Here is a 72,089-nt window from a genome sequence, read left to right as displayed (position 1 = left end):
GATGGCTAGCCAATGAAGGAAAAATAATTTTGTCTTCAGCTAACCAATGAAAATTACTTAAAACCCTTCACCAAACCTTACACTTAGGCATTGATAGCATCCAGCAGATGGCCAAATTATTATTTACTGGACCAGGCATTTTAAAAACTATCAAGCAGATAGTCAGGGCCTGTAAAGTGTGCCAAAGAAATAATCCCCTACACTGCAGGCCATACATTTCAATTCCTGTATATTTAACCTCCTTGTTAAGTTTGTCTCTTCCAGAATCAAAGCTGTAAATCTACAAATTGTTCTTCAAATGGAGCCCCAGATGCAGTCCATGACTAAGATCTACTGTGGACCCCTGGACCTGCCTGCTAGCCCACGCTCTGACATTGATGACTTTGAAGGCACCCCTCCAGAGGAAATCTCAACTGCATGACCCCTACTATGCCCCAATTCAGCAGGAAGCAGTTAGAGCAGTCATCATCCAACCTCCACAACAGCACTTGGGTTTTCCTGTTGAGAGCAGGGACTGAGAGACAGAACTAGCTGGATTTCCTAGGCTGACTAAGAATCCCTAAGCCTAGCTGGGAAGGTGACCACATCCACCTTTAAACACGGGGCTTGCAACTTATTTCACACCTGACCAATCAGGTAGTAAAGAGAGCTCACTAAAATGCTAATTAGGCAAAAACAGTAGGTAAAGAAATAGCCAATCATCTATTGACTGAGAGCACAGCGGGAGGGACAATGATCGAGATATAAACCCAGGCATTCGAGCCAGCAATGGCTACCCTCTTTGGGTCCCCTCCCTTTGTATGGGAGCTCTGTTTTCACTCTATTAAATCTTGCAACTGCAAAAAATACATAAATAAGTCCAGTGGGCTTGCTACTTCTTGTTCACTGGATCCAATCAGCATAATGTTATCAATGTAATGGACCAGTGTAATATCTTGCTGAAGTGAAAAGTGATCAAGGTCTCTCCGAATAAGATTATGACACAAAGCTGGAGAGTTGATATACCCCTGAGGTAGGACGGTAAGGGTATATTGACGGCCTTGCCAGCTGAAGGCAAATTGCTTCTGGTGGGCCTTATGGACAAGAATGAAGAAAAAGGGATTTGTCAAGTCAATGGCTGCATACCAGGTATCAGGAATTAATTTTCTTAAGCAATGAAACCACATCTGGTACAGCAGCTGCAATTAGAGTCACCACTTGGTTAAGCTTATGAAAATCCACTGTCATTCTCCAAAATCCATCTGTCTTCTATAGAGGCCAAAAGGGAGAGTTGAATGGGGATGTGGTGGGAATCACTACTCCTGCGTCTTTCAAGTTCTTGATCGTGGCGCTAATCTCCACAATCCCTCCAGGGATGCGATATTGTTTTTGATTTACTGTTTTTCTAGGTAGAGGTGGCTCTAATGGCTTCCATTCAGCCTTTCCCACTGTAATAGCCCTCACCCTACCAGTCAGGGAGCCAATGTGGGGGTTCTGCCAGCTGCTAATTATGTCTATGCCAATTATGCATTCTGGCACTGGGGAAATGGCAACAGGATGAGTCCAGGGACTCACTGAGCCCACTGTAAGTTGGACCTGAGCTAAAACTCTATTAATTAGCTGACCTCCATAAGCCTCTACTTTAACTGGAGGACCACAATGACATTTTGGGTCCCCCGGAATCAATGTCAGCTCAGAGCCAGTGTCCAGTAGTCCCTGAAATGTCTGATCATTTCCCTTTCCCCAGTGCACAGTTACCCTGGTAAAAGGCTGGAGATCTTCTTGGGGAAGGATGGGAGAACAATTCACTGCATAAATTGTTGGTAATGTAGTGAGGTCCTTCCTCAAGGGGACCCGGCATCTCCTTCGTTCAAGGGGTTCTGGGTCTGTAAACTGGCTCAAGTCTGGGAATTGATTGAGGGGCCGTGATTCTCTGTTTTTGTAATTCAAACTAGTCTTTCATCTATTCGACCTAGAAGTTTTCTGCTTATATAAATTAAGTAGGAATGTAGTAGGCTTCCTATCAATTTCACTTCTAGAAACAACATGATTAATTAGCCAATGCCAGAGCTCTACATGAGTCAGACTATTCTGATTGCCACTTTGCCTCTGCTGTCCATTATGGTAGCCATGCCCACCTTGCCTTTGATGGTTGAGTGGTGCCACTTGGTCCCTGCCCCCTTGGGATCCAATTATTCCCATTGTATTTAAATTTTGTAGTTGAGTGACTGCAGTTCTCACCATTAGATCTGACATATAGAGAAGAGCAATTACAGGGCTCTTCAAAGATGCAGGTGCTGCCCTCACAAATATATTTTGCAAGGCGCTGGTCAAGGGTATATCTTCTGGACCCTCCCAGCTGAGATGATTAGGTTTAAAGTGACTAATCCATTCCCCCATCCCAATCTCCCTAAGCCTTTGGATCCCTTCCTCTACATTAAACCAAGGGAGATCAGGCATTTCCAGATTGCTCAGAGTGGGCCATCTTTTAATCCATATTTCAGCTAGCCAAGCAAATAAATTATTAGAACTTTTTTCAACTCCCCGAGCTGCAACATTAAAAGCAGAGTCCCTACTTAGTGGACCCAAAATAATAAATTCAGCCTGATCCAACTCTATATTTCTTCCATCATAATCCCATATCCTTAATATCCATTCCCATGCCTTTTCTCCACATTTCTGTTTATATAAGTTAGAGAACTCAAAAATTCTTTTCGAATGTAGCACACCTCCTCATGGGTCACACTCTCAACCTCACCTCTAGGGGCCCACCGGCACTTTAGTCCATTTATAGGTCTAGAAACAAGCAGGGGTGTTGGGGGTGACTCCTGAGGAGAATCAATATTATTTTGCCTGGCAACTGCCACAGGGGAAGACATCACAGTTGCCTCAGGCAGCACAGGGTTTATCTTCTCAGACAAGGGTGGAAAGGCTGATGGCAGCATGGGTTGGGGTGGGGATGTTGCCACTGCTGGGGATGGGGAAGCTGTTCCTTCTGGCAAAAAAGGTTCATCAGAGTTTACAAACTCAGTGTCCCCAGCTTCACCATGGTCCTCCCACACATCCTCATTTCAAGTTTCAAGGTTCCATTATCTTCCAATCAATGCCCTCACTTTAACAGTAGATACCTGGTCGGGCTGTGCATGCATCTTTCATTGCAGGTCAGCCACTTGCATGACAAGAGCTTGTGTCTGTTTTTCTACAATTTCAGCTCTTTCTCTACAGGAGATAAGACTCTCATTCAGGGCAATCTTAGTAGACTTGAGGCTTAGTGTCTGCTTCAGAAGCCAGGAGACAGGATCCCTGAGTTCATCATTTTCTTTCATCACTTTGTCCACTGAACTTAGGAGCAACAAATCAGCTTCATTATGTTCCTTGGTTCTCTACGTATGGTCAAAGGTATTAACTCCTTACCTCTCATGAGCAGTGAATCTAGAGTGTCAAATGCATTTATTTGGCATAGCTCTCTAAACAGTTCACACCAAGGGCTATCAGTGTTCTTCATACTATTAGAAGTAGAGTCCTTAGCATTTTTGGGTCTAGTCATATTAAGCAGCCAACTCCAGAAACCCCTCCAAAACAACGCATGAACTTCATCCTTAATATTCTGTTCCTCTAAAACCACTTCAGGTACCAAAATCTGTATTAGTCAGGGTTCTCTAGAGGGACAGAACTAATACGATATACAGATATTGCCTAATATATATATAGAGAGAAGAGAGTTTATTAAGTATTAACTTACATGATTATAAGGTCCCACAATAGGCTGTCTGCAAGCTGAGGAGCAGGGAGAGCCAATCCAAGTCCTAAAACTGAAGAACTTGGAGTCAAACGTTCGAGGGCAGGAAGCATCCAGCACTGGAGAAAGATGTAGGCTGGGAGGCTAGGGCAATCTCTCCTTTTCACATTTATCTGCCTGCTTTATATTTGCTCGAAGCTGATTAGATTGTACTCACCACATTAAGGGTGGATCTGCCTTCCCCAGCCCACTGACTCAAATGTTAATCTCTTTTGGCAGCACCCTCATGGACATACCCAGGATCAATACTTTGTATCCTTCAATCCAATCAAGTTGACACTCAGTATTAAACATCACAGTTGCCCAGTCTGGTCTCAAACTCCTGAGCTCAAGAGATCCCCCCACTTTGGCCTCCCAAAGTGCTAGGAATACAGGCATGAGTCACTGAGCCTGGCCAAATTGAGTCCAGTTCTATCCCGAAGTCCCTTTCTCCCTATTGTAATAGTTACTGAGTAAAGTCTGTTTTTACCACTTTAACTGATATCCGGATCTTTTTTTTCTTTGATACCTTGGTCACTCAGTTTGTGTGGAAAGAGAAATGGCTTGAAGTAGAATAGACAGACTCCTGGGCAGTGGGAAAGGCATGGCTCTCTGATCAGGGCATAAGAGGATGATGACTGAGGGCAAAGAAGTCAAGGATAGAGGCAGACAGTGAATATACAGAAACAGGTACTGAGTATGAAGGTCTTCATATCACATGTTAACACTGATGAGAGCATCTACCTCAGAAGAGGCACTAAACCAAGAAGACAAAATTACTCTCCCGGTTGGCATCAGCCAGCCTTTGTCATTGCCCATTCAGCTCTTGCATGAAGGGCATGTGAGCAAAGTAGTCATGATGGCAGGGAGGAAGGCTGTACATAGACCCAACAGTATGGGCCCTCACTTATCCAGGTTGAATGTCCGCCACTGTATGTCCAATCGGCCTGCAGCAGAGACCAACACGGAGTCATTGATAAAGTACCATCCCTCAAAGTGACTAACTGGCAACTTTGTGGCAAGTAGACTACATTGAAAAGTCAGTTGTTAATTCTGGCAAGAATAGACACATATACTAGGTATGATTCTGCCTTTCTTGCTTGCACTGACTCAGCAAAGCATGCAGTATATCATCACACCAGACCAAGGACCCACTTTATAACAAAGGATGTGCAGGGGTGGGCCATGACCAGGAGATCCCTGATTATATCGTATACTGCACCAACCAGAAGCTGCTGACTTGATGGAGCATTAGAATGGCCTGTTAAAGGCAGAGCTGATGTGCCTGCTCGGTGAAGATACTTTACAAGGATGGGCACTATCCTCCATGATGCAAAGTTTACCTTGAATAGAAGACCTATGTATAGCACTGTGTCCCCAACAGGAAGAATACATGGATCCAGGAACTAAGGGATGAAAGCAGAAGTGGCTTCACCATCACTCATAGTGAGCTACTTGAGACTTCAGAATTGTGTTTCTCTATCTCTGCAATCCTGGACTCTGCAGGTTAAGAGGTCCTGATCTTCAAAGGGGAACAGTTTTGCCAGAGGCCACAGTAAGAGTCCTGTTAATTATAAGCTATGCTTGCACTTGGCACTTTGTATTGTATGGCAAGGAACCAGCAGGCAAGAAAGGGAGTCTTCGTTCTGGTAACGGTAATTGAATTTTATCAGGAGAGGGTAAGGATGCTGTTATGCAATGGGGCAGGGAAAAATATGTGTATCACTTGGGTGCCTTCTGGTACTCCCTTGTCCAGTTTGATTGTAAATGGAGAAGTGCAGTAACCTCAGGCTGAGAAGGGCATATTCTATTAGTTTCCCACTGCTGATGTAAAAATTTGCCACAAACTCAGTGGCTTAAAACAACACAAATTTGTTATCTTGCAGGTCTCGAGGCCAGAAGTCCAAAAATGGGTCTTATGGGCTTAAATCAAGATGTCAGGAGGTGGAAGGATTGCTTGAAGTTACAGTGAGCTATGATTGTGCCACTGCACTCTAGCCTGGGTGAGAGAGCTAGATCCAGTCTCTCTCTCTCTCTCCCTCTCTCTTTTCTTTTCTTTTCTTTTTTAAGACAGGGTCTCACTCTGTCATCCAGGCTGGAGGGCAATGGTGTGATGATAGCTCACTGCAACCACCTTGACCTCCCAGGCTCAAGCGATCCTCTCACCTCAGCCTCCTGAGTAGCTGAGACCACAGATGCATGCTACCATGCCCAGCTAATTTTTTATATTTTTTGTAGAGATGGGGTTTCACCATGTTGCCCAAGCTGGTCTTGAACCCCTGGGCTCAAGTAACCTGTCTGACTGGGCCTTCCAAAATGCCGGGATTACAGGCATAAGCAACTGCACCTGGCCTAAGACCCTGTTTCATTCCAAAAAAAAAAGGGAGCAGGTTGCATTATTCTGGAAGCTCTAAAGGAGAATTTGTTTCTTGCCTTTTCCATCTCCTAGAAGACACCTGCATCCCTTGGCACATAGCCCTGCTCCAACAATGGCATCACTCCTCTTCTTCATCATCATCGCTTCTCTGACTCTGACTCTCCTGCCTCCCTCTTTCCCTTGTAATTCCCTTGGACCTACCTGGATATTCCAGAATAATCTTCCTGTCTTGAAATCCTTAACTCAATCACATATTTGCCTGGGGACTCTGCAAATTCTCTCTCTCTCTCTCTCTCTATTTTTTTTGAGATGGAGTCTCGCTCTGTCACCAGGCTGGAGTGCAGTGGTGTGATCTAGGCTCACTGCAACCTCTGCCTCCCAGGCTCAAGTTCTCCTACCTCAGCCTCCCAAGTAGCTGGGACTACAAGCATGAGTCACCACACCTGGCTAATTTTTTGTATTTTTAGTAGAGATGGGGTTTCACCATGTTGCCCAGGCTTTCTTGAACTCCTGAGCTCAAGCGACCCACCCTACTGGGCCTTCCAAAGTGCTAGGATTATAGGCCTGAGCCACCACACCGGCACAAAGTCTTTGTGCCGTGTAAGCTAACACAGTCACTGGTCCTGGGGATTAAGGTGCTCGCAACATCAGGGATGAGGGTCTGTATCACATGACCAGGTAAGTCATTGTAACCAGCAGAGATGCTAGATGAGGGTGAGGGGATCCAGAATGGATTGTAGAGAAGATGATAAGTGTCAGCTGTGGCCTTGAGACTAGTTGCTGAAGAAGCTCCTTGTATTTTGTTCCACTAACCTTCCTCTTCTTCTAAAGTTTCCCTGTAAGGAGAGGTCCACTGGAATCCTGGAGGGTTGCTCCCAAACATAAATGAAGAAGTAGATTGCAGCAGCTTTGAGAGTTGTCATCTGATGGCTTCTGGCACCAAATTTAACTTCCTTTGCCTTGCTTTGTGCTTGAACTCAATAACATGGGCCCCAACTTGTGTGTGACCAAGTGTGACCTAGCTATTGCCCCCACTGAATGTCCAACAAAAGAGACCAACATGAGGCCCCTGACTTGTTATTATTCCCCAGGGGTACCAGGCAGAAAAGAGTTAACATAGCAGGCCTGACTGCTATACTGTGAAAAGTCTGCTTACAAGCTTGGCCCTTGGCTGGCATCTAGGAACTTGGATTTCAGGAGGTTTCCCACCATTCCCAGAATGGATAAAAATGGTATATCATGTCTAAACTGTCCGTATAAACCATATAGTTTATGCTGAATTCCTACTTTCCTTCAGGGAGTCTGGAATTTTGGCATGTTCCAGGAAGAAGCTGCCTCTGTGACCAGCCCTCAATAAAAACCCTGGGCACTGAGTCTCTTAACAAACCTCTCTGGTAGACAACATTTCACACATATTGTCACAACAGCTGATGGGAAGATTGAGCACATCCTGTGTGACTCTACCCAGAGAAGATCATTGGAAGTGTGTGCCTTTTCCCCAGACTTCACCCCATGCACCTTTTCCCTTGGGGGATTTGCTTTGTATCCTTGGCGGTAACAAGTCACAACTGTGAGTGCAACTATATGCTGCATCCTGTGAATCCTCCTGGTGAACCACTGAACCTCGGCATGGCCTTAGGAATCCTCCACACACGAGTCAACCAGCCGTCCATTGCAGATTAATTACACTGGACCTTTTCCATCATGGGAGGGGCAGAGATCTGTTCTTAGTGAAATAGATACATATTCTGGATGTGGTTTTACCTGTGCTCTCCGAAATTGTTTTGGCAGCAGTAACATCCTTGAACTTGCAGAATGCCTCATCGAGGTAATGCCATCATCCCTAACATTGTGTCTGATCAAGGAACTCATTTCATGGTAAAGGAACTGCAGCAATGGGGTCATGCCTATGGAATTATTTGGTCTTACCACATATCTCATGGCCCAGAAGCAGCTGACCTAATTGAAAGGTAAAATGGCTTACTGAAGACTCAGTTATACTGCCGTTTAGGAGATACAAATCTGAAAGGATAGGGTTCTGTCTCTTAGGATGCAGTACTGTATAGTCTTTGAATCAGAGACCATTATATGCTAAAGTTTCCCCATGGGTCTAGGGATCATGGAATAGAAGTGTAAGTGGCTCCTTTCACTACACAATTATTTTTTTTGTGTGTCATTTTGAACTCATAGATTTATAAGTACTTAATGTTCTTTTACTCCACTATTTTTTTTTTTTTTGAGATGGAGTCTCGCTCTGTCACCCAGGCTGGAGTGCAGTGGCGCAATCTCGGCTCACTGCAACCTCCACCACCTGGGTTCATGCCATTCTCCTGTCTCAGCCTCTCTGAGTAGCTGGGACTACGGGCGCCCGCCACCACGCCCGGCTAATTTTTTTTGTATTTTTTAGTAGAGACAGGGTTTCACCGTGGTCTCGATCTCCTGACCTCATGATCCGCCCGCCTCGGCCTCCCAAAGTGCTGGGATTACAAGCGTGAGCCACCGCGCCCGGCCTTTACTCCACTATTATTCGTTTTGATCTTTGTATTTTCCCAGCTTTGACCTCTTCAGATTTGCTTCTAAGTGCTTTGGCGAGTTCTTAATATTCTTTTGTAGCTTCCTTATTTTCTGGTGTGACAAGATGCCCAGACTCATTTTATATATTTCCTGCCTCAGACTAGGAATCAGCCATTTCACCAAAAAACCTTGGTTCTTTTTAGTGGGAAATAGTATTTAGGGACCGTGGTCTGGTTGCTGGTGGGCATGGGGAGGCTTATAGCAACTGGGATAGTCATCAACAAACCAAATTTTAAAGTTTTAGTAAATGAAAGTGTGGTATTAGCTCAACATTAAACCACTAACCAGTGGATCTGAATAGTCTGGAAACAGATCCTGTATAGATACAGATAGAGCTAAAATATAGATATGTAAATATAGAGAAAGTATACATAAAGATGGCAATTCAAATGTTTGGAGAGAGGAATAAATGACATTGGAATTACGAATTACTTACTCAGAAAAAAATCCCATCTGGGCACGGTGGCTCACGCTTGTAATCACAGCAGTTTGGGAGGCTGAGGCAGGTGGATCACCTGAGGTCAGGCGTTCGAGACCACCCTGGCCAACATGGTGAAACCCCGTCTCCACTAAAAATACAAAAATTAGCTGGGTGTGGTGGTGTGCACCTGTAGTCCTAGCTACTCAGGAGGCTGAGGCAGGAGAATTTCTTGAACCCGGGAAGCAGAGGTTGCAGTGAGTTGAGATTATGCCACTGGACTCTAGCCTGGGCAACAGAGTGAGACTCTGACTCAAAAACAAACAAACAAACAAACAAACAAAAAACAACAAAAAAAACCCTCTATATTATACCATATAGAAGTTCTGGGCCAAGCACAGTAGCTCACCCCTGTACTCCCAGCACTTTGGGAGGCCTAGGCTGGTGGGTCGCTTGAGCCCAGGAGTTCGAGACCAGCCTGGCCAACATGGCAAGACCCTGTCTCTTCAAAAAATTAAGGAAAATTATCTGGGCATGGTGGCATGCGTTTGTAGTCCCAGCTACTCAGTAGGCTAAGGTGGGAGAATTGCTGGAGCTCAGGTTGGCTGTGGTGAGCCAAGATCATGCTACTGTACTCCAGCCTGGATGACAGAGCAAGACCCTGTCTCAAAAATAAATATAGGCCAGGCATTGTGGCTCACGCCTGTAATCCCAGGACTTTGGGAAGCCGAGGTGGGTGGATCACGAGGTCAAGAGATCGAGACCATCCTGGCTAACACAGTGAAACCCCATCTCTACTAAAAGTACAAAAAATTAGCTGGGCGTGGTGGTGGGCGCCTATAGTCCCAGCTGCTCAGGAGGCTGAGGCAGGAGAATGGCATGAACCCGGGTGGTGGAGGTTGCAGTGAGCCAAGATTGCGCCACTGCACTCCAGCCTGGGCTACAGAGCGAGACTCAGTCTCAAAATAAATAAGTAAATAAATAAAATAAAAATAAATATATAAAAATTTAAAAATTAAAAAAATTCTGCTATATAAAAGTATAAATGTAAAAAACAAGATATAGGACAGTATTTTATAATTTGGAGCTGGGAAAGAAGGTCCTAATGAAGACAGAAGTCCTTGAAGACACAAGGGAAAAAAATAGACTTGAGATGCCTGAAAATTAAAACTTCACAACAAAAGACAGAAAAAAAACAAGCCTTAACAGGCTGGAAGAGAATACTTTCAACATACAAAACAAAGTATTTCTGTGCATAGTATAGTGAATATTCCTAAAAAGTCAGTAAGAAAAATTCTAACGATCCAATAGAAAATTGGAAAAGGATACAATTAGGCAATTCATCAAAGGAATACAAATGATCAATAAATTTTATGAAAGCTAATGTTCTCAGAAGAACAGAAAAATGTAAATTAAATGGGATTTTTTTTGCCCATCACTTGTCAATATACCAGGTTTTGCATTATTAAGTATTAATGAGGATCTGAAGGAAACAAATGTTCTTATAGTTTTTTTTTTGAGATAGTTTTTCATTGTGACCCACGCTGGAGTGCGGTGGTGCAATATCGGCTCACTGCAGCCTCAACCTCCCAGACTCAAGTGATCCCCCCACCTCAGCCTTCCAAGCATGTGGGACCACAGGTGTGTGCCACTGTGCCCTGCTATTTTTTTTTTTTTTAGAGACGTGGTCTCACTATGTTGCTGGAACTCCTGGGCTCAAGCAATCCCCCTCCCTTGGCGTCCCAAAGTGCTGGGATTATAGGCATGAGCAACCACGCCTGGCTCTGGAAACAATCTTAATGTCTATTATTGGAAGTAAATAAATAATTTTCCGAGCCAGGCATGGTGGCTCATGTCTGTATTCACAGCACTTTGGGAGGCTGAGGTGGGAGGATTGCTTAAGCCCATGAGTTCCAGACCAGCCTGGGCAACATAGATAGGGAGACCCCATCTCTACAAAAAATAATTAGCTGGACCTAGTCTAATGATGATTTCTCTCTTTCTATGTTTCTGTATTTTCCAAATGTTGTACAATGAACTAGTATTTGTTACATAATGGGAAAATTTTTATTAAAATGATGCTACTACTTTGACTTATTTATTTATTTATTTATTTTGAAATGGAGTCTTGCTCTGTCGCCCAGGCTGGAGTGCAATGGTGTGATCTCGGCTCACTACAACTTCTGCCTCCCGGGTTCAAGCAATTCTCCTGCCTCAGCCTCCCAAGTAGCTGGGATTACAGGCATGTGCCACCACGCGCAGCTAATTTCGTGTTTTTAGTAGAGACGAGATTTTGCCATGTTGGCCAGGCTGGTCTCGAACTCCTGACCTCAGACGATCCACCCGCCTCGGCCTCCCAAACTGTTGGGATTACAGGTATGAGCCACCCTGCCCAGTCAGGTGCTCCTACTTCGAAAACATTACGCTAATTGAAAGAAGCTGGTCACAAAAGGCCACACACTGCATGACTCCATCTGATGTAGGACCAGCAAGCCCCCAAATTGGGGCTTAGTCCACGCAGTTTCTTGGCTTCACTCAGGAAAGAATTCAAGGGCGAGTGAAGGTGTTAGACAGTAACTTGTATTGAAGCAGTGGTGGGCTGCAGCAGCAAAGGTACTGCTCCTTGCAGAGTAGGGCTACCTCATAGGCAAATGTGCCCAGAGAAGCAGCTCAGAGGCAGGTCTGCAGTCATATTTATACTCATTTTTAATTACATGCAAATTAAGGGACAGATTATACAGAAATTTCTAGGAAAATGGAGGTAACTTCCCGGTTGTTGCTATGGAAAGGGGCAGTAACTTCCAGGTGTTGCCACGGCAATGGTAAACTGACATGGCACACTGGTGGGTGTGTCTTATGGAAAGCTGCTTCTACCCAGTCCCTGTTTGAGCTAGTCCTCAATTTGGTCCAGTGTTCGAGCCCTGCTTCCCAGTTGAGTCCCACCTCCTACCTGACATCTATGTGAAATATCCAGTATAGGCAAGTATATAGATTAATGGTCGTTGAGGACTCTGGTGCTGGGTAGGGTACAGTGGGGAGATGAAGACTGTTGGGATGATAGCTAAAGGTACAGGGATTTCTTTTTGAGGTCATCAAAATGTTTTAAAATAGATTATGTTGATGGTTGTACAACTGAATTTACTAAAAACCACTGTGATGTGGTTTGGGTGTTTTGTCCCCTCCAAATCTCACGTTGAAATGTAATCTAAATGTTGGAGGTTGGGCCTGGTGGTTCCAGCCTCCCAAGGAGCTGGGACCAGAGGTGTGTGCCACTATGCCCAACTACTTAAAAAAAAAAATTTTGTAGAGATGGGATCTCACTATGCTGCTCTCGCTGGTCTTGAACTCCTGGCCTCAAGTGATCCTTTTGCCTCAATCTCCCAAAGTGTTGGGATTACAGGCATGAGCCACTGTGCCCAGCCTGGTATTTCTTTAAAGCAATGCGAAAGTGGACAAACACACACTGAATTGTACATTTTAAATGATTTAATTGTAAGGTATGTAAGTTATATGTCAAAGCTGTTACCAAAAAAAAAAAAAATCTTTTAGAAAATGATGCTAGTGATAATCATTTTATGCAAACTAAAAGCCTAGTCCTCTGACCCACAGTCCTTACCACACTGGGCACATGCACTAACTCTTCCTGTTGGTGAATTTGCAGTGCTGCTGTTGGGACACTCCTTCAAGCCCTTGTCCATCTGGTCAGATGCTGTTGTTGATGACCAGCAATCCCCAGGAGCTCTATGTCCTTTAGGGCACTACTGAAGTATTCTTCTCTAAGAATCAGGCCATTTCAAGGAGTCATGACCACTTAAAATGAACTAGCCAGAGAGCCATTATCAACAGTTTGTAGCCAACAATAAGGATTAAGGTTGGCTTCTTGACAATTTAGTGATTCTAATAAGAATGATACTAAAAATAAAACAGGGCCGGGAGGAGCGGCTCACGCCTGTAATCCCAGCACTTTGGGAGGCCGAGGTGGGTGGATCACCTTAGGTCAGGAGCTCAAGATCAGCCTGGCCAACATGGTGAAACCGTCTCTACTAAAAATACAAAAAATTAGCTGGATGTGGTGGTGGGCACCTGTAATCCCAGCTACTCAGGAGGCTAAGGCAGGAGAATCACTTGAACCCAGGAGGCAGAGGTTGCAGTGAGCCGAGATCTCGCCACTGCACTCCAGCCTGGGCAACAAATGCAAAACTCTGTCTCAAAAATAATAATTATAATAATATAATTATGTGCCAAGCACTGTTGTAAACATTTTACATAGTTAACTGCTTATGCAGAAGGTATAAATATTTTCTATGTGATTTAACAGCTCAATTCAAAATTTCATAAGCTCCCACTACGTGCAAGGCTGAAGCATGACAAAGATGAGCCAAGTAGAGAAAAGTTACAAATTTTGAAACATCTGTTAAAGCATAGTACAAGGCATAGTACATAGTACATGACCCTTTTCTGCAATTCTAAAATCCAAAAAGCTCTGAAAAATCAAAGATTCTTTTTACAACTCATTTGGCAACAAAAATCTGACCCGAACTGATGACAGGTTATTTACAGATCTTATCTCTTATGGTGTGGATATTCATTCATATATTTGCTGTACAAATATTAATATCTGATTATGGTGTTCTACCCTACATTCTACCACGGTATGATGTAATATGTAAAGTATTGTGGATCTCCAATTGATTCTCTTTTGCCCTTCATTTGTGAATACATACACACAAAATTGCAGTTAAATAGTTGTTTCTATTTTAAAAGCACCATCAAAGATGGCTTGTTAAAGATGGATACCGTGAAGCAACCTACTGGGGTCCCCTTCCACACTGTGGAAACTTTGTTCTTTTGCTCTTCACAGTAAACCTTGCTACCGCTAAAAAAAAAAAAAAAAAAAGATGGATACCATAATTCTATGACAATCATAGTTCTCATTCTCATTCTTTTATTCATTATTTAAAATCAAATAACATTGATAACATACTTCGAAAAGTTTATACTTATCCTACTTCTGTTGTCTGTCATCCTGAAAAAAAAAATGCCAAGAGATGATGATAATAAAACATGTTTATTCTTCCATGGAATGTATAAATTGAAACCAGGTATGTGGAACCCACATTTAATAGGAGTAATTCAACACAATAACCATCAATCAGTAGTTACTGAATGTCACATAGATAAGACAATGTTTTAGGCACTATTTTTTAAAAAGACAAAAAATTTACCCAGAAATAATAACGAGGTACACTAATTTTTTTATACCTTAAAATTTTGTTTTCATTTATGTACTACCATGATTATGCGCAGTAAGTGAACTAGATTGTGTAATGATTGATATAGATTGTCACAGCTCATCACTCATGTGTCTACTTGCATCAGTCATTAGCAGTATAGAAACACCAGGTCATGCAGCAGTTCATTAAGGTTCAGGAGATCAGTTTGTTATTTTAAGATCAAGTGAAGATCAGTAGCTCAGGAAGATTTGGTGAAAACATTCAGTTGAGAAAGATTCTAAAGCAGAGATGGCTATTTATCAGCTGTGAAATTTCCAAGAGTTAGCTTCTGGTTGGGATTGTATCCTACCATTTTAAAATACATAGAATCTAAGATTAAAGTCTTTATAGGCTGGGCGTGGTGGCTCATGCCTGTAATCCCAGCACTCTGGGAGGCCAGCGTGGGAGGATCGCCTGAGGCCAGGAGTTTGAGGCTCCTACAACCTATTACTGTGCCACTGCACTCCAGCCTAGGCGACAGAACAAGACCCTGTCTCTAAAAAACAAACAAACAAACAAACAAAAAGTAAAACCTTTATAGTCTTTTGGTTTTTTCTTTTTTCAGCTCCCCAGGCTGAAAGAGGATCTTTCTGTTTTTTCTTAAAGATTACATGTTTTCTTTGCATTTCCAAGTGAAATCTTTCTAGGTAGTTACTGAGAAACAAATAAGTTTGTTTATGAATGGGTCTTTAGTCTTGCGAGTTCTTCTCACTGTGTGAGACCTAAGGAAATTATTTTTTTTTTAATTTTTTAATTTTTATTTTTTGAGACGGAGTCTTGCTCTGTCGCCCAGGCTGGAGTGCAGTGGCATGATCTCGGCTCACTGCAAGCTCCACCTCCCAGGTTCACCCCATTCTCCTGCCTCAGCCTCCCAAGTAGCTGGGACTACAGGCATCCGCCACCACGCCCAGCTAATTTTTTTTTTCTGTATTTTTGGTAGAGACGGGGTTTCACCATGTTAGCCAGGATGGTCTCGATCTCCTGACCTCGTGATCCACCCACCTCAGTCTCCCAAAGTGCTGGGATTACAGGCGTGGGCCACCACGCCCGGCCAGGAAATTATTCAAATACAGTGCACTCTTTAAAGCTGCTTTGAAAGCTGTGTTCTTAACTGAATCAAGGGCAGTAAAAGATCTGACAAAAATACTCTTAAAATGATTTTATTAATCCATAGATTCATTTTTTTAATGACGTAAAGTTGGATAAAAAGATTTTGTTCTGGTAAAGTTATCTTAATAATAATATAAAAGACTGTTTTGGTTGCCACACACAAAAAGTATGGAATGCTTGAGGCTTTTGGAAATCTAGAATAAACTCTCAAGTTTCCAGGCTTAGGAAATCTTGTTTGCCACTATTATGCATATAAAAGCCACATTAAAAAACAATCCGATTAAACATTTTGGCTTATACTTACTATCACATCACTACATATGAACTGGGAGTGTGAATGCAGCTCAAGATGAGCAGTTTCCATCAGGGACAAGTTTACGATAAGAATTGGACTGTTTTCATTTCTTTAAAAAAAAAAATCACGTTTACAGCCAGGCGCCGGTGGCTCACGTCTGTAATCCCAGCACTTTGGGAGGCGCCGAGGCAGGTGGATCACTTGAGGTCAGGAGTCGGAGACCAGCCTGGCCAACACGGTGAAACCCCATCTCTACTCAAAATACAAAAATTAGGCCGGGCACGGTGGCTCACGCCTGTAATCCCAGCACTTTGGAAGGCTGAGGCGGGTGGATCACATGAGGTCCGGAGTTCGAGACCAGCCTGACCAACATGGAGAAACCCCATCACTACTAAAAAACAAAAAAAAATTAGTCTGGCGTGGTGGCGCATGCCTGTAATCCCAGCTACTCGGTAGGCTGAGGCAGGGGAATTGCTTGAACCCAGTGGGCGAAGGTTGCGGTGAGCCAAGATCGTGCTATTGCACTCCAGCCTGGGCAACAAGAGCAAAACTCCGTCTCAAAAAAATAATAATAATAATAATAATCAGCTGGATGTGGTGGTGCACGCCTATAATCCTAGCTGCTCAGGAAGCTGAGGCAGGAGAATTGTTTGAACCCGGGAGGTGGAGGTTGCAGTGAGCTGAGTTTGCACCCCTGCATTCCAGCCTGGGAGACAGAGCCAGACTCCGTCTCAGAAAAACAAAACAAAAAAAACACATTTACTTAAACTATTTAGTAATTAACTACATCATTTACTAGTTTTAAATTTTAAAATTTAAATTAAATTTTAAATAAAGTAACTTTAATATAAAATCAAGAATATTTGATTTCTAAGAAACTTGGTAAGAGCATTTTGACTGGAGCAAATATTTTTACTATTTTGGCATTGTTATCCATATTCTGTATAACGATGTGTAAGAAAATAGGTCCGCTATTACATATATATATATATAAAAATGGATAAAGATAACTGGCTAAGGTTAGACAGATGTTTGGCAATCTCGTGCAAGCACTCAGATTTTTGCAGTAATCGTTCACTTTACTATTGTTTTACCATAAATAGCTCTTCTATAATATAAAAATTATTTAACCCTATTTTAGTATTTTGTGGATTCAGTTAGAACACACTTCTCCTTTTCTTGACATCCTCTCCCTCCCTCCCCCTCCCTCCACCCAATACACACACACCAAGCACAGCGTGGTGAACAAGGTGTTAGGAGACGAGTTCTAGGCTTCCTTCTGTTCATGCCTTGAATTTTGGGCCCTGTCTTCCTGTTTGTTTCTTCTAGTTCTTTAGCTCTGGTTTAAATCTTGGAACACATGATATCCTTCAGCCCAAATATTAGTCTCTCCCGACATTAGTATTATAAAGGGTGTCCACTGAAATTTAAATCACATTTTATGTTTTAGCTATTTAACTTTAGAAGTAGGCACAGGTGACTGTACTTTCAACTGCTAAATTTTCAGTATTTGGGTTTATGCCATTTTGGACTGATGGAAAATTGTCACATAATATTGAAAACTGTAACAGTAAAATGGACTACTTCACATTTTGGGGGACAAGTATTTTCTCATTTGGTTAATTACGGTTTGAACTCATGTGAAATTAACCTAAGGATATCAAGAAAATGCTGATAATATAAATAGTCATACCGTATATAGTTATAATTTATATTCTCTCCATAAGCACAATTAAAAATACATGAACCCAGAAAATGTACAAGTATTTGAAAATACAATTAAATAACTACTTCAAAGATGCACAAAAAGCACAAACGTGACTTTTGATTGGGTTAAGTCTGCAGGAACGTCCCTCTCTATTATTTCCACTTTGCAGGAACAATAGCTCAGGGTAAAAAAAGCAGAAGAAGCGGGCGCGGGGGCTCATGCCTGTAATTCCAGCACTTTGGGAAGCCGAGGCGGAAGGATCTTTTGTGCCCTGGAGTATGAGACTTGTGCCCTGGCGTATGAGACTTGTGCCCTGGCGTATGAGACCTATAACCTGGGCAACATAGGGAGGCCCCTTCTCTACAGAAAATAAAAAATTAGCAGGTGTGGTGGCGTGCACCTGTGGTCCCAGCTAGCAGGAGGCTAAAGTGGGAGGCTCGCTTGAGACTGGGAGGTCCAGGGTGCAGTGAGCTGTGCTCATGCCACTGCACTCCACCCTGGTCAACAGAACAAGACCTCGCCCCCCTCGCACCCCCGCTGCCCCCCGCCAAAAAAAAATAAGCAGAGGATATGCATCAATCAAGAATTCCTATGGGTCCATGAAGACACACTTCTTTTTCTACTCCCTCTGCATAGGAACGAAAGGAAAAATCATGAGAAAACAAAATTCTCACCCATTGTAAATATAATAGTATGCCCATGAGCAGCATATCAATCTCAAAATGCTTACTCTATTTACAAAGCGTTTGTTGCATCATTCACTAGATTCTCAAAATAATTTTCCATGAAACACACTAATAAATGGGGTTATTAGCCTAATTTTACAGATAAGAAAAATGGTGCTTAGAGAGGTCAAGTGACTTACTCATAGTTAAATATTGGTAACCAAGTTTTCTGATTTCTTATTAAATATTCTTTCTACTATGCCACTTCGGTTTTCAAACAAATGAAGCAACTAACGGTTAAGAGTAAAAACCTTATGATTCCAAAAAACTTCACTTGGTACTCTTTTGTGATTAAGAGTAGTTTACAGAACAGAATAGAACTGTACATTATAAAATATTTGACACTATGATCAAAATATCCCTTCCAGGAGAGTTTAATCAATAAGTTAAAAATTAGGAAACTCAAAAGTCATTTTACTGTCTTAATTGATTATTCTATCTTAACTTATACTGATGAGATTGTAAAATGCAATTTGAAGGCTAAATATGTCAAACATCTAACCAATTTTCCTTGCCCAGAAAAATCTTTTCTGCATTCTTTTCATATTGGAAATTAGGAAATTTGGAAATTTACTTGGACAAAAATGCTATTATTAAAAACATTCCATGTTTACCTATATTAATAATTTTGACAACGGTTCAAGGTAAATTGCATTTACTTTCTTTGAAAATGTCAATACATAAATAAATTTTGTTTTTCTTGTCTAAATATGAACAGTACACTGTAACAGCAAAACATTTGCTGCTGATAGGCCAGGCACGGCAGCTCATGCCTATAATCCCAGCACTTTGGAGGCCGAGGTGGGCGAATTGCTTGAGGCCAGGAGTTGGAGACCAGCCTGGGCAACATTATGAAACCCCGTGTCTATTTATAATACAAAAATTAGCCGGGCATGGTGGCGCACATCTGCAGTTCCAGCTACTCAGGAGGCTGAGGTAAGGTACTGACTTCCTGAACCCAGGAAGCAGAGGTTGCAGGGAGCCAAGATTGCCCTACTGCACTCCAGCCTGGGTGACAAAACAAGACCCTGTCTCAAAAAAAAAAAAAAAAAAAGCAACATTTCAAACATTTGGTGAGCGGTCCTCCGTTTTTAATTTTACAAATATTTGCTTCAAGTAGTTTGCTTGGATCCTTAGATATCTTTGTAAAACATAACGCATTTTTAGAAGCAATAAATTAGGGAACAAAAATGAACATAAAACTTCTTTTCTTGTGTTGAGGCAAAATTAAGGGAGGACAAACATTTCCAGAGAATGGGGAAAAAACCTGGTACCTTATATAAGGAACTGCTATTTACGTCCTACTCGATACTTCTGAGATTGTTTACTCTGCAGGTGAACAATGCATATTTAAATGCATTTTGCTATTCAATATTAACTAACTCAAGAGAATGTAATTCCTGATAAAATTTTTTCAATTGACTATATATGCACAAAAATCCATTTGAACTGTCAAGAAAAATGAGTAATATTGACATATCTGGACACTAAGGTCAGCGTATGCCAACAAAGTAAGAATGGAGGTAATTTCAAGAAAAACGTTGTCTGCTTTGCTTGGTAATTCAGCAAAATACCCAATCTAGTAGTGTAACAAGTAAGCATCGTGCTCTGAATCAAATACCTTACAAAATAGTATTGGTGTGGGTTTGTAACCTTTTTAAATGCTTTTATTGCATCGTTCTGCTGTTAATGTTGGTATTTATTCTGAAATGACACCCAATCTGTTCCTGTTAGTTCTTTGGCATGTTTGAAGTCAGCAGAAGCATTCTTTCCTGGGCTTTACTGCTTCCTCAGAAGAATGCACAGTATTTGGAACAAAACCACTCTTAACCCCTTCCCAGCCATCCTGAATACAAATTTCTCCTTTTTTAATAAGTTCATATATGTCTCTTGTCAAGATAGTGAAGGATTCTTCAACATTTGTAGCATCCTTTGCTGAGGTTTCTATATACTTCATTCCACAGTCTGCGGACAGTTTTTCAGCTTCTTCCCTTGTAACTTGACGTTGTGAAGCTAAATCACATTTATGTCCCACTAGCAGAAATACAATCCGAAATGGTTGTACGTACATTTTTGCTTCTTCTAGCCAATCTTTCACATGTTCAAAAGATCGTCGGTTAGTAATGTCAAATACTAAAAATCCACCAACTGAGTTGCGGTAATAAGATCGGGTTATTGATCTAAAAATAAAGAGAAAAAAGGTTGTATAAGGACAACTTGTTTTTTTTCTTCTCCTTCCAACAATCTAGCACCATAATAACATTTGAAGATATCTTAATATGATTTAACTAGAATTTATAAATAAAATATGAGGTATCTCAAGTGAACAAAAATATTCTACGGGACTAATATGCAAGTTTCATACACTGACAGAACACGAAAGTAGTAGTTATTTTTAGTTAGACAAATAAGCACTTACATGCCATGTCATCTCATACTGTCTGATTATTTGTTTTTGCTTTTAAAAATCTGATAGATTATTACATCATTGTGGTTAAAAATAAGCATATTGAAAGACTGAGTGAAGGGCACAGGTTGCACAACAAGCTAGATCTTAAGAATCTCACTCGTCATAAAATTTAATGAACTCTTCTCTCTATCAGTTTAGGAAAAAGAAACAAGGGCTGTAGCATGGATCGAATGTCTGTGTCCCTTCCAAATTCTTATGTTGAAATGCTAACCCCAATGTGGTGGTATTAGGATTAGGACGAGGGGCCTTTGGGATGTAATTTAGGTCATAAGGGTGGAACCCTCGTGAATAGGATCAGTGCCCTTAAAAAAAGATATCCCAGAGAGCACTCTAGTCCTCTTTCTACCATGTGAAGATACAAGATGGCTGTCCGCAACCCAGAAGAGGGCCCTCACTGGAACCTGACCATGCTGGCACCATGATCTCCCTGATCATCCACTTCCAGCTTCCAAAATTGTGAGAACTAAATTTCTTTTGTTTAAATCCCCATTCTGTGGTAATTTGTTATAACAGCCCAAACTCATGAAGACAGCAGACTTGTCACAGTATTAGTTACAGGTACAGTCTTGTGTTACACCTATTCAAGAAACAGGAGACTGTATGGACCTGGGATATGAATCTGGGGTGTGCTAACGATTCTCTGTATGTCTCTCCAGATCTAGTCTCCATCCTTCTCTAAGCCTGAGGAAGCTGTCCTTCACAGAAAGCTTTCCCAAACTCCCTTGCCCTCTGGCTTGCAGGGGGGTTCAGCCAATGGGAGGCGCCAGCTGGAGACAGAAGGAAAGAGAATTCAGAGTATTTATCCCTCTCTTTGCTTCTGCCGGCTGTGGCTTAGCAGTGGTGGTATTCCTCTGCTTCTAGTCAAGGTTTCTGTAGGGTAGACCCTCTCCCATGGCTACAGCTGTCACCTCGTTCTGGTAATACCACTCTCTGTCCTCTCCTCTTCCAACCAGGTGGTCAATGGCTTCCCACTGTTGCTAGCTCTGAATGCTTCACCATCCTTTATTAGTATCCTTGATGCTGACTGTATCTCTGGAAATAATCACTTCATTAAACTCTTTTCAGTTAACCTACAATTGTGCCATCTGTTTCCTGGCTGAATCATGAGGCAAGGTGGCAAGGCTATACTGTTTTATGTTTCTTCCCTCTCCACATGTTGTTTTATCTATCTGGAATGTCTTCTACCCCTTTTCTGTCTAAGAAACTCCTATTTCTGCTTCAATAGTCAGCTCAATAATCATATCATCTGAGCAGCCTTCCCTGCCACTCACCTCTTTCTTAGGTACTTTTCTAATAGCTCCTCTGAACCACTGGCATTCTGCCATTATGATTATCTTAATTTTCTCGATATGCTGACTGGATTTGCTGTTATGTCAATCATATTGCATGGCAAATGACAGATGTCATAAAATGTTTGTTATATTGGATTTTTTTTTTTTTTTTGAGATAGAGCCTTGCTCTGTCGTCCAGGATGGAGTGCAGTGGCGTGATCTCGGCTCACTGCAACCTCTGCCTCCTGGGTTCAAGCAATTCTCCTGCCTCGGCCTCCCGAGTAGCTGGGACTACAGGCGCATGCCACCACCCCCAGCTAATTTTTGTATTTTTAGTGGAGACAGGGTTTCACCATGTTGGCCAAAATGCTCTTGATCTCTTGACCTCGTGATCCACCTGCCTCGGCCTCCCAAAGTGCTAGGATTACAGGCGTGAGCCACTGCGGCCAATATTGGATTAATTAACCTTATTGGAAAGGAAAAGTGCTAAATGTTGTATAAACCAGAGATCCCATGTGTCTGTTTCCAGTTTGTCAATGGTCTTTTAGCAAACTCATCTGACTACTTGCCTAAGGCACCAAGATCTTTGTGAATGGCCAGTGGGTTATTTGGTACCGTCATACTTTCCTACTTGTCCTCATTGCTGAAATCACAGCTCAGTTCAGCGACCTGATGCCATAAATAGCTTTGTTGTGGGAGTGCAAACCATTTTACCTCCTCTTTCTTTTATTTCTCCTGCTTCCCTGTTTCTCCTCAGAATTCCTAGTAGAGAGATTCCCAAGTGGCTATTTTTGAAAAACTTTTGTCAAGGACTATAGTATTATAGAGAAATTGAGTTTTTCACCAACCCAATGCTTAGATTCTAAAAATAAAAAAAGAAAAGAAATTGACAATAAGAAAAATCTCCCACCATCTTTGGCAGGCTATGAATAATGCAGTTGCTATATTTTAACTTTGAGGGATAACTAATTTGTTATTGTTTTGTCACTCATCTTTATATGTGTGAATTTAGGCAGATGTGCAGTGTCTTAAGAGAAATCTAATTAAGGCTATGTTCTTAGACCGAAAGCTTGAATTTACTCAGCACCAAGTCTGCATTACTTTTATCCCTCCTATCCATTTAATTTACCATTACTAGAATATTTTTAAAATGCCTTTTGTGGCTGAAAACTCAATGCTGAAATGCTTATGTATTACACAGAGGCATGTTTTTCACTGTAGGAAATACTATGTTTTCTTTTCTTTTCTTTTTTTTTGAGACGGAGTTTTTGTTCTGTTGCCCAGGCTGGAATGCAGTGGCACAATCTCGGCTCACTGCAACCTCCGCCTCCTAAATTCAAGCAATTCTCCTGCCTCAGCCTCCCGAGTAGCTGGGATTACAGGCACCCACCACCATGCCCAGCTAATTTTTTTATTTCTAGTAGAGATGAGTTTTCACCATGTTGGCCAGGCCGGTCTCGAGCTCCTGACCTCAGGTGATCCACCCACCTCGGCCTCCCAGAGCACTAGGATTACAGGTGTGAGCCACCGCGCCCGGCCAGGAAATACTATCTTTTCAAAAAACTGATTTTTTATTTTCTTTTTTAAAAAAGCAACCCTATTAACTGATTGTATTTAATTTTGAAAACACATTTAGAATACAGTTGGCAAATCATCCTACAGAATAAAATTATAGCAAAGTATATGTAATACACATTATAAAACAATCCTTATTAATGATTAGTCAGGAAGAAAATGACTCAATATAACATCTGTCACTTCTATGTAATAACCTGATTTCTAGCTTCTGCGTGTGGATCTGTGGGGCTTCAGATTCAGATATAGTTGTCCTGCAGGTAGTGCTTTTCCTAAAACAATTGGGCACTGTTGATATCAATCATCTGGGGGAAGAAGCAGGGCTTCAGACGCAAAACTTGAACTGAAAGGCAGGTCTTACAGAGGTGTTGAGGGAGCAGCTATCTTTCTCTTGACCTTCCTCCCATAAGTTGAGACACTAAGGTCTCTAGAAGTTCTTGAAGGAATTATGAGAAGGTAGGGAACAGACTCTAAAAGCACTAGGTAGGGAGGCCTCCCTGTAAGGAACTCAAGAGTTGATGAGGAATAACAATTATTTTTAAGCAACAACCTCTTGTAGTATGACACGTTGTGTCTATTTCCCTCTAGGCTTTGAAAGTCTCCCTGAATGGGCGGGGTGCAGTGGCTCTCACCTGTAATCCCAGCAATTTGGGAGGCCGAGGTGGGCAGATCACCTGAGGTCACGAATTCGAGACCAACCTGGCCAACATAGTGAAACCCCGTCTCTACCAAAAATACATAAAATAGCCAGGCGTGGTGGTGCATGCCTGTAGTCTCAGCTACTTGGGAGGCTGAGGCAGGAGAATCGCTTGAACCTAGGAGGCGGAAGTTGCAGTGAGCTGAGATCGCACCACTGCACTCCAGCCTGGGCGACAGAACGAGACTCTGTCTCAAAAAAAAAAAAAAAGAAAAGAAAAAAAAAAGTCTCCCTGAATTAATGGATGATTTAAGGGAAGGAAAAAAATTGTGGGGTCAGGGAATGGAGGGAAGAAAAGAAGAACAGAAGCAAGGAAGGAAGAGAGAAATAAATGGCATGGATTCTAATCTGGTCTCGTGTGTTATGACGGAATGAAGAGGTGTGACTATTCTCTGGCAAGAAGGATAAAGCAGATACAAAACCCCTAAATACAGTGTGAGGGTGATGTGATGATGGGGAAGGTGAATTTTGGAGGAGAGGGATCGAGGTTATAAGCTCCTAGCAGTCCCTTGTCCCTCTCAAGTGGAAGATCTGGTTTTAATTATAAAAGAAAGCTGCTGGTTCTTTCATACTTTGAAGACTACACTATCAGCAAATCTTATCCCATTGCCAGAGGAACAGTGTCCTCTCCTTGCCTTAATTGAAAACTGCTGGTCCCTGAGAACACTGCTTCCCCTGCAGCACACTCACGTTGCCCATTCTCTAAGATCAGGAGGAGATGGCTTCTGTTTCCCCAGTGCAACTTCCTGATAATTATTCTTTCCCAACCCCTGTTGTAAAAAAAATCCCCTGCTCCTTTGAGGCTTATGCCATCTGGCTCTGTCATCTGCTGTCATCTGCCAACTGCTTGGTCATTCTCCATGTACTAAAGATTTTAGCACTTTGTTTTTCTTTCTGTTTCAATTCCTGTCATTCTGCTTACTGATTTCAACATCCATTTGGATGAGCTGCCTGGTGTCACTTCTCAAATTCCTTGACTTCCTCATCTCTAATAAACCTTTCTCTCTATCCTTCCTTTCTTATCCATTTCCTTTTCATCAGAAATATTAATTACCTCCAAAATTGGAAATTTACACAGTCCACTAAAAATATCAAAACCTCACAGCCTGCCAGCCTGTCTATTCTTTTTTATTGTGGTGATTCTTTAATTTCATCAAGATTTGTAATCCACTGACCAACTCTATCACTTTCTATCCATTAATACTCTCCTATCTTTGCCTTCTTCCATATCTTGAGTTCAATGAGACATCATTATAATTGTTCTCTTGGAAATATCTTAATTTCCAAGCCCCTATCCCTCTGTCATATTCATCTGGGAAACTTCTGTCTCTGGATCAGTCCAGCATGCAGCTGTACGTTTCCGGGGAAAATCACTCAACCAGGCAGGCTGGTGTCACTATGAATTAATTATAACCAATCCCAAGTGGGCACTCAACACTGCCAAGGAATACTGCTAATATCAGGAGAAACTCTTCCTTTTTTCCTCACATTTATGCTTCTACTATAGGAAGAAATGGAAGTTCCATTCAACCTTCCTCTCCCCATAAAAGAGAACTGGAGGCACACTTTAACCCTCTTACTAATCACTCCATAGAAGGATAAATGGCTGCTCTGTTTGGCTAGAGTCTGTTTCTTAGGCTGTGGGCAGGATCATTGTGTGTTCAAGGTCAGTACTCTTGTATAGCATCCTTTTCCCTCCTTTCCTCTTTCTGGATCCATGCTACTGGCTTGCTAATTATCAGAGGCATGCAGGTGCCATGTCAATACTGCTCACTGTTGAATATCAATGGTTTTCAAGTACCTAGCACATAATGGGCACTCAGTGCACCTTAGTGAATGAATGAATGGTTGATTTGGCCTAAGCCACTTACATAGCTGTTGTGAAAACAGGAGAAACATCAGAGAGAGTGAGGAAGTTTGAGGGAAAGAGATACTAGCACTGCAAAAAAAGAAAGGTGTCCAACATTATATCTATTACTAGTGTGGTCTTATGTTCTCACACTGAGGTCATTGAGTTGTTATGAGCATTATCAGTGTTGGAGGGGGTGGATAAATTATATATTCATAAATACATAATCCTAAAGACATAACCAATGAAAATACAGTAGCCAGCAATCTCTGTGAAGTTTCTTGGGGGAAGGGAGCCCTTTAATCAGGGGTATGTTGATGAAACCTCTCCAAAGAAGAAAAGTTACCATATTTTATACCCCCTACCAAGAAAAAAAATGATAATACTTGGCGAAACTTTTTTATTTTTTAAATTTTTTATTATTTTTTCTGAGATGGAGTTTCACTCTTGTTGCCTAGGCTGGAGTGCAATGGTGTAATCTCAGCTCACCACAACCTCTGCCTCCCAGGTTCAAGCAATTCTCCTGCCTCAGCCTCCTGAGTAGCAGGGATTACAGGCATGTGCCACCACACCTTGCTAATTTTGTATTTTTAGTACAGATGGGATTTCTCCATGTTGTTCAGGCTGGGCTTGACCTCCCAACCTCAGGTGATCCGCCTGCCTCAGCCTCCCAAAGTGCTAGGATTACAGGTGTGAACCTTGTTTAATTTTGGAGGAAACATTATCAGCATAATGTGCTTCTCTGATCCATTAAGTGGGAAACCCAAAAGCCTGCTAGCTTTGATAGAGCTGAAAGCAAGAGAAGTCCCTTCGGCTGGTCCAAGCTACAGTGCAAGCCCACTTGTCCCATGGTCCATCAGATCTAATGGTGCCTGCCTGAAGTACCTCTAGCAGCCTGGAATGCTCCATCAGGCCCAGGAAGCCTCCACTGGACAATTACACAAGTGGCATTTTGGAATAAAAGCATGCTTTTGGCCACATGCAGTGGCTCACACCTGTAATCCCAGCACTTTGGGAGGCTGAGGTGGGTGGATCACAAGGTCGGGAGATGGGGACCATCCTGGCTAACATGGTAAAACCCCGTCTCTACTAAAAATGCAAAAAAATTAGCTGGGCATGGTGGCGGGTGCCTGTAGTCCCAGCTACTCGGGAGTCTGAGGCAGGAGAACGGCGTGAACCCAGGAGGCAGAGCTTGCAGTGAGCCGAGATCGGGCCACTGCACTCCAGCCTGGGCGACAGAACGAGACTCTGTCTCAAAAAAAAAAAAAAAAAAAAAAAAGCATGCTTTCTTTGTCAAATACTATTATACTTTTGAAAAATAATTCTTGGCTTACAGCTTGGCTTTGATAGAGACTAAATGCCTAATGGTGGAACACCAAGTGACTGTGCAATCTGAATGTCCATCATAAGCTGGGTGTTCTGATTCACCAGGCTGGAGCTTCATCACCAAGGAGAGGTCGCATATATAGGAAGGAATATGGGGTGGGACCTGAATGGACCTGGAATAACAAAGTTCACAGACCCAGCACATCTATTCTTACAGCACCCTCTCAACTCATGGCCTTATCTGGATTTCCCTATAATTATAGAGGAAAAAAATTCAAGTCTGTCTTACAAATGGCTCTAAACAATATGCTAGCATCAGTAAGCCACATTCAATGGAGAACTTGAAGGTCAGTGGAAAAGTTCCATTTGTGGAACCTCTAGTGCTACATCTCACTGTTTACTTTTTCCAGAGGAAGAGATGGAGAGACGTAGGTAAAGATCCACACCAACTCATGAGCAGAGGCGAAGGGTTTGGCATGTTGGGTAAAAAACAAGATCAGGGGGCTGGTAATTAGGTTTGAGGAAGAGGTCTGTTGATGAGTCTAGAGTATGTGCATTCTTGTATCTTATGTGAATGGCCACCGAGAGACCCCTCCATGAAAAAATTTTAATAATCAATGGAACAAAATGTCCTGTCCTGTAATTATCAATCGGTATTTTTATCCCACTTTGAACTCATGGTAGGGAGATGGAACTGTACCTGGGCTCAATAGACTTAATCTTACCTAGGTTGGCCTGAACTGTTATTGCTTACTGCCCAGTTTTCCAGTAGCTACCGACATCCTGAATATGGTACCTTACTCTGGGGGACCATTATGGAGGGGACACAGATATGTCCTCATTGTAATATATTTAATCTGGATTTAGGCCATGCTAGTACCACCATCCATGAACATAGAATGCCTTATACATAGTCATCGTATCCTACACATTGCCACAGATCAAGTAATTCACTTAACAGTGGTGGAGATAGGGAAATGGAATGATGCCATGGGATTCATTGATCATATCACACCACTATCATCTAGAGGTGTCTGGCCCTATAAAACCGTGAAATGGGTTATTAAGAGGTAGGTATGCCCATTTCCAGGAGATGACATCTTGTAAGATTTTAGCATAATCCTTCAGGATGTCTACATTCTAAATTAGTGAGCAAGATAGTAGGTGGTATTTTTTTCCCATAAACAGAAGCTGTGGTATGGGAAGCAAAGGGTGAAAATACGGTGATGGTGCCTCCCACAATTCCACTTAATGAGTCACTAAAATTTTTTGTTGCATCTAATCCCTGTGACTCTGAACTTTGCTGATATAAAGGCTTTAGTATTCAAGGGAGAAATGCTTTCACTAGAAAACCCCGTGATGCTTCTACTGAATTAGCAGCTGAAGCTGCCGACTAGCCATTTGGAGTTTCTTATGGCAGAGGGTGAGCAGGCAGAAAGGGGGCAACAGCATCATGGGGACCACACTGGCTTCCTGCAGTTCTTACTGCCCAGACTCCTGGGATCTTTTGATTCATTCCAAGCCTGGCCTCCACCTTCCCATCAAGTCTCTGCACCTCAACCATGCTTCTACTAACTCTGTTTTTTGAATAAGGTTCTCAAGCTGGTTTTGTTGCAGGCAACCAAGGACCTGACCGATTGAGTCAACATAGACTTTGTAAGAAAAAAATGGTACCAAACAAGCTCACAAATCTTTTATATCTTTCACCACAGTTTTACAAGACTAAAGTTAAGTTTTTAAAAAAAACTGTAGTGAAGGACACATAGCATGAGATCGACCCTCTTAACAATTTTTAAGTGTACAGTGAAGTGTACAGCATTGTTAATTTTAAGTGCCAAGGTGTACAGTAGATCTTTAGAAATTTCTCATCTTGCATGATAAAATCCTATCCCTATGAACAGCAACTCCCCATTTCCCCAGCCCACAGCCTCCAAGAACCATCATTCCACTTTCTGCTTCTGTGAGTTTGTAGATACCTCATGTATAGGTGGAATCATATAGTATTTGTCCTTCTCTGACTGGCTTGTTTTATTTTTTATTTTTATTTATTTTTTTGAGACAGTCTCGTTCTGTCGCCAGGCTGGAGTGCAATGGCATGATCTCGGCTCACTGCAACATCCACCTCCCAGGTTCAAGTGATTCTCTTGCCCCAGCCTCCTGAGTAGCTGGGACTACAGGCACGCACCACCACGCCCAGCTAATTTTTTTTTGTATTTTTAGTAGAGATGGGGTTTCACCATATTGGCCAGGATGGTCTCGATCTCTTGACCTCATGATCCGCCCTCCTTGGCCTCCCAAAGTGCTGGGATTACAGGTGTGAGTGACAGCACCTGGCCTTTTTTATTTTTATTTTTGAGACAGAGTTTCGCTCTTGTTGCTTAGGTTGGAACACAATGGTGTGGTCTCAGCTTACTGCAACTTCCACCTCCTGGGTTCAAGTGATCCTCCAGCCTCAGCCTCCCAAGCAGCTGGTATTACAGGTATGCGCCAGCACACCCAGCTAATTTCTGTATTTTTTTGTAGAGATGGAGTTTCACATGTTGGCCAGGCTGGTCTCAAACTCTTGACCTCAGGTGATCCGCCCACCTCGGCTTCCCAAAGTGCTGGGATTATAGGCATGAGCCACCACACCTGGCCTGACTGGCTTATTTTACTTAGTGCCGTGTCCTCGAGGTCCATCCATGTTGTAGCCTATGACAGAATTTCCTTCTACTCAATGGAATAATGTTCCATTGTATGTATATGCCATACTTTATTCATCCACAAGGTTCATTCTTATACATATTTGCTTTAGCATAATGAGACAAAATGGTTGCCTTGTTTATGTAAGCATTTTTTTTTTTTTTTTTTTTTTTGGAGACAGAGTCTGGCTCTGTCCCCCAGGCTGGAGTGCAGTGGCACCATCTCGGCTCACTGCAAGCTCCGCCTCCCGGGTTCACGCCATTCTCCTGCCTCAGCCTCCCGAGTAGCTGGGACTACAGGCGCCCGCCGCTAATTTTTTTGTATTTTTAGTAGAGGCAGGGTTTCACTGTGTTGGCCAGGATGGTCTCAAACTCCTGACGTTGTGATCTGCCCACCTCGGCCTCCCAAAGTGCTAGGATTACAGGCTTGAGCCACCGCGCCCGGCTTATGTAAGCATTATTAACTGTTTGATTTTCCTCTCTTTAATTATTTTTCCTAAAATAATATATAGACAAGGGATTATTTGATAGCACTGGAGTTTGCATACATTTACAAAGAATTACTTAATATATGATTAACGCAATCAAGTGTGAATGATCTATTGGGGAATTTGGAATTTTACACAAATGACATGATTACTGAGGTTCTAAAAAATGTAAACGATATCTCAGATTAAATAGTTGTCTAGTTTCCTAAAAGGCACTGAAGATAAGATGCTGTTGTTAAATGAAGGACAAAACTCTATAGGCCCTGGACTGCTCAAGATTATTTATAGTAGATGCCGGGCACAGTGGCTCACACCTATAATCCCAATGCTTTGGGAGTCTGAGGTGGGAGGATCGCTTGAACTCAGGAGTCCAAGGCTGCAGTGAACTATGACTGTACCACTGAACTTCAGCCTGGGTGACAGATTGAGACCGTGTCTCAAAAAAAAAAAAAATCTGAAAATGGCAAGATTATATAGATCTTATGTGTTATTATCATGAACTTTGTTGGATACGCACAGGCCTCTTAAAAAAGCAACAAAATAGTAAGCACTTGCTGACTTCCTTAGGTAAAATGAACCAGATGTTCCCACCCTGGAAATGCCTTTCTTGTGGCTTTGCCAATTGTAAAATAGGCATTTACAGGACAAAAGTACTTTGATGCCAAAGTCTCTTGGCATCAAGTAGCCTATGAATGCATTAGCCTTGTGGGTGCCTGTTTTTCAGCATGACATTACATTCCTACTGCCCTTCTGGGAACAGTCATTCTGTTGATGCTTTATTTTATTTGCTTCACTTGCCTTGTGGCCCTCAGCACTGTTTTCAAGAGGCTAAAACACAAGCCTCCCTACTCCTTTGATTAGTATTGACTCTAACAGTCCCTGCCCTCACCTAAGATCCTGAAACTTGGCACTTGTAACTTAGAATATTCTTTCTTCATACAAACAACCTTAAGATTCTTTTTCTTTGTGTAATTCCAGGGTCTTTCCATCAAAAATCAAGTCTGTGGTTGTAGAGGCCATATATATATTGACAAGATGTAATGGGTCATATTTCCCCTTTGAATATGTGAATCAATTCCCCTATGGCTACCTTTTATTATTCTTTCATGACAGATAATCATTTTATGATAGTGATGCTTTCTTACCATCCCTAGGACTCTCTGTTCAGCATTTACACTCTATTTTCCTCTGTAGCAATTAATACATTCTGATATCCTATATAATTTTTACAGTTTATTTTGTTATAACCCAATTAGAAGATAAGCTCTACGAGAGCAAGGATTTTCTCTTTTTTTTTTTTTTTTTTGAGACAGGGTCTCGCTCTGTCGCCCAGGCTGGAGTGCAGTGGTATGATCTTGGCTCACTGCAACCTTTGCCTCCCAGGCTCAACTAATCCTCCCACCTCAGCATCCAGTAGCTGAGATTACAGGCGCCTGCCACCTTGCCTAGCTAAGTTTTGTATTTTTTGTAGAGACGAAGTTTCGTCATGTTGCCCAGGCTGGTCTTGAACTCCTGAGCTCAAGTGATCTGCCCACCCTGGCCTCCTAAAGTGCTGGGATTACAGGCATGAGCCACCGCGCCCAGACTTTTTTTCTTTTTAAACGTCGTATCCCTAGTGTTTAAAACTGAACTGGGCATGCATGAGTCCTACCAGTATTTGTAAATAAACAGCTGAATATGTTCATACCTCATTAGCTTGTGCCCAGGCAGCATGCAAATGCGAGGAAATGGGAGAATAAAAGAGAAATATAAAAAAAGCTTATCTCTTTTCAATACTTATAGTAGGGATTTGTAAAGTCAAAAGGGGAGAAATGGGCCGAAAATTGCACGCTCTATACACATATAGGTGAAATCATCCACATTTTATTTCTTTATTTTTTTTTTTTTTTGAGACAGAGTCTCACTCTGTCACCCAGGCTGGAGTGCAGTGGCACGATCTCGGCTCACTCCAAGCTCCGCCTCCCGGGTTCATGCCATTCTCCTGCCTCAGCCTCCCCAGTAGCTGGGACTACAGGCACCGGCCACCATACCCGGCTAATTTTTTTTTTTTTTGTATTTTTAGTAGAGACAGGGTTTCACCATGTTAGCCAGGATGGTCTCGATTTCCTGACCTTGTAATCCGCCCGCCTCGGCCTCCCAAAGTGCTGGGATTAAAGGTGTGAGCCACTGCGCCTGGCTGAAATCATCCACATTTTCTAAAGAACTAATGCATTTAAATGGGTAGTAATTCAAATCGTACTTTGCAGTGGATTCTGGAAGGCAGAACAAGTTATGTGTGAAAATGGAAATAATTTATTCGGAAATTAATGAGAAATGTTTCTAGCTTCACTAATTGTCTTCAAGGTGATAATGAAAGGATGCTTATTTTCTATTTGATATGGTACCAGAAAGTGTATAAAAGACTTCGGCACTTATTCCAGGGCTTTCTGGTATCCTTTTGCAGCACAATAATGAGACAATGACCAGCTTCTCAAGATTATTTTATATTCCATATAACACAGTGGATTATGTGATCTAACATAATGAAAGGATATGTTTTCTTGGGTTATAATTCTCCCACCCTTTCTGCGACTGCTGCTTGTTTCCGTGTGGGTTTTTCTACATGGCTTTGTTTCATATGATTTCAAGTATCTTTCCACATCCTGGGATTTGTAACTGACGTGAATCCTTTTCTCATTTCATTTTATTTCTGAAATTATTCAGCTTTTATTTTCAAGTCATTTAAACATCATTCTTTTTGTTCTTTTTTCTATTTTTTTTTTTTTTTTTAGATGGAGTCTCACTCTCTCACCAGGCTGGAGTACAGTGGCGCAATCTCAGCTCACTGCAACCTCCACCTACCAGGTTCAAGCAATTCTCCTGCCTCAGCCTCCCGAGTAGCTGGGATTTTACAGGCACGTGCCACCACACCCAGCTAATTTTTGTATTTTTTTGTAGAGATGGGATTTCACCATGTTGCCCAGGCTAGTCTTAAACTCCTGGGCTCAAGCAATCGGCCTGCCTCGGCCTCCCAAAGTGCTAGGATTACAGGTGTGAGCCACTGGCCTGGCCCCAAATTCTTTAATGTTCTTCCTATTGAGAGTTGAGTTGTTTGTTACTGTAGCATAACCTGGCCCATCTTGACTAAAATGCAAGATAATTAACTGGAAGGAAAAGTTCTGCAGGAAGGGAAAAGAAAGTCAAAGTGTACTCCAGGGCTCAACAATGAAAACTATCTACATGGTCAGAGTAACCTAAGTGCTAAGAAATGACCTTACTAAAGTTATGGTGAACAATATTGACAAGTTGGGGGAATGGGAAAAGTGAGGATGTGTGGTAAGTGTATAGATAACTTATAAAAACGCAAACTTCAGCTGGGCGCGGTGGCTCACGCCTGTAATCCCAGCACTTTGGGAGTCTGAGGCAGGCGGATCACGAGGTCAAGAGATCAAGACCATCCTGGCTAACATGTAGTCCCAGCTACTTGGGAGGCTGAGGTGGGAGAATAACCTGAGCCCGGAAAGGTTGAGGCTGCAGTGAGCTGAGATCACGCCACTGCACTCCAGCCTGGGGGATGGGCGACAGACTGAGAATCCCTCTGGACTGGGGGCGGTCTGGGGAGGGGTGCGGGGTAAAGGCTGTGCTTTAAAATCACCACATGCAACTTCTGCTCAAATCCCCTGGCCAGAACTACTCACATGACTCTGCCTAAGTGCAATAGGGAAGGGAAATATAATCCTCCCATGTGTCCAGAAAAAAAGAAGCATTAGATATGAATGAACACTAAATGTCCCTACCACATCGTCTTTTTCTCGTTTTCTTTTTGCTAAATTTTCCTTGTACTTCTCAATAATTCAATCTCAAACTCTCTGCCAGTTGCCTTATTGTAAGAAGTTTATTTCCATTAGCTTTTCTGTCAATTTCATCTTCCTGAGGCCTCTCCTACAACCTTCTGCCCTGCTCCAATCTCGCATGGCTGTCCTTGGTATCTGCAGCACACACGTGATCCTAAGATCTCCCTTCACCATCTTCCTGGAAGGTTCCCTTGCCTTTTTCAGAGGTAGAGCTGTTCCTTGTACCCCATGTCCTCTTCACCCCTGGTTTACTTATGTGTGTGTGTGTGTGTGTGTGTATGTGTGTGTAGCACATCTTCAAGTAGCTTCCTTAAAAACAGCTGCATGAGGTAATATTTTGAAATCTTGCATATTGATTTATTCTGCTCTCACAGTTGAGTGATAATATGGCAAGACAGAATTCGCTCAGATTTTCCTTTTTTTTTTTTTTTTTTTTTGCCAGTTGATGCTGTTCCTTTCTCAGAAATTCAAAGTCATTTCTCCACTGCCTTTCAGTTTCCACTGTTGTTTCTGGAAAGTCTCAAGCCAATCTGATTCCTGATCGATCTTTGTTTTAATGTGTCCTGTTTTTCCTCTCTGGAAGTTTGTAGGAACTTCTCTGTGGTTCTAGTGCTCCAAAATTTCATAATGACTGCCTTAGTGTTTCTACTTTCACCTATTGTGTTGGGCCATTCTAATCTGAAAACTCAGGTCCCTAAATTTTAGAAAACTTTCTTGAATTGCTTTACTAATTATTTCTCTCCTCTGTTTTTTCTCTTCTATCTTTCCTGAATGCCTAATATTTGCATATTGAACTTTTTGGACTAGAGTCCTTTATTGTTTAAAAAAAAAAAATCATCTTGGCCAGGCGAGGTGGCTCATGCCTGTAATCCTAGCACATTGGGAGGCTGAGGTGGGAGAATCACGAGGTCAGGAGATCGAGACCATTCTGGCTAACACGGTGAAACCCCGTCACTACTAAAAATACAAAAAAAAACAAAATTAGCCGGGTGTGGTGGCGGGCGCCTGTAGTCCCAGCTACTCGGGAGGCTGAGGCGGGAGAATGACGTGAACCTGGGAGGCGGAGCTTGCAGTGAGCCGAGATCCCACCACTGCACTCCAGCCTGGGTGACAGAGTGAGACTCTGTCTCAAAAAAAAAAAATCATCTTTTTCTATTTTCTAAGTCACTGTCTTTTTGTCCTACGTTTTGAGATATTTTTTTCAACTTTATATTGAGTGTTATAGTTTTGCTATTGTGTTTTCCAAAGTCTCCCAGGCCGGAGTGCACACAGCAACCTCCGCCTCCTGGGTTCAAGCGAGCACGTCTGGATAATTTTTGTATTTTTGGTAGAGATGTGTTTCACCATGTTGGCCAGGCTGGTCTCAAACTCCAGACCTCAAGTGATCTGCCTGCCTCAGCCTCCCAAAGTGCTAAGATTAAACGTGTGAGCCACCTTGCCCAGCCAGAATATTCTTTTTTTAAAAAAATATAGTATCAGCTGGGCGCGGTGTCTCACGCCTGTAATCCCAGCACTTTGGGAGGCTGAGGTGGGCGGATCATGAGGTCAGGAGATCAAGACCATCCTGGCTAACACAGTGAAACCCCGTCTCTACTAAAAAAATATAAAAAATTAGCTGGGCGTGGTGGCGGGCATCTGTAGTCCCAGCTACTAGGGAGGCTGAGGCAGGAGAATGGCGTGAACCCGGGAGGTGGAGCTTGCAGTGAGCCAAGACGGCGCCACTGCACTCCAGCCTGGGCGACAGAGTGAGACTCTGTCTCAAAAAAAAAAAATGTGTGTGTGTGTGTATATATATATATGTATATATATATATATATAGTATCCTGTTCCTTTATGGTTGCAATGTTTTCCTCTCTCAGAGAAAATTAAGGACAGGTTTTGTTTTTGTTTTTTAACATTCTCTTTTTCCCTTATTAAGTTTCTGTTTCTCCAGTTGCTGTTTCCAGTTTGTTTGTTTTTGTCCCTAGGTTTCACATTACAAATTTCCTAATATTTCTTGTAATCTTTCATGAAGACTAAATGCCTCACTGTAAGATGATCATGCTGGACCATTTAATTCAGCAAACTCAAATGTTGGTATATTTAATTCTTTCCTCTTGGCTTGGTCAGAATCCCCAGAAATAATTTTACCAGTGTATTGCTTGAAGGGTGAAGGCTTGACTGCCAGCACTCTGAGGAACTGAGTGGAGAAAGGGGGCTAGACAGTTTTAGCATCCAACATGACAACATTCACTTAAAGCCCTTACTTTCAATAAGGAACCCCAACCTCAAAATGCCTGGTGCTTCCAGCCAAAGACCCTATTTTTGATTCTTTTCAAAGAATAAGTTTCCAGTTTTTTTGCCAATGTGGTTGGCGGGGGAGAGAAAATTGTTTGATATATGGAATGGGGGAAGGAATGGCAGAATCCCATCCTTCTTAAACAGACTGACACTCAATGATCCTTATTTTAGTACTCCCACTTCCAGAAGTATCTGGTGCCACCATTTCCCAAGTCTTTGGAGGGGGGGATTCAACAGTATACATTGGGTTGGGTTTTAGATATTTTTTTTACCATTAACTCAGAAATCAGTTTTCTTGAATCTGCAAATTCATTTACCATTCCCTATTTGCTTTCCTGCTTCCAAAATTTTGTTGCTCTTGGCTCCTACCTGTTTTCCTTGTTTAGGGATTTATGGTTGGAAAAAATACTATTGTCATCTTAGTAAGGTTTCAGGGAAAAAAAAAAAAAGCTAAAATAGACACAGATGTTTAATCTGCTATCTTTACAAGAAATCCACTTTTTTTTTTTTTTTTTTTGTAGAGACGGGGTTTTGCCGTGTTGCCAGGCTGGTCTTGAACTCACGAGCTCAGGCGATCTGCCGACCTCAGCCTCCCAGAGCGCTGGGATTACATGAGCCACCATGGCTGGCCGGCTTCTTCTTTTTTTTTTTTTTTTTTTTTTTTTTTAGATGGAGTCTTACTTTGTCACCCAGGCTGGAAATCTGCCCCCTGGGGTCCAAGCGATTCTCCTGCCTCAGCCTCCCAAGTAGCTGGGATTATAGGCGCCTGCCACCACGCCTGGCTAATTTTTGTATCTTTAGTAGAGACGGTGTTTCACCATCTTGGCCAGACTGGTCTTGAACTCCTTAACTCATGATCCACCCACCTCAGCCTCCCAAAGTGCTAGGATTACAGGTGTGAGCCACCGTGCCTGGCCTGGCTGGCTTCTTTTTCTATTGTTAATGTTTCCTACTGTCCTCTTAGTACTCATATATCCAGCACGTCCCAGAATCAAGCGTCACCTCCTTTGGGATACATCCCCTGAAACTGGTCATCACCCTAGGCACAGATGACAATTCTTCCTCCTGTTCTGTCACTGAAACTTATTTAAGTACTTACCAGCTCTTTCTGCAATTGTTTGATTATTTTCTTTCTGGCCTGGTGCGGTGGCTCACGCCTGTAATCCCAGCACGTTGGGAGGCTGAGACGGGCAGATCACGAGGTCAGGAGTTCGAGACCAGCCTGGCTAACACGGTGAAACCCTGTCTCTACTAAAAATACAAAAATTAGCTGGGCATGGTGGCACACGCCTGTAATCCCAGCTACTTGGGAGGCTGAGACAGGAGAATCCGGGAGGTGGAGGTTGCCTTGAGCCGAGATTATTTTCTTTCTTTGCTATAAGTCTGTGAGAAAAACCACTGACTAGCCTCCAGTATCTATTAACAGAACTCCAGGGGTTTTAGCTGACACATAGCAACCCATCGAGAGACTATATTCCCCAGCTTCTCTTGTAGCTAGTTGTGGCCATGACACTAAATTTGGATCAATGGGATATAAGAAGGATCGTGTGCAGTCTGACATTCATCTACGTGAAGAAGTCAATTGCTCACGCTTCCTTTTTCCTTCCTGCTTGCTAAGAAATGAAAATGACTGGAGAACCCTAGAAACTGATGTTGAGGCAGAGCCCCCTGATTATCCAGGACTGCTCATTCTGGACTACTTTTTTTTTTTTTTTTTTGAGATGGAGTCTCACTCTGTCGCCCAGGATGGAGTGCAGTAGCACGATCTCAGCTCACTGCAACCTCTGCCTCCTGAGTTCAAGCAATTCTCCTGCCTCAGCCTCCCGAGTAGCTGGGACTACAGGCAACTGCCACCATGTCCAGCTAATTTTTGTATTTTTAGTAGTAATGGGGTTTCACCATGTTGGCCAGGCTGGTCTTGAACTCCTGACCTCATGTAATCCACCAGCCTCAGCCTCCCAAAGGGCTGGGATTACAGGCATGAGCCACCACACCCAACCTCTGGACTACTATTATAAGAGAGAAATAAAGCTCTACATTGTTTAAGTTGCCATATCTTGGCAGTCTATTACAGCAGTGTAGCCTGGATTCTACCCAGTACGGAGATTGTATGGACCTTGAATGTGAGACTATAACTTATTTTATCCTTAGTGCCTAGCATATATTTAAGGTAAATAAATGCATGGATTTCCACAAGTAAATCCTTGTCCTGATTAATTTCATCTTCTCCAGAAAAAAAAAAAAAGGACAGCATTTAAGGATTGGAAAGCTATTTCATAGTACTTATGAAGCTTTAGGACATCACATTCAGTATGTGCCCAGCTTTGCCCAATAGCCAACACTTCTCCTTATCTAACAAGGCTAACCATTTCACAGAAGTTTCTCCACTTCAGTGTTAAAGTTCATTACTGTTACTAAGTGTAGCAGTGTAGTCACTGAGTATTGCACAGAGGGGACGGTTATTTGTTACTGATGCCACAGGTGTTTGCTGACAGTTATCTGTATTGCTACTATTGTGTAAAGCTATTTCTCCTTTTGTTTTCAGAATATAGCAATAAAATAATGGTTTGGGTGAACATAATAATTAACTTGGGTCTACAGGGATGGGAAGTTGAGTTGTATGCAAACCAAAATACTTTTCAGGACAGAAATCATACAAAATTCTAGCTTGCCCTCTGAAGACATACACACACACACACACACACACACACACACACACACAGACACACACACACACACACCCCATACAACATGCCATTAAAACTTGTTTCAACCATGACAAGAGGATGGGCATAGCAGAAAGAGCACTGAAAACGTTCAGAGAACTGGGTTCTTGTGCAAACCACTAATAAACTATAAGGCCTTGGGCAAGTAACAGCCTCTATGGACATTAATTATATTATATAAGAAATGAGGCTGAGTGTTGGTGGCTCATGCTTGTAATCGCAGCACTTTGGAAGGCTGAGGCAGGAGGATCACTTGAAGCCAAGAGTTCCAGCCTACGCAACAAAGCAAGACACCATTTCTAAACAAACAAACAAAAATTAGCCCAAGAGTTCCAGGCTGCAGTGAGCTATGATCACACCACTGCACTTCAGCCTGAGTGATGGAGCAAGACCCCATCTCAAAAAACAAATAAACCAAGAGACTGTTGTTTTAGATTGTCTCTGTGCTCCTTCCCAGTCCGATGGCTGTAGTTACTTACCTATCAAAATGGCCAAAATGTTGACCACAGTGTGGTTGACCTCTGTAGTTTTCTCATGTGTCCTTTCTTCTTCACTTGGACTTTGTTTTCAATTTACCTCTTACTCTTTTTCCTCTCTTCCAAAAGTTCCCTGCTATACAATAATTATACTTTCTATTCCATTTTTGATTATCTTTTTAGCATCTACCCATCTGTTCTATCAAATGTCAGTCTTTTTTTTTTTTTTTTTTTGAGATGGAATCTCTCTCTATTGCCCAGGCTGCAGAGCAGTGGCACGATCTTGGCTCACTGCAACCTCCCCCTCCCAGGTTCAAGAGATTCTCTTGCCTCAGCCTCCTCAGTAGCTGGGATTACAGGTGTCTGCCATCACACCCAGCGACTTTTTGTATTTTCAGTAGAGACAGGGTTTCACCATGTTGGCCAGGCTGGTCTCCAACTCCTGACCACAAGTGATCCACCCGCCTCAGCCTCAGCCTCCCAAAGTGCTGGGATTACAGGCATGAGCCACCCAAATCTGTCTTAAATCTCCCCTCCTATTAGCTTCATTAAATTTTGCTTTTGTAATCCCATAGCCTTTCTATCGCCTTTTTATATCTAAGAAATCTAAAATTATGATCATTCGTCCATTTGCTCCTTTATCTTTCATCCAGATTTACTGGTGATTCTCATCAGAAGGCTTTGTGCTTAAAACAAATGTTAATAGTTTATATTATCTGTGTAAAAATATGACAAGTGACTAGAGGTCAGGCAAGAAGATAAATCTTTTCATTTTGAATGAGGGGACAAAAATTAGGGACTCTCAAGAGCTATTAGATCTTTACCTAAAATATAGTAATCAAGTATTTAAAAAGGGAGAGTTGAGGAAATCATCCAGAAGCATCAGCAAGACATAGAGAATCATATGAGAGAATAAACTGAAATAGGTCCTCAAATATATTCCTAAAATTTAAGGAATTACCTACACTTTTTCTTTAAAGTATCAGTTCCTAAAGTATGTTTTGAAGAACACTAGTACTGCAAAACACTGTGTAATAGGACTTTGGGTTGGGAAACACCATATCTGCCTTGGGGGTTCACAATGTATATTAGTATATTAAAAGTCTTCTGAGAAGTCCTGCAATGACCCAGCATTTTCAAAACTATTTGATCAAGAAACCCTTTTCTCAAATTACATCTATTAATATCATGTTGAAAAATGCTACTGTAAAGAAAAATGATACACAATGCCTATAATTTGAGAACGTATCATCTTTCTTCATAATGTCTTCTCTTATAGCTAGGAACTTTCTAGTATCTACCTAACTTATAATAGGCCAGGTAGATTGTGTGAAGTGGATTTTTTTTTTTTTTTTCCTGAGATGGAGTCTTGCTCTGTCGCCTGGCTGGAAGGCAGTGGCGCCATCTCGGCTCACTGCAACCTCTGCCTCCCGGGTTAAAGTGATTCTCCTTCCTCAGCCTCCCGAGTAGCTGGGACTGCAGGCGCATGCCACCACACCCAGCTAATTTTTTGTATTTTAGTAGAGATGGGGCTTCACCACGTTGGCCAGGATGGTCTCAATCTCCTGGCCTCATGATCCAACCACCTCGGCCTCCCAAAGTGCTGGGATTACAGGCATGAGCCACCACACCCGGCCAAGGTGGTCATTTTTAAAGCAAACTTCCCTGAATCATATATTATCAGAATTGATTAACAGTTACTGACATTTAGAGGCAGATTTATTAAAATCATGATGTATAAGCTTGTAGGAATTTTGCTTTAGAAATAATTAAAAATAGGCGGGGCACAGTGGCTAACGCCTGTAATCCCAATACTTTGGGAGGCTGAGGCTGACGGATCATTTGAGGTCAGGAGTTTAAGACCAGCCAGGCCAACATAGTGAAACCCCATCTCTATTAAAAATATGAAAATTAGCCAGGCGTGGTGGCATGCGCCTGTAGTCCCAGCTACTCGAGAGGCTGAGGTGGTAGGATTGCTTGAACCGGGAGACAGAGGTTGCAGAAAGCCGAGATCGTGCCACTGTACTAGAACCTAGGTGACAGAGTGTGACTTATCTAAAAAAATAAATTAATAATAATAACAATAAAAATATTGCTTAAATTATATCTGATGATATTCCCTGGTGTGTGTCTCTGTGTGTACCTTAGTATCACTTAAGTGGCTTACCTTTCTTTGCCACTGCTTGACAGAGCAGGCCAGAAGAAAGCAAATTCCCTCCAAATCAGTCAGGATACAAATAACTGGCTCTTTATATATTAAAATAAATGTTTTTGGACAATTCCAAGAAATTCCTCTTCAAACTTTTAAGTCACATTGCTAAGGAAGGTAAATTATCAAAAAATCATTGCATGCTAGCCAAATTGACTGACAATGCCTGGAAATTTCATCTCTTGGACTGAGTAAAGCACTTTTCTTCACACAATTTCACTGCGGTGATCCATGGACTCACCACCATATCTCTAACTTCTTCTAGCCCTTGTTTTGAAAGCTCAACATGGGCCGGGCGCGGTGGCTCACGCCTGTAATCCCAGCACTTTGGGAGGCCGAGGCGGGCGGATCACGAGGTCAGGAGATCGAGACCATCCTGGCTAACACGGTGAAACCCCGTCTCTACAAAAAAAACAAAAAAAAAAAAAAAAAAAGAAAGCTCAACATGAAGCCAATGAGTCAGAATAGGTGGCCACTGCTGTGGCATGACGAGAGAAAATTCCAACACCCATCAGCCACATATCAATACTTCTGCGACAGGGAAATGTTATTTCAAGATGAAATAACATTTCAAGGTGAGGTGCTATGTCTTTTGGTGTTCCTTCTCTTTAAAATATAAATACTCCAGGCAGGTCTCTCATTATGTTATTTTCTTTTTTTTTTCTTTTTTTTTTTTGAGACGGAGTCTGGCTCTGTCGCCCAGGCTGGAGTGCAGTGGCACAATCTCGGCTCACTGCAAGCTCCGCTCACTGCAAGCTCCGCCTCCCGGGTTCACGCCATTCTCCCGCCTCAGCCTCCAGCTGAGACTACAGGCGCCTGCCACCATGCCCAACAAATTTTTTTTTCTTTTTTGTATTTTTAGTAGAGACGGGGTTTCACCGTGTTAGCCAGGATGGTCTTGATCTCCTGACCTTGTGATCCACCTGCCTCGGCCTCCCAAAGTGCTGGGATTACAGGCGTGAGCCACTACGCCCGGCCACGTTATTTTCAACTATTAATAATTTTGTGTGTCTTGGTTGTTCAGCTACTTCTCTCTCTCTCTCTTTTTTTTTTTTTTTTTTTGAGACAGAGTCTCGCTCTGCAGCCCAGGCTGGAGTGCAGTGTCACCATCTCGGCTCACTGCAACCTCCACCTCCTGGGTTCAAGTGATTCCCCTGCCTCAGCCTCCCAAGTAGCTGGGATTACAGGTGGACACCACCATGCCTGGCTAATTTTTTTCTCTTTTTAGTAGGGACAGGGTTTCACCATGTTGGCCAGACTGGTCTTGAACTCCTGACCACAGGCAATCTGCCTCCCTCAGCCTCCCAAAGTGCTGGGATTACAGACGTGAACCACCCACGTCCAGCCACTTCTCTCTCTTAAGCTAAGATAGAACATTAAGGAATGGGGCTGGGCTTGGTGGCTCATGCCTGTAACCCCTGCACTTTGGGAGGCTGAGGTGGGCGGATTGCTTGAGCTCAGGTGTTTGAGATCAGCCTGGGCAACATAGCAAGACCCCATCTCTACCAAAAAAAAAAAAAATCCAAGTGTGGTGGTGTGTACCCGTGGTCCCAGCTACTTGGGAGGCTGAGGTGGGAGAATCGGTTGAGCCTGGGAGGCAGAGGCTGCAGTATGTTGGGGGATGGGGGAAAGAACATTAAGAAATGGCTTCTTTTTTTTTTTTTTTTTTTTTCTTTATTTTTTTGAGACGGAGTTTTCGCTCTGGTCGCCCAGGCTGGAGTGCAATGGCGTGATCTCGGCTCACTGCATGCAACCTCCGCCTCCTGGGTTCAAGCGATTCTCCTGCCTCAGCCTCCCGAGTAACTAGGATTACAGGCATGTGCCTCCCCGCCCGGCTAATTTTGTATTTTTAGTAGAGACGGGGTTTCTCCATGTTGGTCAGGCTGGTCTCGAACTCCTGACCTCACGTGATCCACCCGCCTCGGCCTCCCAAACTGCTAGGATTACAGGCGTGAGCCACCACGCCCGGCCAAGAAATGGCTTTTTGATTGAGATGTAGGGAGAATAAAAGGGGAGGATAAGTCAAGGTTTTACTATCCAAAAACATAAAGAAGGGTGGGAAGGTCCCACATGCCCCAAGAGTGAGCTTTACCTATTTTACAATTTTACCTGTGGCTGGCCCAGGGCCCTCAGACATTTGGTGTACAATATTTAGTTTACTTCAGGGTGCATTAATCACCTACACAGACTAATGCAACACTGAGGTTGTGGCTATATATGCTAAACCAATTAATTTATTGGAAAAGAAAAGAAAGAAAAATAATCACAGGTCTGGCTAGCTTCTAGACTATACTGATTATACAACCACACAAAATGTTCTGAATGCTCTGAGTAGACACTGAAAATAATCTTTTTCTTTCTTTCTTTTTTTTTTGAGACAGGGCCTCTCTCTGTTGCCCAGGCTGGAGTGCAGTGGCGCAGTCATGGCTCACTGCAGCCTCGACCTTTGGGACTCAAGTGATGGTCTTACCTCAGTCTCCCAAGTATCTGGGACTATAGGGGCACACCACCATGCCCAACTGATTTTTTTTTTTTTGTATAGACGAGGTCTCACTTTGTTGCCCAGACTGGTCTCGAACTCGTAGGCTCAAGACATCCACTCGCTTTGGCCTCTCGAAGTGTTGGGATTATAGGCATAAGCCACTGTGCCCAAAAATGTCTGGCTACACAGATTATCTTTTGGCACTCTGGTGCACTTGTTAGAAATTATGCTATCTCTTTTTTTTGGGGGGGACGGAGTCTTGCTCTATTGCCCAGACTGGAGTGCAATGGCATGATCTCAGCTCACTGCAACCTCCCCTTCCTGGGTTCAAGCAATTCTCCTGCCTCCACCTCTCGAGTAGCTGGGATTACAGGTGTGCACCATGCCCAGCTAATTTTTGTATTTTCAGTAGGGACGGGGTTTCACCATGTTGGCCAGGCTGGTCTTGAACTCTTGACCTCAGGTGATCCGCCCAGCTCGGCCTCCCAAAGTGCTGGGATTACAGGCGTGAGCCACCACGCCTGGCCGTCTCATCCTTATATGCCATTTTACTCTCAAACACCATAAAATAGACACTTTGGGGGTGACTGCTCATTTCCCTTGTCTGTGAATTTCTCTTTCCAAAAAGTGGACCTTTACAGATACATTTACATTATCTGACCCATAATACCTACTTAGTATATTTATGTTATAATACATTTGTATTATAAGTCTGTGTAACTCAGTAACCTGACTGCAGGGGAGCTGATTCACTGGATAGTTAAGTAGCCAATGAGATATTTTTTCTTTCAAGAGTTTGAGTAAGAGGCTCAGAGACTGAGAGCTAGGAGCCAACAGAGTTGAGGAATGGAAATAGACTAGAGGGGAAGTCCACAAACTCTTGTTTTAAAATTTTTCATACTTCCTAGCCGGGCGTGGTGGCAGGTGCCTGTAATCCCAGCTACTCGGGAGGCTGAGGCAGGAGAATCACTTGAACCCAGGAGGCGGAGCTTGCAGTGAGCCGAGATCACGCCACTGCACTTCAGCCTGGGCAACAGAGCAAGACTCTGTCTCAAAAAAAAAAAAAAAATAATTCCGTACTTCCAAACACCTGGATGTTCAGTGAGCTTTTGCTTTCATGAAATCTGTATCATTTATAATTTATTCCCTATTAAACTAATTTGAGCCTGGTGCAGTGGCTCATGGCTGTAATCCCAACACTTTGGGAGGCCAAGGAGGGAGCATCACTTGAAGCAAGAAGTTCAAAACCAGTCTGGGCAATATAGCAAGACCCTGTCTCTACAAAAAAAATTTTTTTTTTTTTAATTAGCTGGGTGCCGTAGCATGTGCTTGTAGTCCTAGCTACTCAGGAGGCTAAGGTAAGAGGATCACTGGAGCCCAAGAGTTTGGGCTGCAGTGAGTTATGACTGTGCCACTGCACTTCAGCCTGGGCCACACAGCAAAACTCTGTCTCTAAAAAATAAATAAATAAACGAATTTGGCTAGATTTCTACCACTTACAACACACTTTTAACTAAGACATTATATTACCTGATAATACAACTATACCTTACCTTTCTATTAACAATAACTTGGAACCACAGTAGACTGCAGTGATTATGGTAATCTCTGCTCTGTTACCTGTGCAATTATGGACCCATTAATCGTTTTCTTCATTTTTATTTTTATTTATTTATTTATTTTTTTTTGAGGTGGAGTCTCGCTCTGTCACCCAGGCTGGAGAGCAGTGGCTCAATCTCGGCTCACTGCAACCTTGCAACCTCCACCTTCTGGGTTCAAGGGATTTTCCTGCCTCAGCCTCCCAAGTAGCTGGGATTATAGGTGTGCACCACCATGCACAGCTAATTTTTTTTGTATTTTTAGTAGAGATGGGGTTTCACCATGTTTGCCAGACTGGTACCAATAGTTTTCTACTGAAGGAACAAAAAATCGTTTTCTGTTGAAGGCCATGAACCACAGTGAGGGCGCTGAGAATCAAATGAGGGCCTTTTTAAAAAGAAACAAAACCAAAAACAACTAATTTAGTTTAGAGATTTTAAAAAGTCTCTTAAGAAGAAATTTAAAATGTTAATATTGCTTGCTTTTAAAATTAAGAACAGAGTACATAAATTAAATCACTTTGAAACATTAACTTTATATGGATGTTTTGAAGAGGCAGAAGAGAAAACAGACACATGCGGGAGCCAGTGGGAGAAGAGAAGATAAGCCAGTGGGTAAGAGAAGATAAGCTAAAAGGAAATGGAAGAGTAAGAGACACATTAAAATAAAAATGAGGGGGAGGAAAAGAGGATGAAAGTAAACTATGAGTATGGATAGACAGAGGAAAGGGGTAAAGAAAAAATAAAAATAAGCTGGAGGGGGACTAATGTCAGAGGCATTTGAACCAGAGTGACTCCATTTTGAGCAAGGGCTAGGAAAATGACGCCGTGGCCGGGTGCAGTGGCTCACGCCTGTAATCCCAGCACTTTGGGAGGAGGAGGTGGGCGGATCGCTTGAGATCAGGAATTCCAGACCAGCCTGGCCAACATGCTGAAACCCTGTCTACTAAAAATACAAAAACTAGCTGAGTATGGTGGCACACACCTGTAATCCCAGCTACTTGGGAGGCTGAGGCAGGAGAACTGCTTGAATCCAGGAGGCAGAGGTTGCAGTAAGCCAGGATGACACCACTGCCCTCCAGCCTGGGTGATAGAGCAAAACTGTCTCAAAAAAAAAAAAAAATGGCCAGGACTTGCTGGGCTGCATTCCCAGAAAGTTAGGCATTCCTAGCCTCTAGATGTTTATGGCTAAGGGAACAAATTAATAATGTTTACTAAACAGACCCAGACTTGGGAGTGTCCAGATATTCCAATATCTGGAGAACAAAGGCATTCCTAATTTTGCTTTAAAGATAATAATATCGATTCTTGCAAAATATAGTAATTAAGAAAATTAAGAAAATTAATCCTTTATCGGCCGGGCACGGTGGCTCACACCTGTAATCCCAGCACTTTGGGAGGCCGAGGCGGGTGGATCATCTGAGGTCAGGAGTTTGAGACAAGCCTGGCTAACACAGTGAAACCCTGTCCCTACTGAAAATACAAAAAATTAGCCAAGCGTGGTGGTGGGCACCTGTAGTCCCAGCTACTCGGGAGGCTGAGGCAGGAGAATGGTGTGAACCCGGGAGGTGGAGCTTGCAGTGAGCCGAGATCGAGCCACTGCACTCCAGCCTAGGCGACAGAGCCAGACTCTGTCTCCAAAAAAAAAAAAAAAAAAAAAAGAAAGAAAATCCTTTATCACAAACCCTTGTGGCAGAGAGCACATCTCCTCATATATATACTAGCATTGTACCTAGGGCGGATGCGTTCCTCCTCCTACTTTCAGGCACGTCCTACTCTGTCTATGTAGTAGCTGTTCTTTCACCACTTTACTTTCTTAATAAACTTGCTTTTATTTTGCACTGCAGACTTGCCCTGAATTCTTTCTTGTGCGAGATCCAAGAACCCTCTCTTGGGGTCTGGATCGGCACCCCTTTCCTGTAACAGTAAGACACCTGTCAAGGAGAAAGATACATAGCAGAAGAGGAGCTAGGGGGAAAAAACATGGAGAGGCAGGCAGAGGCTGGGTAGATTTAGCGGTAATAGTTAGGGGCCGCTCCCAGATTTTGTGGGGAAGGGAGAGGAGGGAGGCTGTCTCTATTTTTTTTTTTTTTTTGAGACGAAGTCTCGCTCTTGTCCCCCAGGCTGGGGTGCAATGGCATAATCTCGGCTCCCTGCAACCTCTGCCTCCCGGGTTCAAGCGATTCTCCTGCCTCAGCCCCCCGAGTACCTGAGATTACAGGCACCTGCCACCACACCCGGCTAATTTTTGTATTTTTAGTAGAGATGGGGTTTCACCATGTTGGCCAGGCTGGTCTCGAACTCCTGACCTCAGGTGATCCACTTGCCTTGGCCTCCCAAAGTCCTGGGATTACAGGCGTGAGCCACCACGCCCAGCCTGAGGCTGTCTCTTATAGCACTTACTGCTTACAGCCCTTAACTAAGTTAATTAATTGGTTAAGTTTGTCTGCAGGTCTTCCACTGCTACAAACCTCAAGTATTTAGTGGTTCTGCTCAAAGAATATGCTAAGGCAACTTATCAAGGGAGCTATTCCCAAATTATATTCCTTAGAGCACTAGTTATCATAGATTATCTTTTTCTTCTTTTTAGAGACAGGGTCTAGCTCTGTCACCCAGGCTGGAGTGCAGTGGCATGATCATAGCTCACTGAAGCCTCGACCTCCTGGGCTCAAACCACCCTCCTACTTCAGCCTCCTGAGCAGCTGGGGATGCAGGTCCACGCCACCATGCCCAGCTAATTAAAAAAAATTTTTTTTGGTTAGAGACAGGGTCTTGATTTGTTGTCTAGGCTGGTCTTGAACTCCTAGCTTCAAGTAATCCTCCTGCCTCAGCTTCCCAAGGTGTTAGGATTACAGACGTGACACCGCATCCAGCCTAGATTTTCATATTTTAAAAATAGCCCCTAAAATAAATTGGGAAATACTAGGTTAATCAAAATTAAACAGGTTTCTTTGCTGCAATACTTCTTCGAGCCTTTGATACGAATTTTTAAGACAGTGCCTTATGGAATACAGGGATTTCCAAACTTACTTGATCACAGAATGCATCTTTTAAAAAGAATCACAGGCTGGGTGCGGTGGCTTACGCTTGTAATTCCAGCACTTTGGGAGGCTGAGGCGGGTGGATCACTTGAGGTCAGGAGTTCGAGACCAGCCTGGCCAATATGGTGAAACCTCGTCTCTACTAAAAGTACAAAAATTAGTTGAGCTTGGGGCGCCTGTAATCCCAGCTCTCAGGAGGCTGAGGCAGGAGAATCGCTCGAACCTGGAAGGCAGAGGTTGCAGTAAGCCAAGATTGCGCCACTGCACAAGAGCAAGACTCCATCTCAAAAAAAAAAAAAAAAAAAAAAGAATCACAGGTGAGGCACAGTAGCTCATGCCTGTAACCCCAGCACTTTGGGAGGCTGAGGCGGGCAGATCACTTGAGATCAGGAGTTCGAGACCACCTTGATGAAACCCCCATCTCTACTAAAAATACAAAAATTGGCCAGGTGCCGTGGCGCATGTCTGTGGTCCCAGCTATTCGGGAGGCTGAGGGAGGAGAATCGCTTGAACCTGGAAGGCGGGGGTTGCAGTGAGCCGATTGTTCCACTGCACTCCAGCCCCAGGTGACAGAGTGAGACTGACTCAAAAAAAAAAAAGAAAGAAAAAAATATATATAAAAAGAATCACAGGAACGAGTGTTCTGCAGAGCACTCCTTGAGAGCACTGCACGAGGAGGACATTAACACCCCAAAGGCCAGGCAACATCAGATAAAAGGCCAAACCTGGCTCAAAGCCTAGAGGTTTCCTATTCTATAGCTAACATTGCTATGTATTTATCTCATATTATATTCACATAACTTTAAACACTTTTTATGGGAAAAGTTCAAAATTTCTATTCTTACATTTAACGCCCTCCGTACACCTAGCTCTTCCAATATATTTATTTATCCTTATTAACACTGTATTAAACAATATTCTCGTTTCCTTTACTGCTAAACTAATCCCAGCACTTTAGGAGGCTGAGGTAGGCAGATTACACGAGCCCAGGAGCTCGAGACCAGCCCGGCCACCATGGTGAAACCCCGTTTCTACTAAAAATACAAAAATTAGCTGGGCATGGCGGCACACACCTGTAGTCCCAGCTACTTGGGAGGCCGAGGCATAATGATTGCTTGAACCTGGGAGGCATAAGTTGCAGTGAGCTGAGATCTGGCCACTGCACCCAGCCTGGATGAGAGAGCGAGATAGTCTCAAAAAACAAAACAAAACCAAAAATTATAAAAAAGTGATTATTAGCTTCCCCCAACACCTACAATGCCAAAGGCGTCTTTCCTACATCCTAGGCACATAGTGGCCTCCTTGTAAGGGTCTCCTTGTAACTAAGATCTCCCCAATGAATTGAGAACCGAAAGAATCTATACCATGTTGGCCTCACCTGCTTAAAAGAAACTTTGCTTAGTATAGAGCTTCTCTTTCTCATTCCCCTGAACTGACACACAGTGTGCTTATAACCCAGCTTTGCTCACGTAGATGATGGTAACATCCTAGGCATGGCAGAAAATTAAGGGAGAAGGAAGCCGAATGATGGCCTGCTGCAGAACCACTCCACCAACTTGGACCACTCTATACACAAGAGAGAAATAAACTTTCATCTTTAATGAAGGCACTGTAATTCTAAATTTCCTTAATATACAAATCTACAGTTATGCTCACATATACATTATTTTTCTAAACCTTTTTCACTTGGATTTTGTCCCTTTTTATTTCAGGCAAGTAGTTATCCTCTATTAGCATGTTAGTCTGAACACTGAAAACTAAGGCTGGCCAGGCGCAGTGGTTCAGGCTTGAAATCCCAGCATTTTGGGAGGCCGAGGTAGGTGGATTGCTTCAGCCCAGGAGTTTCAGACCAACCTGGGCAACATGGCCAAACCCTGTCTTTACAAAAAAAGATACAAAAATAAGCTAGGCGTGGTGGTGTGTGCCTGTAGTCTCAGCCACTTGGGAGGCTGAGGCAAGAGAATTGCTTGAGCCTGGGAGGTGGAGGTTGCAGTGAGCCAACATTGTGCCACTGCATTCCAGCCTGAGTGACAGACCCTGTCTCAGAAAGAAAAGAAAGAAAGAAAGAAAGAAAGAAAGAAAGAAAGAAAGAAAGAAAGAAAGAAGGAAGGAAGGAAAGAAAGAAAGAAAGAAAGAAAGAAAGAAAGAAAGAAAGAAAGAAAGAAAGAAAGAAAGAAAGAAAGAAAGAAAGAAAGAAAGAAAGAAAACGAAGGCTAATCATGATCATAATTATCAACTCACTATCCTATTGTTCTGTAATATATTTATTATGCTTTCAAGCTACCTCATGAGCTAAGCAGGTTCCTTTTTGTCGGTTTATATCCAATCACCAATAAACCTTCAAACATGACATTTCCCACAAATTCTTCATGATATGATTACAACTAATGACAAGAATACATCTTCATGACCTACAGTAACTTTCTACAAAATAAAATATGCAAGGATATCTATTATTCAAAATTAGACTCTGTAATTTCTTGACGAAAGATACAGAATGATTTAATAGTAATCGTTTTATTTTATTTTATTTTTATTTTTTGAGACGGAGTCTCGCTCTTTCACCCAGGCTGGAGTGCAGTGGCGCGATCTCGGCTCACTGCAGGCTCCGCCCCCCGGGGTTCACGCCATTCTCCTGCCTCAGCCTCCCGCGTAGCTGGGACTACAGGCGCCTGCCACCTCGCCCGGCTAATTTTTTGTATTTTTAGTAGAGACGGGGTTTCACCGTGTTAGCCAGGATGGTCTCGATCTCCTGACCTCGTGATCCGCCCGCCTCGGCCTCCCAAAGTGCTGGGATTACAGGCGTGAGCCACCGCGCCCGGCCAATAGTAATCGTTTTAAATGCAATCTTATGGTAAAACATTCTGGTAAATTAGAGAAAAGCAAGTATTTGGAGGTAGCTACTGAAATATGTATGTATTTACAAATAGAACTTTGGTAAAGAGCCAAACAAAATAAATTATGACTCACTGTCAGTAAACATTCCCTAAATGTCCTTGCATTATAATGCGAGAGTTACTGTTCGGTTTTAATAATGTATATAAAATGAATTATTATTTACATCCTTCTTCAAGGCATTAAAAAACAATCATCTAGGCCAGGCGCGGTGGGTCACGCGCCTGTAATCTCAGCACTTTGGGAGGCTGAGGCAGGTGGATCACCTGAGGTCGGGAATTCAAGACCAGCCTGACCAACATGGGGAAACCTCCGTCTCTACTAAAAATAGAAAATTAGCCAGGTGTAGTGGTGCATGCCTGTAATCCCAGCTACTCGGGAGGCTGAGGCTGGAGAATTGCTGGAACCTGGGAGGCGGAGTTTGCAGTGGGCCGAGATCGCGCCATTGCACTCCAGCCTAGGCAACAAGAGCGAAACTCCGTCTCAAAAAAAAAAAAAAAAAAAAGTTAAAAAACAATCATCTGTATCACCTATTTAGCAGATTTAAAATCTAACAAATTAATTATCCTTTAATTTCTTGTCAATAAGTTGAGCTACTTTTTTTTTTTTTTTTTTTGAGACCGAGTCTGGCTCTGTCGCCCAGGCTGGAGTGCAGTGGTATGATCTCAGCTCACTGCAAACTCCGCCTCCCAGGTTCAAGCGATTCTCCTGCCTCAGCCTCCTGAGTAGCTGGGACTACAGACACGCACCAACATGCCCAGCTAATTTTTGTATTTTTGGTAAAGACGGGGGTTTCACCTTATTGGCCAGGCTGGTCTTGAACTCTTGACCTCGTGATCCACCCGCCTCAGTATCCCAGAGTGCTGGAATTACAGGCATGAGCCACCATGCCCAGCCAAGTTGAGCTACTTTTAAGGAACTAATTAAACACAATAAGATTTTATTACCCATGTGTCTTGTAGTTGCAACTCAAAGTAGCTGTTAGAAGTTTAAGACATAAAGGTTTTTATTGTATTCACTTCAGAGGGTGGGTCAAGAGCTAATAGCAAATGCTTTTTTTCTGAGCCTGATATATCGCAAAGTTTACCTCTGATTGAGATCACATGTGAAGGAATTTGCAATCAACTTAGAATGGTAAAACTGGAAGGAATGTTAGAGATCACAACGACTTTCATTTTACAGATGAGGAATCAAACGTTTGAAAAATTATTTTAATAAAAGGAGGCTTCTTGAAAAGGAAAAACATTTTTCATGGAATTTTAAGTGTTGTACAAATCCAATCAATAATCTTTTAACACCTCTCTGAAGGGCTGGCCTTACCATCTTTCCACTTCACACACAGGAAAACCAAGGTATAAGCAAACTAAGCAGTTCACTCATTATCTCTATGAATCAGCATCATTGCTGGGAACGGAAGCCAAAACTTTGAATGTTGGACCATTCTCACAGATGTAGGCTGATCTCATTCGCAGTGATGCTGGCTGGGGGCGAGGGGAAGCCATGTTTGGGAAGTCCCCTCATGGAACACTGCATTTCACAAGCAGAGTACTTGCTGACTAACGCAAAACGCTTCCTTAAATGAGTTCCAATGGATAATGCAGTCTTTAAGAAACAAAACAGTACAATATATCAGTTTCACCATCTTCCTCTAAAACGAAGTGCCTTTGAATCCTAGACATTTAAAATTTGCTTTAAACCTGCTTCCATCTCAAATATTCAGGAAATGCATATAATTTTATTTACTTTTTATTTACACAAGTCGCCGTTGTGAAACCCTTCATGTCCCCAGCGGATATTTAGGAGGAGACTATTCATTTGGATCCCTCCTTCTGTCTTTAGAAATATTATCACCCTGGAACGTTAAGTACTGATCATAAGCAAAATAAAAGTTCCTGGCAAATCTCAATATGTCTTTTTCCCACCAAACATGACAAACTTCTAAAGACAACCCTTACACACACACACACACACCCTCAGCTGTGCCAGTGTCCCTGATATTGCATCTAGTTAACCTACAAGACCCATTCCCACGGGTCATGACCCAGTATTTCTGATGACCACATTCAGTGCTGTGAGGTGCCCAAACAATTACCGCATCCACCTCTCTGTGAACCATGCCCAGTGAGCTCATGCAGGAACCTGGGTTGGAGCGCTCCTTGCTGTGAAGCTAAAGGATCTATCACGAATCTGGGAACCCTCCCTCGCGGTTCTCCCGGCCACACAGCGTGGGAGCCGCTGGGTTAGGGCAGGAAAAGGGGCGCCTGCTTGGAGGAGGGTGGTCGGGTCATGCTGTGCGCAGCCAGGGAAGCCGAGTTTGGGAAGACAGCCGGGAAGCCGGAGGGGATAAAAATACCCAAAGGGGCTGAAAGAGTTGGGGAAGAGGGGGCGGCGAGGACGACCCCGGTTCAGGCGGGAAAGGAAAGATGGAAAGGGGGCGCAGGAAATGGGCGCCAAAGAAAGAAGTGAGAAATTGCGGAGGAGGAAGTCGTCCCTGGAAGAGGAGGGGCAAAGGGGAAGCGAGAATGGAGTGTTTGCACTTTCGAGAGGGAAGGGCCAGAGCCTCTCCCGACCAGGGCCGGCGGGGCGGGCGCCTGGGGAAGGAGCGTCTGGGCGGGCTGAGGGGACGGCGCGGTGCCCAAGATCCCCGGGGTCCCTACCTGAACCGCTCCTGTCCCGCCGTGTCCCAGAGCTGTAGCTTGATCCTCTTGCCCGGCTCGATCTCCAGCAGGCGGGAGAAGAAGTCCACGCCGACGGTGGGGTCGCAGGCTGGGGAGCGCAGCCCGGGGAAGCGGCCCTGGGTGAAGCGGTGCAGGAGGCAGGACTTGCCCACGGTAGAGTCCCCGATCACGATGAGGCGGAACTGGTAGATCCAGATGGTCTCCATCGCTCACGTGCCCCACTGGCTCCCGGGCCGCCCCACCCGCGGGGTAAGTTCAGCGGCGGGAACTGTCCTTTCAGCACCTCGCGGGCGCCCGCCCGCCGCCTTCCAGCATATTCCTGCGGCTGCGGCCGCCGCCTGGTGCCCGCCCTCTCGGGAGAGAGAGGCGGGGCCAGGCCCGGTTAGGGGCGGGGCCTCGGGACGGGGGCGGGGCGGGGGCGGTGGCGCGTGGGAGGGGGAAGCAGGTTTGCTGCCGCGAACTCCCGCCCCTGACCGGCTGCAAATCACTCTCCCTCAACGCTCACTGGGCGCCGGCAGGAAAGTGGGCGTGGCGAGAAGACGAGACAGCAGCAACAACCAAGGAAAATGAAGCAAGGTCTCAACTCCGGGAGGGTCAGCCAATGAAAAGTGAGAGTCGTTTTCTTACAGGCGTCAGGGCGGGTTGGTCAGATTAGAGCTCTGATTTTGGAAGTCCCTGAGGCCATAACTTGGGTCATTGCTTTGCTTCCTCTTTTTTTTTTTTTTTTTTTTTTTTGTCCCCCAGGCTGGATTGCAGTGGTGAGATCTCGGCTCATTGCAGCCTCAAGCGATCTGCCCACCTCAGCCTCCCAAGCAGCGGGGACCACGGGTGTGCGCCACCACACCTGGCTAATTTTCTTCTGGGTTAAAAAAAATTTTTTTTAGAGGCGTGGTCTCGCTATGTTGCTTAGGCTAGTCTCAAACTCCTGGGCTCAAGCGATCCATCCACCTCACCCTCCTGAGTAGCTGGGACTACAGGCAGGGGCCACCACATCCTGCTAATTTTCTAACTTTTTGTAGAGATGGGGTCTTGCTGTGTTGCCCAGGCTAGTCTCGAACTCCTGACCTCAAGCGATCCTCCAGGCTCAGCCTCCCAGTGCTGGGATTACAGGTGTGAGCCACTGCACCCTGCTTTCTTGTCTTGATGAGAGCCACCTCCAAGGCATTTTAAGGTGAAGGAGTTTTGGGCAGGACTGAAATAAATTTGCACAGCCAGTTCTGGATGCTTCTTGCAAGGGCTCTGGCTGTTGCTGCGTGCTCCCACTCTCTGTTCTTCACTGCTATGGGTACCACAGAAGAGTGAGAAACGCCCAGGGGCCCTCCAACCCTGGGGACAGTGGCAAGAAAAAAAAAAGCCAGGGAAATGTTGAGAAGCTCATGAAATTTTCAGCTCTCCTTGGTCTCCATTGTTTAAGTCAGAAAAAAGCGAACAGGTGGTCTCTTAGCTCATGTCTGATTAATGAGGTAAGTAAACAAAGCAGAACTTAAATTCTGGTGAGATCTTACTACTTTCTTGTGCCTTTCCTCAAATTGAGTAATAGTGACGTCAAGGTTCATCTTTAAAAAGTTAAGGCCGGGCGCGGTGGCTCAAGCCTGTAATCCCAGCACTTTGGGAGGCTGAGGAGGGCGGATCACGAGGTCAGGAGATCGAGACCATCCTGGCTAACACGGTGAAACCCCGTCTCTACTAAAAATACAAAAAATTAGCCGGACGTGTTGGCGGGCGCCTGTAGTCCCAGCTACTTGGGAGGCTGAGGCAGGAGAATGGCGTGAACCCGGGAGGCGGAGCTTGCAGTGAGCTGAGATCACGCCATTGCACTCCAGCCTGGGGGACAGAGCAAGACTCCGTCTCAAAAAAAAAAAAAAAAAAAAAGTTAAAAACAGTTTAAAAGTGTGTGTTTAGGCTGGGCGCAGTGGCTCACGCCTGTAATCCCAGCACTTTGGGAGGCCGAGGCGGGCGGATCGCCCGAGGTCAAGAGTTCGAGACCAGCCTGGCCAACATGGCGAAACTTCGTCTTTATTAAAACTACAAAAATGGCCAGGTGCAGTGGTTCATGCCTGTAATCCCAGCACTTTGGGAGGCCGAGGTGTGTGGATCACGAGGTCAGGAGTTCAAGACCAGCCTGGCCAAGATGGTGAAACTTCCTCTCTACTAAAAATACAAAAATTAGCCAGGCGCGGTGGCAGGCGCCTGTAATCCCAGCTACTCGGAAGGCTGAGGCAGGAGAATCGCTTGAACCTGGGGGGCAGAGGTTGCAGTGAGCTGAGATAGCGCCACTGCACTCCAGCCTGGACGACAAAGCAAGACTCCTTGTCTCAAAAAAAAAAAAAGCTACAAAAATTAGCCAAGCATGGTGGCACATGCCTGTAACCCCAGGTACTTGGGAGGCTGAGGCAGGATAATCACTTTAACCCGGGAAGTGGAGGCTGCAGTGAGCCGAGATTGTGCCATTGCACTCCAGCCTGGGCAACAAGAGTGAAACTCCGTCTCAAAAAAAAAAAAAAAAAAGCGTGTGTTTACCAAAACAAAATTTTCAACAATTCCATTTTTTTCTTGTGCACATCCCAAATTCTGATACCGGTATTCATCCCTATTTCCTTTCCTGTTTTGGAGGAATTGGTGTTGCTGTGTTTAATCCCCTTCCACTTATCTTTCTGGGGCTTTTCCCAACAGTGGACTTTTATTTCATACCTTTTATACCTTGAATCTCCCCTTCTCCAGTGGCTTCTGCTCCTCAGCCTATAAACATGCTCAATTATCTACAATTCTAAAACTAAGCAAAACACCTCTTCATTATGTCTCCCCTTCAGATTGTTGACTCCTTCATCATTCTCCTTTTCAAATATCAGAAATGATCATCTATTATCATTTCTCATTTACCAGTTAGTCTTCAAGGAGGCTTATATACCCCTAAAATACTCTCTGTGCCTAATATACCACTGCTTTTGATAAGGCTGTCAGGGACTTCCTAATTATTAAATCCAAGCCCCCATCCCCACCATCCTCACCACCACCCCACTACACTGTAATCTAGCTTTAGTTGTCATTCTCCTTTTTTTTTGAGACGGAGTCTCGCTCTGTCGCGATCTTGGCTCACTGCAGCCTCTGCCTCCTGGGTTCAAGCGATTCTCCTGTCTCAGCCTCTTGAGTAGCTGGGAATACAGGCGTGCACCACCACACCCAGCTAATCTTTGTATTTTTAGTAGAGACGAGGTTTCACCATGTTGGCTAGACTGATCTTGAACTCCTGACCTCAAGTGATCCGTCCTCCTTGGCCTCCCAAAGTGCTGGGATTACAGGCATGAGCCACAGCGCCTGGCCGTGACTGAATTTTATGCAAGCACAACCTGAACACCCTTATTCCTTGGCTTCCACAAAAGCATTCTCTCCTAATTTTCTGTTCTTTTTAACCTTCTTCAATGACTCCTCTTTCTATGATTCATTTCTTCAATACTGAAGATCTTAAGAGATCCTTCCTTCATCTCTTCTCCGTCTCCCTGCTTTTACCTTCACTTTGGGCTTTTTCTGGCAACCTCATGTACTCCAGTGACTTCAGTTACCCCCTTACCCATATCAAATGTCTTCCCCCAGTCTCTGCTCTGTATTCAGGACCCGCATTTCCAACTACTTCTCTTAGATGTTGGATATGCATTTCAGACTCTACGTATCTGTGTTGGTTAGGATTCTTTGAAAAAAACTTCAGTTAGGGTGATATTAAAAGATGAGAGCACTTATTCTAAAGATATAGAGTGTTTTTACACAATCCACAGGCAGGAATGATGTTGGCATCAGAAAGGTATTTGAACCGGGAAAGAGAAAGCTGCTGCTGGGCGCAGTGGCTCATGTCTCTAATCCCAGCACTTTGGGAGGCCAAGACAGGTGGATCACCTGAGGTTAGGGGTTCGAGACCAGCCTGACCAATATGGTGAATCCCTGCCTCTACTAAAAATACAAAAATAAGCTGGGTGTAGTGGCATGCGCCTGTAGTCCCAGCTACTTGGGAGGCTGAGACAGGAGAATTGCTTGAACCCAGGTGGTGGAGGTTGCAGTGAGCGGAGATCATGCCACTGCATTCCAGCCTGAGTGACAGAGCAAGACTCTGTCTCAAAAAAAAAAAAAAAGAGAAAGCTGCAAGGGAAAATGTCTCTCTGTCTGTTTCATGTCCACTTCCTTCTGACATCTGCTAATTCTTGACTTTGTGCAGGCCCACTTTCTCTGCTGCTTAGTCCATGTGGAAGACTATAGCTGCTGCAGTTTCCTGTTAGGTATCTAGACACACACAGACACTTATTTTCACTTCTCTGTAAAGACAACCTAGTTGTCTCAGTTTGGAACAGGTTTTGTACCAAAGAGATACAGTGGGACAGGCATATGCCGTAGGTCAATCTGTTTTGATGGGATATATGGAATATTTGCAGTCCTAGAGAAAGGGTGGATCAACGGCTTCTCTTTGGATCAAAAATATATTTTCTAGAATGTCAGAAAATGAACTTAGTAGCTTTCTTGCCATGTCTTCTTTTGCTATATTTTATAGGTTGGTTAATGGCTTTTAGTATCTATGCTAGCTCCCTAGACAAGTGAGGGCTTGTGCTGAATCTGAGCTGGAGGGTGGGGGTTTTTGTTATGTACAGCAGAGAGATGGAATGGATTAATGGTGGATGAATGTAGAGCTAAAGATAATTTCATAGATAGCATCAAGGCAAAACTAATAAAATGGAAAGGAAAGCTGACAGGTCAACTGAAGCCTCTTAAAGGAGCTGGGTAGAAGGAGCAGAATATAGCTATAATGGCCAGGTGCGGTGGCTCATGCCTGTAATCTTAGAACTTTCAGAGGCTGAGGCAGGAAGATCACTTGAGCCCAGGAGTTCGAGACCAGCCTAGGCAACATAGTGAGACCTCAATCTCTAATAAAAAAGAAGAAGAAGGCTGGGTGCCGTGGTTCACACCTGTAATCCCAGCATTTGGGAGGCCGAGGTGGGCAGATCACTTGAGGTCAGGAGTTTGAGACCAGCCTGGCCAACATGGTGAATCACTATCTCTACTAAAGGTACAGAAATTAGCCAGGTGTGGTAGCATGTGCCTGTAATCCCAGCTACTCAGGAGGCTGAGACAGGAGAATCGCTTGAACCCGGCCAAGATCACACCACTGCACTCCAGCCTGGGTGACGGAGGAGGAGGAGTATAAGAGGAGGAGGAGGATGAGGGGAAGGGGAAGGAGAAGGAAGTTATAAGCCAGTAGAATGAAAACTGAGGACTCCAGTCCAAGGAAAGTTTTAAATTCAGCCAGGGGAAAAAGCATGCGGATTTTTATAAGGTCCCTGGCCTCAAGAACAATCTAATGAGGACACCAAGATAGTTTAGACACCACATTGGTGGATTAAGGTAGAATAAAAGCTTCATCCATCTTGGACTCTTTTTCTCCTTTGCCATATTCAGCCAATCACTAAACATTGCTGCTTTTACCTCAGTGATATTTTTCATATTTGTGACTTTTTCTCAACTCCCCACTGTCAGTGTTTTTGTTCAATCCCTCATTGCTTTAGACTGCACTGTTTAGTAGCCTCTATATTAGTTCCTAGGGCTGCCATAACAAAGTATATAACAAAGCCACAAACGGAGCAGCTTAAAATAGCAGACATTTATTGTCTCACAGTTTGGGAGGCTAGAAGTCCAAAATCCAGGTGTCAGCAGCGTTGGTTCTTTGTGAGGGCTGTGAAGGAGGATATCTGTTCCATGCCCCTTGCCTGGCTTCTGGTGGTTTGCTGGCCATCTTGGCAACACTTGGCTTGTAGATGTATCACTCAATCCTGTACCTCCAAATGGGATTTTCCCAGTCTCTCCATGCAGTCTTCCCTCTGAGCATGTCTGTGTCTGTGTCCAAATGTCTCCTTTTTATAAGGACATCAAATTATATTGGATTGTGGCCCACCCTAATAACTTTATCTTAACTACTTGACTTCATCTGTGAAGACTGTTTCTAAATAAGGTCACATTCTTTTTTTTTTGAAACAGGGTCTCACTCTGTCACCCAGGTTGGAATGCAGTAGCATGATCTCAGCTCACTGCAACCTCCGCCTCCTGGGTCCAAGTGATTCTCCTGTCTCAGCCTTCCCAGTAGCTGGGATTACAGGCATGCACCATCACCCCCAGCTAATTTTTGTATTTTTGTAGAAATGGGGTTTTGCCATGTTGGCCAGGCTGATATCGAACTTCTGACCTCAAGTGATCTGCCCGCCTCGGCCTCCAAAAGTGCTGGGATTACAGGCGTGAGCCACTGTGCCCGGCCCCAAATAAGGTCACATTCTGAGGTACTGGGGGCTAGGACTTCAACATATCTTTTTTAGGGGACTCAATTCAACCCATAAGAGCCTCATGTTTAGTTTCTACTTTGCTTCCAGAATTACTTTATTAAACATCTTTGATGATTCCTCATTTGCTCTAGAATAAAGTCTAAAAACCTAATCATGTCACATCTGACCCATCATAAGAGGGCGTCCACAGTCTAGTCAGATGATTCTTCTATGTGACATGCTTTTCATCCTATACTTTTTCTTTTTATTCATACTATTCCCTCCTCTCCTTACGCCTGTTTCACTATTCATCCGGTCAGCAAATCTCTATTCATCTTTTAAGGCCCAGAACAAATATTTTCTCCTATTTTAGTCTTTCTGAACCATCTCTACCCCTAAGGAAAATTAACTGAACCCTCATCTGTGTTCCTATAGTAGTTAAGGAACGAGTACTCTGTACTTCTCTGATATCTCAGATATCAGATATCTCATATATGATATATATCTTCTCATATATATCTTCTCATATATGTCTCATATATCTTCTCATACTGAATTATGGCTATTGGCTTGACTATCTCTCCTACTAGATTGCAAGTTCCTGAAGGCCAGAAGGACTTATTAATTGATAGTTATTTTCCCAACATGCACAATTAGCACATAGTAGATGTTCTTTTTTTAAAATTTTTTATTTTTTTGAGACAGGATCTCACTTTGTCTCCCAGGCTGGAGCGCAGTGGCACAATCATGGCTCAGTCCAGCCTCAACTTCTTGGGTTCAAGCAATCCTTACGTCTCAGCCTCCTCAGTAGCTGGGACCATAGGTGCACACCACCATGTCTAGCTAATTAAAAAAAAATTTTTTGTAGGGATAGGGTCTCCTACGTTGCCCAGGCTGGTCTCAAATGCCTGGCCTCAAGGGCTCCTCCCACCTTGGCCTCCCAAAGTGTTGGGATTATAGGCATGAGCCACCACGCCTGGCCAGTAGATGTTATTTAAATGCCCATTCAGTTGAAATGAACTATGTTAACCATAGTTGTGTATGATCTTGAACTTTTATATGTGCCGTCTGCACACAACCTCATGAGCTTTATGATGACTCATTTGATTAATGTTATGATTATGAAAATGTGCCTTTGAATAATCCATGGAAGAATTTAATTTTAAGTATATTTGTATTATGCATGCTGGGTATAAATAATTTAATATTTTAATTAAAAATATTGTTATATTTGTGTTTATAAAAGTTTAAGCTTAAAAAATAAGGCAAGTAGGGTACATTTAAGCAAGCTAGTTAAGCTATTACTCAGGAAATTCTGCTTTAATATGTTTTTTTAAGAAGAACGTGAAAATGGCTGGGTGTGGTGGCTCATGCTTGTAATCCCAACACTCTGGTAGGCCAAGGCAGGAGCATTGCTTGAGCACAGGAGTTTGAGACCAGCCTGGGTAACAAAGTGAGAACTCGTCTCCATACCACAGTGAAACCCCGTCTCTACTAAAAATACGAAAAATTAGCCGGGCGTGGTGGCGGGCACCTGTAGTCCCAGCTACTCGGAGAGGCTGAGGCAGGAGAATGGCGTGAACCCGGGAGGCGGAGCTTGCAGTGAGCTGAGATCGCACCACTGCACTCCAGCCTGGGTGACAGAGCGAGACTCCATCTCAAAAAAACAAACAAAAAAACACGAACCTAAAAAAAGCTGGGCGCAGTGGCTAACGCCTATAATCCCAGCACTTTGGGAGGCCAAGGTGGGTAGATCACTTGAGATCAGGAGTTCAAGACCAGCCTGGTCAACATAGTGAAACCCCATCTCTACTAAAAATACAAAAATTAGCTGGGTATGGTGGCAGGCACCTGCAATCCCAGCCACTTGGGAGGCTGAGGCAGGAGAATTGCTTGAACCCAGGAGGCAGAGGTTGCAGTGAGCCAAGGTTATTCCACTGCACTCCAGCCTGAGTGGCAGAGCAAGACTCTGTCTCAAAAAAAAAAAAAAAAAAAACCTTAAAAAAAAATTAGCCAGGCATGGTAGTGCAAGCCCATAGTCCCTACTACTCAGGAAGCTGAGGCAGATGATCACTTGAGCCTGAGAGATTGAGATTGTAGTGAGCCGTGATTGTACAACTGCACTCCAACCTGGGTGACAGAATAAGAGCCTGTCTCAAAGACAAAAACAAAAATGAAATAGGCAAAAAAATAAAAACAAACAAACGAAAACCCCAGGCCAGGCAGGTGGCTCACGCCTATAATCCCAGCACTTTGGGAGGCCGAGGTGGTCAGATCACGAGGTCAGGAGATCGAGACCATCCTGGCTAACGCGGTGAAATCCCATCTCTACTAAAAATCCAAAAAAATTAGCCGGGTGTGGTGGCACGTGCCTGTAATCCCAGCTACTCCAGAGGCTGAGGCAGGAGAATTGTTTGAACCCGGGAGGCAGAGGTTGCAGTGAGCCGAGATCGCACCACTACGCTCCAGCCTGAGAGACAGAGTGAGACTCTGTCTCAAACAAAACAAAACAAAAACAAAAGACAAAACAAAACCAATGAAACAAAAACTCAAAAAACTAAAGTGAAGCATGAGAAGTGCTGGAGAGGAGGATCTGGCTTCTTTTTGTTGTACAAAGCCCTGGACCAGAAGTCGGGAGACCTGGGTTCTTGTCCCAGCATTGCCACTACCTTTGGGAAAATTTTGACAAATCACTTACTCTCTGGGTCTCTGTTTCCTCATCTGGAAACTAAAAAGATTGAGCTACAACTGAAAGGGTTGAGTGTTTTTCAAAATGAGGGTTGTTTATTTCTGCTATGCTTTCTGAAGGCTAAAGAAAGCCCCCAAAATACAAAATTAGCCAGCGATGGTGGTGTGCGCCTGTAATCCCAGCTACTTGGGAGGCTGAGGCAGGAGAATCGCTTGAACCCGGGAGGCAGAGATTGTGGTGAGCCAAGATCGTGCCATTGCACCCCAGTCTGGGCAACAAGAGCAAAACTCTGCAAAAAAAAAAAAAGAAAGCCCACAAAATCAAACAAAAAAACAAAAATAAGAGAGGGGAATTGTAAAATCAATTTGGTGAGTAACCACCAGACTTCACAACCAAATGTCAGGGTGTATCATACATCATGATAAATATGTTTCATAGATTTTGTTTGTTTGAGACAGAGCCTTTCTCTGTTGCCCAGGCAGGAGTGCAGTGGCATGATCACAGCTTACTGCAGCCTTGAACTCCTGGGTTCAAGTGCTCTTCCCACCTCAACCTCCCAAGTAGCTGGGACTATAGATGCACGCTGCTGAGCCTGGCTTATTATTATTATTTTTTGTAGAGACAGGGTCTCCCATTGTTGTGCAGTCTTGTCTCAACTCCTGGCTTCAAGCAATTCTCCTGACTCAGCCTCTCAAAGTGCTGGGATTACAGGCATAAGTCACCACGCCTGACCTGTTTCATTAAATTTTTGTTTCATTACTATGTGTATGTGTGAATGTGTGTGTATGTATATAACATGTGTGTGCCATGTCAAGAAATAAAATATATTTATTTTGGATCAAAGTAAACAAATGTCAAAACCCAGTGAGCTAGATGATCTCGAATGCATCTTCTGGTTCTGAGATTCCCTTAAAATGCTTAGAAATTCTCCATGTGCTCTGTGATGGCTGACACTCATTACCTCTTGAGTCTCATCTTCTACCTTCCCTTTAGTGTCTCCTCAATAACCATACTGGCTTCCTTGATGGTCCTCAAGCATCTAGGAAGGCTGCCACCTCCGAGCCTTTGCACTTGCTGTTACCTCTGGAGCAGCTCCTCCTCTTCATCTTTACATGGCTTGCTCCTTTACCTCATTCACCCTGCACTCAGATATCTCCATGAAGCCTTCCCTTCCTACTGCATGTAAAATTCCACCTTCGTGGCTGGACGTGGTGGCTCATGCCTGTGATCCCAGAACTTTGGGAGGCCCAGGTGGGTGGATCATCTAAGGTCAGGAGTTCGAGACCAGCCTGGCCAACATAGTGAAACCCGGTCTATACTGAAATACAAAATTAGCTGGGTGTGGTGGCATGCGCCTATAGTCCCAGCTAATTCAGAGGCTGAGGCAGGAGAATCGCTTGAACCTGAGAGGTGGAGGTTACAGTGAGCCGAGATGGTGTCACTGCATTCCAGCCTGGGCAACAAGAGCAAAACTCACTCTCAAAAAAAAAAAAAAAAATTGGACCTTCATGCCCTTCTATGCTTTATTTTTCTCCTTAGCACTTATCATCATGTAATGTAATATGTATTTTACTTAATAATTTTGTTCACTGTCTGCCTCCACCAAGATGCTGTGAGTTCCATGAGTCTAATTTTTATTTTGGTTTGTTTTATTCACAAATGTATCCATCTGGAATATAGTAGACACTCAATAAATATTTACTGAAAATAAATTTAAAGTATCCGTAAGTTTCCTTCTAGAAGACAAAATCAGGATAACGGACCTTTAAATAAAAAAGATAATAATATTTTATTTCGGACATGAAGATTGAAGATTTTGGATGAGAATTAAAAAAAAAAAATTTATGTTGGGGTGCGGTGGCTTAGGCCTGTAATCCCAGCACTTCAGGAGGCTGAGGCAAGTGGATCATTTGAAGCCAGAAGTTCAAGACTAGCCTGGCCAAAATGACAAAACCGCACCTTTGCTAAAAATACAAAAATTAGCTGGGCCTCGTTGTGTGCACCTGTAGTCCCAGCTACTTGGGAGGCTGAGGCACAAAACTGACTTGAACCCAGAAGGCAGAGTTTGCAGTGAGCCGAGATTGTGCCACTGCACTCCAGCCTGGGTGACAGAGAAAGACTCTGTCCCCGCACCCAAAAAATAAAATAAAATAAAAAAATATAAAAATGTCTGATTTCATCCAGGCACGGTAGCTCATGCCTGTAATAATCCCAGCACTTTGGGAGGCCGAGGTGGGTGGATCACGAGGTCATGAGATCGAGACCAGCCTGACCAACATGGTGAAACCCTGTCTCTACTAAAAATAGAAAAATTAGCTGGGCGTGGTGGCACGCGCCTGTAATCCCAGCTGCGTGGGAGGCTGAGGCAGGAGAATTGCTTGAACCTGGGAAGCGGAGGTTGCAGTGAGCCGAGATCGCGCCACTCCACTCCAGCCTGGTGACGGAGCGAGACTCTGTCTCAAAAAAAAAAAAAAAAAGTCTGAGAGTGAAGAATGGGTGTTATCAGCTACAATTTTGTACACTGTTTATTAACTGAATGTTTTGTAACTTTTTTTCTACCAAGGGTTACTTTTGATAATATATTTGATGTCAGAATTGGATATTTTCCTAGTGGCTCTACCTGAGAATCATGAGCTAGACTATTGAGGGTCCATATAGAGTGATTAATATCCTCACTATCCTTAATCCCTCTATTCTCACAATCCGGGGCTGATTAAACTGGAACCAAAGTTGCGATTTGAACTGATAAGCTAGTTCATCTATCTAATGGGACGGCTTGAGAAGGAAAATTTTCCGGAGTTTATGAATAGAGTGAACTGATATGTAATTTCATACAATTAGATGTCATGTTGGAATATATGTTCATGCCATTCTTTTTCTTTCTCTTTTTCTTTTTTTTTTTTTTTGAGACGGGGTCTCACTCTGCGGCACAGGCTAGAGTGCAGTGGTGAGATCATGGCTCACTGCAGCCTCGACCTCCCCAGGCTCAGGTGATTCTCCCACCTCAGCCTCCTGAGTAGCTGGGACCACAGGTACACACCACCATGCCTGGCTAATTTTTTTGTATTTTTGATACAGACAGGATGTCACCATGTTGCCCAGGCTAGTCTCGAACTCCTGGGCTCAAGTGATCCGCCTGCCTCTGAAACTGGAGGAGTTCCCTTATCCCCTTCACAGGGCATGCGACAGGGATGTGGCTTGCTTCTTCAGTGCTCGGCTGCTCAAACCTCTAGGGGGAGCATGTAGAGCATGCAGGTACTGGGGAGTGTTTTTGGGCTCCGATCCCACAGCAGCATCTAGGGTTAAGTGTTTACAGCTCCTGAAGCCCCAGTGGGCGTGTGTTACAATGTGCTCTTTCAGTTTTGCTGTCTGCAGGTGGCTTGTGTTAAGCAGCTCAATTAGACTCTCTGCCTTATCACAAGGGCTTTCTGTATCCCAGGTTCTTGCCCTAGTGTACTGGAAAAATCGGATCACACGTGGGCTTGGAGGATGGGTGCAAGGTTTTATTGAGTAGGGGAAGTAGCTCTCAGTGAGATGGATGTGGAGCCGGAAGGAGGATGGAGTGGGAAGATGGTCTTCCCCTGGAGTTGCGCCACCTAGCGGCTGGGCTCTCCTCGGACCACCCCTGACCGAATTCCACCTTGTCCTGTTGTTGATGGCCTGCCAGTGTCTGCTGGTGTCTGTTGGTGTGTTCTTCTGCTCCTTTGCTCCTCTCGACATCCAGCCCCTCGTGTGTGTGCCTGCTATGGCCTTGGGTTTTTATGGGCACAGGATGAGGGTCATGGTGGGCCAGAGTGGTCTTGGAAAATTCAACATCTGGGCATGAAAACAGGAGTACCTGTTCTCACTTAGGTCTGTAGGCACAGGCCCGAGGGTGCAGCCTTTGCCAGGGACCCCGCCTTTCTCTACCCAGCACTTCCCTGCCCCCTTCCTGTATCACCTCGGCCTCCCAAAGTGCTGGGATTATAGGTGTGAACTACCTTGCCTGGCCATGCCATTCTTAATACTTTAAAATACCACCATTTATGTCTTCACAATTATTTTCTGAATAGGACAGGCTATCAGAAGTGAATCAGAAGGGGTAAAGTGAATCAGAGAAGTAAATTTACACTTTAAAAATGTAATAATAATTTTCTAACTTGTGTAGCCATTATTTTATTTTGTCGTATTTGCAGTGAGGGGCATCTAGGTGGTAGTATTTTCTCTATATACTCCTCTATACTTAAAACATAAGACCCAGGATGGGCATGGTGGGTCAAGCCTGTAATCCCAGCACTTTGAGAGGCCAAGGAGGGAGGACAGCCTGAGACCAACCTGGGCATCATAACAAGACCTTCCCTTAAAAAAAAAAAACAAACCCTATGGCTATTGCGTTAGTGAAGGCCTTTGTCATCTCTCAGTTGAACTAATGGTCAATTTCACTCCCTATCTCCAATCCAGTTGTTACCCCCACAATAGGTGAGTTTGGATGCTTGGCGAGTGATAGCCCAATGACAACAACCAAGGAGGATTTAGCAAGGGGATTTTCTTACTTGCAGCAAGTAAGGAAAACACTGGGGATAGCTCCCAAAGCAGTGCCTCTCCAGGCTGGGGGCTGGGACAGGTTTTACAGGCATAAGGTAAGGAGATGGGATCTGACTGAATCTGGCAATAAGGTGATGCTGGGAGGCATGATCTGACTAGATCCTGCCATAGGGTGACACCAGGGCTTGATCTGATTGGATCCTGCCATATGGTTTCCAATTCTTAATTCATTCCCCGCTCCTTGGTCTGAGCACTTAGGTTCTCCATGTGGTTGCAATGCTTTGTTCATCTGGGCATGCTCAGGTTACAGTGACGTGAGGGTTCATGGCAACTGAAAAACAAACACAACTTTGAACCAGGCCTGGCAGGGTGGCTTACACCTGTAATCCCAGAACTTCGGGAGGTCGAGGCGGGTGGATTCCTTGAGCCCAGGAGTTGGAGACCAGCCTGGGCAACATAGAGAAACCCTGTCTCTACTAAAAATACAATTAACAGAGGATGGTGGCGGGCGCCTGTAATCCCAGCTACTCGGGAGGCTGAGGCAGGAGAATTGCTGGGAGTCAGAGGCTGCAGTGAGCCAAGATTGTGCCATTGCACTCTAGCCTGAACAAAAAGAAAAAAACACTGCCTAAAAAAAAAAAAAAAAAAAAAGTGGCTGAACCAGATTGGTCTGGTGCAGCTACACAATGAGCTCATATAAACATCCAGGTGTGGCCGGGCACGGTGGCTCACGCCTGTAATTCCAGAACTTTGGGAGGCCGAGGTGGGCGGATCACGAGGTCAGGAGATCGAGACCATCCTGGCTAACACAGTGAAACCCCGTCTCTACTAAAAATACAAAAAATTAGCTGGGTGTGGTGGCGGGCACCTGTAGTCCCAGCTACTCGGGAGGCTGAGGCAGGAGAATGGCGTGAACCCGGGAGGCAGAGCTTGCAGTGAGCCAAGATTGCGCCACTGCACTCCAGTCTGGGCAACAGAGCAAGACTCTGTCTCAAAATAAAAAAAAAAATCCAAACATCCAGGTGTTTAAATGACCTGAACAAATATGGAAAGAGGGAAAAAATATCTTGAATTGACAGAGTTTAAATCTATAATATCTGGAAAAAATGTCTTAAATAGCTAAATGTCTTAAGTAACTATAACCACTTATGTCATCGAGTGGAATGGAGGCTCTAGGTCAAGACGAAGTTTAGTTGTAGAATGATAAAGTTACAGTTCAGTTGCATGCCTGAGGCAGTAGATTGAAGCTATCTTGCTTGCTACAAGAGGAAGAACTGATCCAAATGATAACTGACATGTAATAGTGATTTAAATATATGTACACTCCAATAAACTATGCCCATTCATTCAGACATAACATGCATGTGAATCTCAGAACTTTTGTGAGAACTATATATGAAAATAGTGAATAAAAAATTCTACAGCATAGATATCTGCATTTAAAAAAATATCATCTCTCTGGAATGCTACTTCTAATATCAGCTGTTGTATTCTTATAATGGGATCTATCTGCCTCTGTCACTTCAGAAGTCGTTCAGACTGGCCACATTTTGGCCAATTCTACCTCGTATATATCTTTCAAATCTGTCTCCTTTTTGCCTTCTCCAGTACTGTTGCCCTGATTTTGATCTTTATCCTCTCTTGCTAGAGTTGTTGCAAACTCAGTTCCCCGGTCTTGCCCACTTCCAAAATATCCATCGAAGCACGTGAAGAATCTTTCTAACATATAAATAATCTAATCATTAACTCCTAGCTCAAAATATTTCAACCCTCCCATTCCTTGTATGTACACACATATTGCTTAAAGAATAAAATTGATTAAGATGGTGTAAGAGACGGTTTGGTCACCATTAAACTTTCTTTCATCTTCTACTTGTTAAAATTTGCTCTTACATTATTACACAGTATGTGGCTCCTAAGATGCCATCGTCTATCTTGATACATGCACTTGGCATTCATCAGGATTAGATTAGGCTGTGAGTGACAGAAAAAAACAAAAATAACAGTGGCTTAAACAAGTTGGAAATTTTTTTTCTCTTTCATGTAAAAAGAAGTATAAAGTTGAGCCTGCCAGGACTAATAGAGCAGCTGTCTGTATTGCTAGACTCTGTCTATATTGCTGCTCTGCCGTGTTCTACAAGTGGCTTTTACCTCAAAATTGCTGCTTAAACATCAGCCATCATATCCACATTCAGGCAAGACAGGGAAGGAGGGGATGACGTGCACATCATCTTAGTGATTCTTAGTGAATCTCAGGACTTTTATAAAAACTCTTAAAGAAGGGAATCTCTCTTGTGTTTGGATCTAGGGTTGTAAGGCTAATGAATGCAACCTCCTTGGCATGGTGGGAAGAAAGCCTGCCTGAGAATGGAACCAACCTAGAGGAAGCAGTGCTTTTTTTTTTTTTGAGATAGAGTCTCGCTCTGTCACCCAGGCTGGAGTGCAGTGGTGTGATCTCTGCTCACTGCAAGCTCCGCCTCCCGGGTTCACGCCATTCTCCTGCCTCAGCCTCCCGAGTAGCTGGGACTACAGGTGCCTGCCACCACGCCCAGCTAATTTTTTGTATTTTTAGTAGAGACGGGGTTTCACCGTGTTAGCCAGGATGGTCTTGATCTCCTGACCTCGTGATCTACCCGTCTCGGCCTCCCAGACTGCTGGGATTACAGGCGTGAGCCACCGCACCCAGCCCAATGCTCTTAAACCCAGGAAAAAAACTGGGTTCTTGTGACATCATTTCATGCCCTGCATCAAACTATAGCCAAAGCAAAAATTACTGTTGGATTTTTAAAATTACATGAGTGATTATAAATTGAAGCCTTGACACAGAAAGGCAAATATCACATGTTCTCACTTATTTGTGGGATCTAAAAATCAAAACAATTGAAGTCATGCAGATAGAGAATAGAAGGATGGTTACCAGAGGCTGGAAGGGTAGTAAGGGGGCAGCGATGGTGGGGAGGTGGAGATGGTTAATGGAAACCAAAAAAAATAGTTAGTGGCCTGGTGTGGTGACTCACACCTGTAATCCCAGCACTTTGGGAGGCCAAGGTGGACAGATCACTTGAGGTCAGGAGTTCAAGACCAACCTGGCCAATATGGTGAAACTCTGTCTATACTAAAAACACAAAAATTAACCGGGCGTGGCGGCGCATGCCTATAGTCCCAGCTACTTGGGAGGCTGAGGCAGGAGAATCGCTTGAACTCAGGAGGCAGAGGTTGCAGTGAGCAGAGATCATGCCACTGAACTCCAGCCTGGGCGACAGAGCAAGATTCCATCTCCAAAACAAAACAAAACAAAAAAAGAGAAAGAAAAAAATAGTAAGAAAGAATGAATAAGACCAGTATTGGACAACACAACATAAGGACTATAGTCAATAACAATTTAATTGTACATTTAAAAATAACTAAAAGATCTGGGCGCGGTGGCTCACACCTGTAATTCCAGCACTTTGGGAGGCCGAAGCGGGTGGATCACCTAGGGTTGGAAGTTCGAGACCAGTCTGACCAACATGGAGAAACCCTGTCTCTACTAAAAATACAAAATTAGCTGGGCTTGGTGGTGCATGCCTGTAATCTCAGCTACTTGTGAGACTGAGGCATGAGAATTGCTTGAACACGGGAGGCGGAGGTTGCGGTGAGCAGAGATCGTGCCATTGCACTCCAGCCTGGGCAACAACAGTGAAACTCCGTCTCAAAAAAAAAAAAAAAAAAAAACTAAAAGAGTATAATTGGATTGTTTATAACACAAAGGATAAACGCTTGAGGGGATGGTTG

The 72,089-nt window shown here is 43.5% G+C and overlaps 1 protein-coding gene across 1 annotated transcript; it reads right to left on the bottom strand.

The window, feature by feature from the left end:
* Positions 1-18,875: 18,875 nt before the first annotated feature.
* Positions 18,876-55,139, bottom strand: RAB39A (RAB39A, member RAS oncogene family). Its single transcript, XM_032167301.1, has 2 exons — positions 54,792-55,139; positions 18,876-20,417 (listed from the first exon to the last, which is right to left on the bottom strand). The coding sequence occupies exons 1-2, from the start codon at positions 55,016-55,018 to the stop codon at positions 19,991-19,993; spliced, it is 654 nt and encodes a 217-aa protein (XP_032023192.1). The 5' UTR covers positions 55,019-55,139; the 3' UTR covers positions 18,876-19,990.
* Between the last annotated feature and the right edge of the window lie 16,950 nt (positions 55,140-72,089).

Source organism: Hylobates moloch, unplaced genomic scaffold (assembly GCF_009828535.3).
Source record: "Hylobates moloch isolate HMO894 unplaced genomic scaffold, HMol_V3 SCAFFOLD_11, whole genome shotgun sequence".
Lineage (NCBI taxonomy): Eukaryota > Metazoa > Chordata > Mammalia > Primates > Hylobatidae > Hylobates > Hylobates moloch.
This window is presented reverse-complemented; position numbering and strand designations above follow the sequence as displayed.

Coding starts and splice junctions, on each gene's coding strand:
- RAB39A (XM_032167301.1), bottom strand. CDS start 55,018: ATGGAGACCATCTGGATCTACCAGTTCCGCCTCATCGTGATCGGGGAC. Junction 20,418..54,791: donor GCGGGACAGGAGCGGTTCAG/GTAGGGACCCCG, acceptor CTTTATTTTTAG/ATCAATAACCCGATCTTATT.